Source organism: Gouania willdenowi, chromosome 17 (assembly GCF_900634775.1).
Source record: "Gouania willdenowi chromosome 17, fGouWil2.1, whole genome shotgun sequence".
In the NCBI taxonomy this organism is placed as follows: Eukaryota; Metazoa; Chordata; class Actinopteri; order Blenniiformes; family Gobiesocidae; genus Gouania; species Gouania willdenowi.
In genome coordinates, this window is record NC_041060.1 from 2,593,627 (window position 1) to 2,646,268 (window position 52,642).

A 52,642-nucleotide genomic window follows, 5' to 3' on the forward strand; every position below is an offset into this window, starting at 1 on the left:
TATGCTAAACATATTTTCATCAAAACTAAAAAAAAAAGTAGAAAAATTCACAGGTTTAACAGATATTAACATTTCTAGGAAAATGACAGTAAATTAACAGCAGGCTCTGTTATCATTACTGGATGTTTGATCCAAGGGTAAACCAGAGAACATATGGCATCTATAGATGTAATCCTTGTATTTTGACACTTTAAACAATCACAGGCCGACGTAGATTAACATCAGGTCTGAGGTTTGGTCCCATCAATGCTGCTCTGGCTCTAAACAGCATTCCCTACACATGTTTATGCCAACAATCACATTTTTTAGGGGGTTCAGAGATTTAAAAACAGAATATAAACAATGTAATTCCTATTGGCTGTGTGGTATTTAAACCCTTCTCAGCACAAAAACCAAGACCATGCCAGAGTTATTCACAGCAGTTAATCTTAGAACACACACCTGCTTTGTGGAATCCCAGACAGAAAACTTTAAAAAAAATAATAATAATCTCAAAAGTTCTAACCCTGGTTGGAGCAGAAACAACATTCAGTGCAGAAATGAGCAGAGTAGATGTAACGCTGAGCTGTAGGTTTGACGTCTGAAAACTAAAATGTTTGGTACTATGTTTAGGTTTTCTTTTATTCAGGGAACTTTTTTCAGGAAGTTTACTTTGATATGCAGACATCTTACAAGTGTCAACTGCCAGTCTTCCTCATAGGTGTCCGCTAATCGCTTTGATGTGTGGACAAAACTGTCAAGTCGGCCACCCCACAAAAAAACTCATAAGGATAAGCAAACACCTCTGAGGAAGACTGGCAGTTGACAGCCAAAACATGTAGGAGATCAAAGTTAATTTCCCAAAAACAGGTTGCAGGTTGGACATCTGAAAACAAAAATGTTTGGTAATATGTGAAGGTTTTCTTTTATTCAGGAAATTTATTTTGATCTCCTGACCGTTTTTGACTGTCACCTGCTAGTCTTCCTCATAGGTGTCTGCTAATTGCTTTGATGTCCCCTTTGATGTCCTCTGTTGTGTGCGGACAAAACTGTCAGGTTGGCCGCGCCCAGAAAGAACTCACGAGGACACATCAAAGCGACCAGAAGATGCCTCTGAGGAAGACTGGTAGTTGACAGTTGAAACAGGTTGAGACAAAAGTTAATTTCTTGAAAAAAATGTACAAGTTGGACGTCTCAAAACGATTAGTAATATTTTAAGGTTTTCTTTTATTCAGGAAATTTACTTTGATCTCCCGACATGTTTTGACTGTCATTCATCCTCATAGGCGCCTGGCTGATCGCTTTGGTGTGTCCTTTGATGTGCTTTGATGTGTGCGGACAAAACTGTCAAGTTGCCACGCCCAGAAAAAAACTAATCAAAGGACACATCAATGTGATCGGCAGACGCCACTGAGGAAGACTGGCAGTTGACAGTCAAAACATGTCGGGAGATCAAAGTAAATTTCCTGAAAAAAGTTGTCTGAATAAAAGAAAACCTTGAAATATCATTTAAAAAGACAACAAAATGAACTTGCTGGAAATATTATGAAAATATTTACTTATGCATTTATTGAAGTGCTTCAGAACGTTGTTGTGCTTGTGTTGCTTCTGTAAATTAATGGATCCACATTAACTTAACACCATTCAGCTTGGATTAAGTAATTTCATGAATCATGAGGTATTACTGTATCCGGTGTGACTAATTTAAACTTTAAAGTCGAATTTCAAAGAAAACTGTCGCTGCTGTGTTTTTTATGTTTTGTTGTTTGAAAACTGATGGATAATAGTTTAATGCTTTCTTTCTATCCTTCTATCCTGTTTTAGCGGCGGATCCAGACCCAGGTGTTGATAAGCCAGAAAGCTACAGTAGCAGAATAGAGGATCATCTCTCTCCTGGCTCGCTCCTTGTTTTCCTCCTCCAGTAACTGCAGACGTCGGTTCAGCTTCACTATCTAAAAAAAAAAAAAGAAGAAGAAAAAAAGCAAGTAATGATTTCACCAAAACCTGACATAACCATAAAAATCCTGAGGAATTAAGATAAAAAACAAAACAAAACAACAAACGTTTGGGACACGTTACCTGTCTCCGAAGCGAGGAGGCGTCGACCAGACCAGATTCTTCCAAGTTCATCTCCAAGGTCAAGTCCAGGTGTGTCCTGTGTACATTCAATTCAACTTCAGTAAAAAAATATAGACAACAACAAAGAGAGTGCTGGGACTAGATTAAAAAATCTATTGAATTAATTAGAGACTTTATAATAAATTATTCCCCTAGAAATATTTGACACGGGAAGCAATGTTTTTAAATGGATTTAACGACTGAATCAATGAAAAAACAATAAATACAATGGCGTCACATTAAAATTAAATTAAAAAATCTGGGAAGTACGAGAATAAAGTCATAATATTTTGAGAATAAAGTCGCAATTTTATGAAAATAAAGTTGTATCTTTATAAAATCATGATTATATGAGATTAAAGTCAATGTTTCAAGATTAAAGTCGTAATATTTCTAAAACAAAGTTGTAATTTTATGATAATAAAGTTGTAATTTAATAAAATTGTAATTTTATGAGAATAGTCATAATATTTTGAGAAAAAAGTTGTAATCTTATGAGAATAAAGCTGTCATTTAATAAAATCGTAATTTTATGAGATTAAAGTCATAATATTTCAAGATTAAAATTGTAATATTTCTAGAACAAAGTTGTAATTTCATAATAAAATAGGGTTGTAATTTAATAAAATTGCAATATTTTGAGATTAAAGTCGTAATATTTCTAGGATAAAGTGGTCATTTAAAGAAAGGTGTCGCACTGTTTGGAGTGCAAAAAAAAAAAAAAGTTTAAATTGCATTTTTTTGTATGTTTTTTCAGTAATTAATTCATTAAAATTAACGAAATCATTTCCCAGCATTAGTTTAAAGTAAAAAAAAGACAAGCACTACTAAACGGGGACATTAAAGAGCCAAAAATCTGGGATTTCTTTGTGAATGAAAGACAAAATGCATTTTGAAGAGCCGTCAATAATTAGTGACAAACATCAAAATAAAGTCATTAACAGATGGTTACTAATGCCCTAAAAACACCTCCATCCCGACAAAAATGTCCTTTTCTATTGTTGGACAAAAGGATCATAATAACCTGCGGTGGCTGTCGTCCAGAACGTCCAGGACCTGCTGGTAGGCTCGTCGTGTGGTGGACTGGATGTAGGACAGCAAACCTGCAGCTGTGAACAGGTTGATGCGTGCGTCCTCAGGAGAACACAGGGGGGGACATATCCGGATTGGGGGGGCAGAAGGGGAGGGGGATATACTGGCAAACAGAACCAAAGAACAGGTTTTATCAAACATTGTAGAGTGAAAGAAAATCAGAAGTTTTTGATCTTTTTGTCCTTATACCTAACGTCACTTCTCCTCATGTGACTCCGAGCAGAGACGTTGTCGCTCGTGCTGCGTTCACGTCGAGATCGAGTGTGAGAGCTGGTCTGGGATTAACGGAAGAAGAAGAAACGATGACTCTAAAGCCAAACTATGTGATCCATCCAATCAGAAACTGAGAATACTCACTGGTGGGCCTGGGTTGCCGTGAGCGTTTGCACTTTGATCTGTTTCCAGAGAGTCGAGAGGCTGCTCTGATAGGGTGAGGACAGTGGGTGGGGCCTTCATGGACAGCATGTCCACAGCTGGGATGGACTGGATCAGGTCCAGATCTATTGGACGAGTGAATCTAGGGTCCCCTTCGTCCCCTGCACACAACATGAGGAAAACATCACACTTCAATACAACTTTATTTAAATACACGAAAGTAAGTCACTGGACACAGCCCAATACAAAGTAATGCGTTATTTTGTATATTTCTGTAATTTGGTACACTTTAGTTTAGTTAGCCATTTTGTGTATTATTGTTTTGTACTTGTTATCCATTTGTGTATTTTTGTAGATATTGTGGCATATTTCTGTAATTTCATTTCTTTCTGGAGTCGTTTTGTATGTTTTTGTTATCATTTTGTGTATTTTGTTGTGCTTTTATGTTTTTCTATTGTTTTGTATATTTCTGGAATTTTGCAGTCATTTTGTGTATTTGTTTTGCCCTTTAGTGTATTTTCTTTTGTGTGTTTTTGTTGTCATTTTTTGGAATAATTTTTTGCATTTTTGTTGTTTTGCATGTTTTTGGTGTAATTCTTTGTGTTTTTATGGCCATTTTGTGTATTATTGTTTTGTGTTTGTTATCATTAAGGCCCTATGCTATGAAGCTAGATAATTATATCCTGGATTGATCACCGTTAGCGGGCTTCACCTAACCACACATTCCCTGTCAGACAGAAGCTGTCCTATGACGCACGATCACAACACGCTGAGTTAAACATGTTGATTTCAGTCTGGTTAACCGGCGCGCTCTAGTGACAGAGGTTGATATAACAGCGTCAGACCAATCACACACGGATTGTGTGTGATCTATTATTACCAACCACACACGGATTGTGTGTGATTGGTAATAATAGAATGTCACAATTGAGGAATAATTCTTTCAAAACATGAAGAATTAAAATCCATAATTCAGACCAAAATCAACACTGTTGATGCAGAAAAAGCAGAAAGTAATTGATGCAGGAATTGATGAGTGTTAATACTTAAAGTAAAGAGATTATAAACAGAGAATAAACAGACATTCTGATCAGTTTCACTTTCTCTTTTACCTTGTCTGTGTTTCTGATGCTGCGTTCATACAAATCAGCCTAAATCATAAGGTGAAAAATATTTATAATTTAGATTATCTTACAAGACTGAAGCGCTTTGCATCACCCCAGAGTACATGAATGAATGAATGCATTTATTTATCGGTCTGAAAGTGCCCGATGCACGCAGGCTTTATCAGCTGACTTATTTTATCAGTACATCAAATATAAATCTCTATATTTCCCATAGGATGTCAATGTCTAAATATTCTCTCTCCTGTCAGTGTCACATCCGATCCACACAGAGACGTGTTCACAATGATCCTCCTTTTATTTGACAGGTTGGTTTCTAAAAAATCTGATTGGTCAGGAGGCGGGACTTTAGTACTTGCTAAGATCTTATCCAAAACAAAACCTGGTCCCGACCAGGCTAGTCGTTCAGCCTAAGTTACCATGGTGATTTAGCTCCGTAAGACATTAGCCAGCTTTGCAGTCCAGCACACACTGATTAAATCCTGGAATTTAGCACAATAAGAGGTAATCGAGCTTCATAGTATAGGCCCTTTGTGTATTATTGTTTAGTGTTTGTTATATATTTGTAGTTATTTTGCATATTTCTGTAATTTTGCTTTTTTTTGGGGGGTCATTTTGTATTTTTTTTATTGTCAATGTGTTTTTGGAGTCATTTTTTGTGCTTTTGTTACTATTTTGCATATTAGTTTTGTGTTTTTGTTGCCATTTTGTGTATTTTGTTAGGCTTTTTTGTGTGTTTTTCTGTCATTCTGTATGTTTTTCCGAATTATTTTTGTGTTTTTGTTTGTTTTATATGGGAATCATTTTTTTTTTCATTGGCCATTTTGCCACTTTGGTTTTGTGTATATTCATTGTCATTGCGTGTTTGCTTTGGGGTCCACACACAGCATAATTCCCTGAGTTCTTACCTGCAACGATGATCCTCTCTGGAACTTGCATGAGAGTCGCGGCTGGTAGAAAGGGTTCCTGGAGAGAAATGGATCCTGTGCGATTCTCCGAGGCCACTTTGAGGGTCTCTGGGATCCGCATCCGCTGGCTGATGCCCTCTGTGTACTCCAACTCATAATGGATGCGGTTCATCTCTGCCACCTCCGCGGGTGGAGAGAAGAAGTTTGGTTCACTCATCCAGCCTGAAAATACACAAAAGGAAACATGTCAAACATTCTAGAAAGAACTCTGGATCCCAGAGTCAGCCTTTAAACGTATTAATAAAGTGTATAAAACCTAGCCTCTAAGCATCCAGGCGGTCTTAATAAACACTAGTGAAGGAATGAACTGCCCTTAAAAGCTCAGTGAATTAAAAGCTGGGACTGTGATAAGAAATAATTAGTACAAAGTAAACATTCTGAAACGAAATACTTCACAGTTGTTTCAAAGTGAAAGCAAGTCAGAGATCACGGAAGGTTCCAGAGCAGGTTCACTGAATACTGAAAGACAGTCACAGCACATTCAACAGCTACCACACTTTAAAAATGTATAAAACGAGAAAAAAAAGGACTCTTCACACACAAAACAACAGGAAAAATACAGAAAATTATAATAAGAAAACCTAAAGGACAACAAAAATCTAAAAAATGACTACAAAATACAAAATAATGTTGAAAACGAGATAAAAACGAAACAAAAATACAGTAAAAAAATAATAACACTTAAAAGAATAACAAAAACACTCAAAATGACTATAAAATAGAGAAAGATTTATTAAAACAACAACAAAAATACACAGAAATGACTCAACACAAAAATACAACAGGAAAAATACACAAAATTATAATTAAAAAAACTTAAAAGCAAAACAAAAATACACAAAATAAGTACAAATTACAGAAAAAATTACAAAACAAGTGCAAAAAGGACTAAAAACTGAAATAATACACCAAATAATAATGAGAACATTTAAAAGGCCAACAAAAAAAAACTCAAAATCACAAGAGTATAATAAAACCTAAAAGGACAACAAAAACACAAGAAATAAACGACAAAATACAGATTTTTTTTCAAAACAAGAACAACAACTATTCAAAACACACAAAACAACAGGAGAAATACACAAAATTATAAGTGAACTTAAAAGGACAACGAAAACACAAAATGTGACCAAAGTCACCCATCTATAGCTTAGTTATAATTTCTGTATTTGAGCTACTAGTGAAGTGTTTGTAGGAAGTTTGTCTTGCTATAGAAAAGTGGGAGATTCAGTAGCTTTTTCATGGATGGTTTACATGGGAGCTTTAATTCCTCTTTAATTCAGAATAAAAGTTAAATCCTCTTTAAAATGAGCTTATAAACACTTAATTCCTAATGCAAATTTAATTCTAAATCAAACATTCACACATGCTCCTGTAGATTCTACACAGCTTTCAATTTATCATGACTACCTGTCAACATTGAGCTGTTCGGCAAAGCTGCATTTAAGGCAATTTTATGAAATAATTTATGAGCTGTATCATTGCAGTTCAAACACCCTTGAACCAAGCAGCAGCAGCCATGTTGAAAGTCTCAGGCCAATCTGAGCCTGATTCACAGAGATATTTGAGGAACACACACACAGACAGCTTGATAGATAGATAGATAGATAGATAGATAGATAGATAGATAGATAGATAGATGCTACCAGCTTTGTAGGAGCACTTTGTAATGTAGATGATCATTTTGGTTCTCATTTTAAGGATGCAAACTAAAGATCCAATTGAAGCTGATAAATCAATACTATTCGCGTCTTAAAAAATATATATTAGATAAAGCACCTTACTCTGTGTTGACTGACATTATATAACACAGAAACTGAGGTGCAGCTGTTCAATGTCACTGAATGAAATCGCGTTAGGACGCCATGTCTGGGCACTGTGTGTTAGCATGTAGCTGCTAATGTAGATTGTATCAACAGCTAGCTTATCTTTGCAGCTAAACAAACACACACCGACAGGTTTAAACAGAGCCGGACTAGAATCATAACTGACATGAAGGACACTCACCGTTCAGTTTGTCCACCCCAGTTTCACAGCGTCATTGAGGGCAGGTGTCACAGTGTGAACCAGTGCCAGTTACAGACAGAACCACCACCGACAGGAGCCGCCACTGGTAATCACCCGGTGCGCCCGGCGGGGCGGAGCTAACAGACAAACCCGCCCCTACCGGTAGTACCAAGGTAAGAAAACGAACAAACCCAATTCAACAAGTCCCGTGTGTGATAAAATAGTTTAATTAATAGTTTAATTAATTAATTAATACAATTTATGATGTTTTGAATTAATCAACAACACAATGCTGTAAGGCAAATTACACAGCCATGCTAAATGTATGAATTCAACTAGTGCAGTGCCCGTAGGAAGTATGTACTGTTAAAGAAAAGTGGGAGGTTTAATATTTAGCACTGTAATATAGGCCAGAGCTGTTTAGAGAGTTAGAGAGCTGAGTTCTCTCTAGAGAGAGTTACCATGACTACCTGTCAACATTGAGCTGTTCTGCAAAGCTGCATTTAAGACAATTTTATGAAATAATTTATGAACGGTATTGTTATAGTTCAAACACCCTTGAATGAAGCAGCAGCCATGTTGAAAGTCTCAGGTCAGTCTGATCAGTTATTTGAGGAACACACACACAGACAGACACACATACAGACAGACAGACAGACAGACAGACAGAGGTTCTTTGCTGTATTGATAGATAGATAGATGTGAATTGATTAGAGGTGGGACAATACACTGAGTTCACGATACAATACGATACAATATGATATGGCAATTTTTGGAAAGGAAAAAAAAAACCAAAAAAAAAAATAATAACTGTTATAAAAATAACAATGCCTTTATTTGAATTCAACTCCGCACATTACGGGTGACACGATCCAATATTGATGTTGGATATCAGTCGGATATCGATCTCTGATATTAGATAAATTGTGTAATAATTTGTTGTGGGTTTTTTTGTGTGTGTTTTTTTTTTAATTATTATAATTTTTTTAAATTTTTTTATGTATGTCCTCAGTCTTATATCTTGCACTATTATCCCATGTTGGTTTTTTTTGTTTGTTCTTATTTTCTGTTCTTTTATTATGTGTGGGTATCAATAAAGGTCTATTCTATTCTATTCTAATTTGTTATTATTGGATTTATTAAGGTTATTCTTCCAGGGTCTTCTAGTTTATTGTTTATTATTTATTTCAATTTTTAAATATTCTGGATATTCTTCTGTTTAAGGTTAACATGTCTGTAACCCATTGGTTACAGACATGTTAACCCCCCACTGTTGCTGACTATTGTTCTCTGTTTGAGTGATATCACTTATGCCTTCTCAAACATTCTGCACAACAAAATAAGTAATAAAAGTATGTATGTGTCACTACTTAAAGACGCAACGTCTGCATTGTGTCATTTGCACATTTTGGTTTTGTAAACGTATGTATTTATTTGCGTCATTATTACTATTAATTTTATTTAATTAACTTGTTAATTTTAGTTTTTGTTGAATGTTGTTTTTTATCTAATTAATGTCTGACCTACAACTCTCCATTCTTTGCACTATTATCTATGTAAATATACATTTTTGTTTCTACTGTCGACTCTTGTATTATTATGTTGCTGCAAAAGGGAATTTCCCCTCTGGAGATCAATAAAGGAATATTCTATTCTATTCTATTCTATTCTATTCTATTCTATTCTGTTCTATCAGAATCAAAAAAGTTGTATCGGGACAGCCCTACTAGCCATATTTAAAAAGTTACTATGGAAATAACTTTTTCAATTCATAAAAATATAATAAATAAAAATACATAAAATAAATATTATATTATAATATTTAAAAAAAAATAAACATTATAAATATTATGACTTTTTGGCATTTTCATTGTAGTATTATGTTTTGTTTTTTTAATCATAATACTTTATTTTTTTCTAACAAATTTAGGTTTTTTTTTCTTCGTTTTTTTCTCTCAATGTGGCCCTAAAACTCTGTTATATAATATCATTAGATTATAAAATGTTTAATCAAATAGAAAACTGGATTTAACGGGATCCTGTGCTGGTCTGAAACTTTACAAATACAACTCCCACAATTCTCCACTTTCTAACGGCGTCGCAAACAACGCGCATGCGCGCTAGGTCCGGGCCATTATTTTGTCGCCTTCAAAGCTTCATATGAACAACAGGCTAAAGGCTCATTGGAATGAATTAAATATTAATCCACGGAATGAGAGGATTTTTTTCTTCCAGACGTCGTCGCTGACACACATGGGGTGTGCGGGTGTGTAGCCGGTGTTTACCGGGGCTGTTCGGTCCTCTGGTCGGACTCGGAGGCCGAAAACAGAGCTCGGAGTTCCAGCCCCGTTAAAGCAGCAGCGGATTGGGTGTTGATCCAGTTTGTCTGTTAGCCTCACAGCTAACCTGCTAGTGCTAGTGCTAGTCCTAGTCTTTAGACCAGGACCAGACCTCCAGGAGCTCTGACTGTTGGTGGACCGTCAGGAGGAGATGGCACACCTTCGAGACATGCAGAACCAGGTACACACACACTGTCACAGTCCTGGTCCTGGTCCTGGTCCTGGTCCAGCTGTCTGGAGTCCCATTTACTGTCAGGCTTTCTAAGAACTGGAGGGTGGGAACACTGAGAACATCAATGTTTGTTTGTTTAAGGAGGAAACATCTAGAAAAAAAGCACTTTTTTTTGGAATTTATTTACATTTTAATTAAAAATAAATAAAATAAAATGTCCCTAAAGTGAGATTCAACATTTTAATAAGAACATAAATTAAACATTATTGTACAATCTTTGTTTTATTTTTTTGCTTTCAGATTAGTTTGATCCCTAATGTAATTGGGCTAATAAAACATTATTTATAAAAAAATTGATTCATCGCAAATTCATTATTGTCGATTATGAATTGATAACTAAATCTCCAAAGATCGAGTATTTTTACATTAAAAAAAAAAAAAAGTTATCTTGTTATTTATTTCATTTATTGGTTTATGTAACAGGGACAGTGTACATTAAAATCAATACTGAAAATTTACCAGAATTAGTCAAAAGGATATTTTTCATCAGCAGTTCCTGGACAAAATGTTCAGCTGTCACTAAAAGAATATCAATTACTCAAATTACATGAAATATACAGTGAAAACATGCAACTACACAATAACATATAAATAAAACACTTCCATTTGCATATATATATATATATATTTTTTAAATGAGTCGTCCTAATTTGGGTATTTTAATTTCACTCTATACCAGGGGTGTCAAACAAATATTCTAGTTCAAGGGCCAAATACGGACCAGTTTGATCTCAAGTGGGCCACAAATAAATTTTAGGCAGAAAAATGAGCAATTTCAAAAAAATTCTGCCCTATATGTAAAGTAATGGAAGTAAAATTTCCTTGAGTTTGTGACAAATTTGTATTCAATTAGTTGTTTTTTTTTTTTTAGTTTGATCCCTAATGTTACTGGGGTGGTGAAAATAAATACATAAATAATTATTGATTAATCACGATTTTATTATTGTCGAATGTATCGATATGATAGTTTTTTAGAGATATTAGCAAAAACTGAATCTGTTCAGACGGAAAAACCAGTAAAGTTTGGGGCCAGATTTGATGGAGACTGTTGTTGTATTTAGTGAATTGGCCCTCGTCAGCATGGTTTTAGACATTTCTACATTCACCTCGTTTATTCTACATTATATTTCAACTTTATTCACAACATTTCAGCCTTATTTTTCAAAATTGCGTCACCTCAGATATTTTTATACTGCATTTTTATTTGAACCAGATTTAAATTTGAGAAAGTTTAAATATAGGATACACTTGTTTGATATTTATTGTGTGTATGCACTGGGAAAAATAACAACAATTCATATAATAATTAATCATATTTTACCTAAGTTTTTTACCAATTACTAGACATTTCAGGCGTCCCCATTTTAATTCCCAAGGTTGTACAACACTGACGTATATATAATGACGTTCTCCAGAACACCACCAGGCTGGACCCTGAGGAATATTTCACCAAACAAGAACGCATCGGGAAGGGTTCGTTTGGAGAAGTTTACAAAGGCATCAACAACCGCACCAAGGAGGTGGTGGCCATTAAGATCATCGACCTGGAGGAGGCCGAGGATGAGATCGAGGACATCCAGCAGGAGATCACCGTGCTCAGCCAGTGCGACAGTCCTTTTGTTACCAAATATTTTGGATCATACCTGAAGGTGGGAGACGATTTAACACTCGCTAAGCTATAATTATATACACAAAGTAAACACGCACACCTAAAATCTCTTCTTCCTCGTGGTGTTTTCTCTCCATTAGGGCACCAAGCTGTGGATTATCATGGAGTATTTAGGTGGAGGATCGGCTTTAGATCTGGTAAAAACATGTCTGGTTTATTTTTGTCATCTACTGTTTTCTAACTGTTGTTTTCTGTTTGTATTTAATGGCAGCTTCGTCCAGGTCCTCTAGAAGAGACGTACATCGCTACGATACTGAGGGAAATTCTGAAGGGGCTGGAGTATCTGCACTCGGAAAGGAAAATACACAGAGATATTAAAGGTGAGAAGTTAAATAAACAATATTATCTGTTATTTTAGTATTTCATTCCTCACTGTCCATAGGTTTTATGCTCTCCTAAGTCGCTGTGATGCAGTTTCTATATATATATATATATATATATATGCTATCACCTTTTACATCAGACATGGGCAACTAGGAAAAATTACAGAAATGTACACAAAAAAATGACAAAAATAATAAAAAAAAATCTAAAGTGACAACAAAAATACACAAAAATGACAACAAAAATATATAAGATTATATAAAATGACAATAGAAGTTCACAAAATCAAAACAAATATACAAAATAAGAGAAAAAAATGTCAACAGAAAAACACACAAAAAAATAAATATATATATGTATATATAATATTGACAATGGAAAAACGCAAAAGAACAGACAAGTAAATGGAAAACACACCAAAAAAAACAGAATTTTACAAAATGACAACAAAAGCCAAAAAAGAAGCAAAGGGACAACAAAAAATTACACAAAAATATATCAAATGCCAATAGATGTTCACAAAACAAAATGACAAAAAAATTCCCAAAACAATACACAAAGGATCAACAAAACTACTCAAAAAATCAAATATATGAAATGAAAAAATAAACCAAAAGTTGCACAAGACGAAAATTAACAGAAAAGTATATAAAAACAGAACAAAAATATCTAAAACTACAACAACTATTATTATTTTCTAGATTTAGTCAATGAAATTCAAAAGGATGTTCATCAAATCTCTCTGTAGAGGATTTCAATGAGTGAAATTACTTCTACTTCACTTCTTATTGGCTCATGTAACACCAGTCCCCGCCTCTTTCTCAATACTAATCAAATTTAGACTCTGTAGGGACAGATATATTTTTTTAATATTTTTATTGAATTTTTGTTGAAGAGAAATTCCTTCCATGTTTTAATTTTTTTAAATGAAAATTTCATTCGTTTTAAGTTTTCATTTAATCTCAGTTTAGTTTTTTTTCAGTGAAAAAGTAGGAAATGAAAACGTACAGATTGTAAATCTGGGAAATTAAGTTTGTGATCGATGTTATTTAAACAATAGATTGAAAAGGTTGAACATTTAAAGAGTGAAATACTCATATAAACATTGTTGGTGATAATATATAAAAGTGAGCCAGTATTAAGCTGGTGTTGGTATGTGTAGCACTGAGCAGTGATCAGTGCACGTGTCTAACGCAGGTTGTGTTTGCTTCAGTGACAGTGAAGAATTCCCTCGGAGCATCTGATGTTCGTCTGTCACGCGGAAAACTCACAAGGAATCATTCAACACTTTAAATGTGCCACAAATGCACAAAAGCGTCACAACATTCCTCACTTGTGTCTGGATTCTACTAAGACGTGATGCGTTCAATGTCCAACGTAAACTATGAGCAGATATTTGACTGAAATCTCTTTAATTCTGTGTTTTTTAGCTGCTAACGTGCTGCTGTCAGAGCAGGGCGACGTGAAACTGGCAGATTTCGGGGTCGCAGGTCAGCTGACGGACACTCAGATTAAGAGGAACACGTTTGTGGGGACGCCGTTCTGGATGGCCCCCGAGGTCATCAAACAGTCTGCCTACGACTTTAAGGTGAGCTCACGTTAGTTAGTTTCATCATGCAGTAGTTATTTAATGTCGTATTTAACCATTTCTACCATTTCTCTGCCACTCAGGCTGATATTTGGTCCCTGGGAATCACTGCCATAGAGTTGGCCAAAGGAGAACCCCCCAACTCAGACCTACACCCCATGAGGGTCCTCTTCCTCATCCCTAAAAACACTCCCCCTACCCTGGACGGCCCCTACAGTAAACCCTTCAAAGAGTTTGTGGAGGCCTGCCTAAATAAAGAGCCCCGCTTTGTAAGTAAACGCATTTCCGTGTCATGTTGGGTTCTGTTTCAGAACAATGTGAATTTCCTTTTTTCCGTCCATTTTCCGTGATCCCGGAAATTTGGAAGACCTGAATTTAGCCAGCTAGTTGTTTTCTTTAAAAGTCCAGGAGACCCTGGGACAATGTGTCGCATACCACAAGAAACTGGTTTATGGCAGGAAAAATACTCGTATATGACAGAAAAAAAACTCGTATATGGCAGAAAAAAACTCGTATATGACAGAAAAAAACTCGTATGTGACAGAAAAAAACTCGTATGTGACAGAAAAAAACTTGTATATGACAGAAAAAAACTTGTATATGGCAGAAAAAAACTCGTATATGACAGAAAAAAACTTGTATATGACAGAAAAAAACTTGTATATGGCAGAAAAATACTCGTATATGACAGAAAAAAACTCGTATATGGCAGAAAAATACTCGTATATGGCAGAAAAATACTTGTATATGGCAGAAAAAAACTCGTATATGGCAGAAAAACTTTGTATATGGTAGAAAAAAGAACTGCCATGGCAGAAGCCACTTTTTGTTCTCGGCCCGACTGTGTTAATGAAACACGCTAGCCGCCGTCATGCTCAGGACAGTTGAAGTAGGTGTTGTGACACAATCTGTGACCTGACAAAATAGTGGTTGTTTTCTCGTGGACACCATGAGACCGCGAGCACCGTTTTGTCAGGCTACAGAATTTAACATAACACCTGTCTACGACTCGTAGTTGATCTTGTGACACTCCCACTATGAAAACACAATCAGCCACCTACAGCGGCTCCACCTGACCGACTGGATCACCATTTTGTCCGGTCACAGATTGTGTCACAACACCTACTACGACTGTACCGCGCAAAATGTCTCCTGAACGTGCAGGTTTAATGAGTAACTCCTCCGTCTAAACCTCTAGTATTATAGATGATCTTTGATAGAGTTTGCAGGTTCTCTTTAAGTTCTTTATCTCCTGTTCTTCACCTCCACAGAGGCCGACAGCCAAAGAACTCCTGAAGCACAAGTTCATCACGCGCTACACCAAGAAAACGGCGTATTTGACGGAGCTGATCGATCGCTACCGTCGCTGGAAATCTGAGGGCCACGGAGAGGAGTCCAGCTCAGACGACTCCGACATGTTGGTGTCTTCTTTAAAAAAAGCTCATTAAACTGTAGATGTTAGAATTGTTGGACTGTGTCCCTCAGGGATGCTGATGGAGACGTGGACCAGTGTCCGATGTGGACCTTCCCCACAGTCAGACCGTCGTCCATGAACAAGCTACAGAAAGGCTACACACACACAGACTCACAGGTAAACATCCAATCACCCAACAGCCAATCAATCGCCTCCTTTACTTCGGTCTCACATTCTACGTTTTTTCCTGATTCCAGTCTGGAGACTCAGTGAAAAGACAACCCAAGTCCCAGTGTTTGTCCACTTTGGTAACGCCCATCTTTAGAGAGGTACGGCCTGTTCCCAGTTAATCATTTTAAACCATATTAAACTGATTAGTTAATAACTGCATCATTGGATTAAACACACACATATTAAACTATTTAAAAAGTCATAAATGATCATGTTTTAATGCCTTAATGACAAATATATTACAACTAACTTTGCCTCCTGTATAATTTCAGTGTTGATAAATTCTGTTATTTTAACATTTCCGTCCAATCAGAATCTTTATATTTATCTTAAGTAGGAATCATAATCATGGCCACATGTGGCCCTTGGTCAATTTTGTGCGGCCCTCAAAGTCAACGCACAAAATGACAGAAAAATACACAAAATGACACAGAAATAACAACAAAGCAAATAAAAAAAACTTGAAATGGGAGAAAAAGAAAATAAGTGATTTCAAAAACAGAAAAATGCTCAAAAGAACAACAGATATGCACAAAAATAACTGGAAAAGATACCAAAGGACAAAAAAAATTATGAAAAAAAAAATCTACAAAAAACATAGAAATTTCAAAACATTACCACAAATGTGCATAAAAAATCTGTAAAATATACAAAAAAACACAATGACCCAAAACAAGCCCTAAAAACACCAGAATTTTGAGGAAAAGAAAAAAAAAATGACTTAAAAAACGACCACAAAAACACATACAACAACATTGTTGTGAATATTATTTGGTAAAAGTTATTTAAAAGGGATTTTTTGCTAATGATAAACGTAGTTAATGGATTTACTTAAATTAAGCAAACCTTAGTTCAGCTCATATGCTGAGAGGAAAAGCAATTGTAAGCATTTTCTTGATGCTTTTATTTTGGTAGGTTCCAGGAAATGACTTTTGACTTTGAAATGTTTGCCAATCTCAAAATTCTCAGAAGACGATTTCAGTCCTAACGTTAAAATAAACATGTCAGTCGCGTGTTAACAGTATTTCCTCCATCAGTTGAAAGACAAGCGTCGGGCGAGCGGCGGGGGCGTCGGAGCCATCGAAGAACTGGAGAATGCCTTTAACCTAGCGGAGGAGTCGTGTCCGGGAATCTCCGACCGCCTCGTCACACACATGATGGAGAGTGTGTGCAGGTGATCTACACAACATTCTCCATACGTTTCCTACATTTGTTGTGCTCACTTATGTCCTTTGTTCCCAGATTTTCTTTAAATGGTAACATGACCCCGTCTTCACGGTGAAACCTGGGCTGGACGTGACTCCACCCACAGCCCCAGATGAGGACTCCTATCAACGTGTCCCCCCCTCCGCTCGCCGTCTTGTCCCTACAGATTTTTTTAATTAGTTATAACTAAATAATTTGACTGTTTTTTCCTTTGAGAGCTCAGACTATTTAAGAGAATAATGCCATGGCGTGTAGAGCGTTGTGTGAACCTGTTAGTGAGGAGAAAAAAACAGCTATAATAATAAAGACATTAAAAAATGCTCTGTTGCTTTGACATTTTATTTTTTAAATCACAGGAAGTTGAGATGATGTGTTTTGGGTCCAATTTAGTATATGTTTAATTCTTATTTTATATTAGAATATATTTTATTTTTGATTTAAAATAGGTATTTACAATTACAAGTGCTTCTTCTGAGTCATTTTGTCTGTTTTGGGCATATAATATAATATACATTTATGTAGTTACATTTTAAGTGCTTCTTTTGTGTATTTTTTGTGCTTAATTTAGTTAATTTTTAATTCTTATTTTGTAATATTACATATTTTAGTTTTTTAAATAATATTTAATATTTTTAAGTGCTTCTTTTGAGTCATTTTTGGCATAATTTTCTATTCCTTTTGATTTTATATTAGAATATATGTTAGCTTGTATTTAATTACATTGTTTTTGGCATAATTTTGTATGTTTAATTCTTATTTTACATTGGAATATAATGTATTTATTCAAAATATTCATTTATTTACATATTAATTGCTTCTTTTGAGTGATTTTTTGTGTTTTTGGGCATAATTTAGTAAATGTTTAATTATTTTAGTTTAGAATATAATTAGTTTTTTTTTTTAGAAATATTTCATTCCATTTTAAGTGCTTCTTTTCTATCTTTTTAATTTATTTTTCTGCATATCAAATTATACTGTGTATTTGAAGAATTTTGTATATTTTGTAATCTTGTATATTTCTATGTAATTTTAAATGTTTTTTGGTCCTTATTTTGGGTATTATTCTGTAAATATGTCTGTGTCAATTTGTAATTTATTTTTTGTATTCCTCGTCTTTTTTTTTTAGTTTGTTTTACATATTGTTATATATTTTTCTGATTTTGTCAAACAAAAATGTTAAATTGCAAAAATACACATTTTTAAATCACACAACTTTACAGAGAAAAAAGTTTCCAAAAATGTTAACTTACAGAAATATTAATATAATTATTAAGTATATTTCTGCAATTTAACATTTGTTTTTGTTGTTTTGAGCCATTTGAGAATGTATAAAATTTGAGAATTGTATACATTCATAAGTACTAAACTTTCTCATACCCTAAAAAAAAAAGACCCAAATTCAAAAGAGTTGCACTTTGCATATTTTTATTACAATATAAGCATTGAGAACAATATTTGGTATTTTAAATTTGGGTAAAAATGGCACAAATAGGAATGTGAGGAGCATCATATTTAACTGTTGGGGAGGAAAACATTTACGGTTAGCTACATTTAGCTTCAAAAGTCACCTTCAGTCTTTGTGAGCGGTCGTTGCTTCATAAAATACTTCTTAAATCTTGAAAACACACACACAACTTCACTTTACTGAGGGGAGGAAAAGGTTTCCAGAAAGCACCAGAGATGTGGAGCTTCACGAGCCCGTCCTTCATTAGTGGGACTTTTCAAAATAAAAGGAGACTCTTGGAAATGGCACTAAATCCAGCACCTTTTAACCAGAGTGAGAGCAGCATGCATGAGTAACAGATAATAATGAGTAACAGTGGATGTCCCAATGACGGACTTTGTTCTCCAACAAAAAAAAAGTATGAAAATCTTCCAAAAACCGGGTCACATCACTTCATTTGAGTATGAGATATAAGGTATGTGTAAAAAAAAAAAAAAAGAAACCGTAGAAAAATAAAGAAGCTAAAATCATGTGTGGATACATATATAAAGAACACTATTTGGAGTATAAGTCAACATTTGTATAAAAGAGAAATAATCTCCAGAAACAGATGTGGAGCTGAAGTAAAGACGGTGGATGAGTCGAGAATCAGCTCAGGATCCAAAGCCGCGTTTCCGAAAAAAACCTGCAGAGGAAAACAAAACGCATTTAAAAGAAACTCAAGCAATTCAATGAAGTTTTAAAAGGAAGAATTTTTGTCGTACCGCGGGGTTTCTCACACGTCTCCTTCGTCTCCTTGCTTCTGCATCTGGGCCTGCATCTTAGCGATCATCTCCTGCATTCGCCTCAACTGAACCACACCGAGTGAACGATTTGTTAATCAAACATTCAACAAAAACTTCAGGTAACGTCAATACAATTTAAAACAAAAATCACCTTTTCAAGATCAAATCATGGTCAAATGTGGAGGAAAAACGAAGCGTTAACTTAAAGCTGTAGGAGACGATCATTTTTTAAATCAGATAAAGACTATGGCTGTGATGTAAATGTTATACGAACATACTACTCATTGTGAGTACTTAAGAAAACAACAAAAAATGCACAACATTACCCAAAATGTTGTGCATTTTTTGTCATTTTGATTTTTTTTTTCAGTCATTTTCTGCTTTTTGCCATCTTGTGTGTTTTTCAGATAATCTTGTGCATTTCTTGTACTCGTGTGTTTTTTTCAGTCATTTTGTTGTTGTTTTTTGCATTTTTGTAGCCGTCTTGTGTGTTCTGCAGGTAATTTTGTGCATTTTTTGTAATAATTGTGTGTTTTTTTTAGTCCTTTTGTGTACTTTTTTCAGTAATTTCTTGCATTTTTGGTCATAATGTGTGTTTTTTGTTTTTTTTTAAAAGTCATTTTATGTTTTGTATTTTTTTTTTCCCAGTCATTTTCTGCATTTTTGTAGCCATCTTGTGTTTTCCGGTTAGTTTTGTGCATTTATTGTAATAATGTGTGTGTTTTGAGACATTTTGTGTATTTTTGTTGTTTTTTTGTATTTTTTTCAGTAATTTCCTGCATTTTTGTCGCTGTCTTGTGTTTTTAAGTAATTTTGTGCTATTTTTTGTCGTGTGTTTTTGAGTCAGAGTATGTTTTATGAAAATAAAGTTCAATCAACTTGCAGCTAAAATGCATTGAGGAGTGAGGTAGCTTAACAAAGTTTGATGTGGTTCACTGACAAAAAAAAAAATGTGGACATTTTTTTGGATCGTTACGATAATCAAGCGGTGAAATATCACGATACATCGCCACATTGATATTTTCCTCCACTCTTAATGGATTTACACACAGTAATGAAAGCGTGTAACTGACAGTCAGTCTGACAGAATAATAGCCAGCATTTAATTCCAATCCATCATCACAGCTCGTGAGTGCTTTTTATTAGTGTCGAGTTCACTCATGAACTCATGCATTGTTAATAACGATGCTCGTGATGTAGAATAAAACCTGGATACAACACAGATTAATGATAAATTTGATCAAACGTCTCACCTCAGCCTCCTTCTCCTGCAGAATCATGTCCTTGTCCTCAGGCTCTGGACCTTTTCTATGTCACCAACACAAACACCGTTAGTGTCACGTCACGTCACGTCACGGACAGAGAAATGCAGTAACTCAGGTCGGTTAATAAAGCACAATCACAAGCTTAGTAATTTATTATTATTATTATTGTTAAGCATTAGAACATGTGAGAGAGCGCGTTGGTGCTAATTGAAGCTCAGCTAATCAATCAGTGTTAGTTCAGATTAAACACACATCTAACACACAAACACTGAAGAGTTAAAAGCTGAAGCACAAAAGAAAAACGCAGTCAGTGGAAAAAAGCATTACCTCCCCCAAATTAGGTTTAAAAATAAAAAATAAAATCAACTGTACCTCCAACTGTCTTATGTTGGACCAGACAAGCCGTCGTTGGACGATAATGGAGAGAAAAACCACTCCCTCATCCTGGGAAAGTCTACAACACTTACAGACTATGGGCTAAAAATCCTTTAAAAAGGTTAATGATGTTCCACATAAACCAAGTAGGAACTCTGATTATATAATGTCTATTTATAGTATTTATTAGTGTAGTGGAGGACCTACACAGAGCATGAGTAACTCTCACTACATTAATCATGACCCTTCGTTAAAGTAAGGTTGGAACAAAGATTAAAAAACCAAAAACTTTAGCTTTACTTCACAAAGTTTGGCCGTCAGACAGAAATAAAAATAAAATAAAACAACACTCGTAAAAACCCTGAATACTACAAATATTTATTCATTTTAAGAACTCACTCTCCTTCCATCGTCTACATCGTCGTTAGCATTTAGAATAATGACCAATCAGAACATTAACACAGGAAACAACAAAGGGTCCTTTTGTGTGCAGTGTTTTTTCACTGGTGTAAACAAAGTAGGGCTTCACGATTATGGTTAAAATTATAATCATTATTTTTTTTCAATATTGTAATAATCACGATTACAATTATAAATTATTTATCATGTTAAAGAAAAAATACATCTGTATTTTTACTGCACTACTTTTAAACAAACATGTGAACGGTTTACAGTGAAAAACAAAGCTTTAAATAAGAATTATACTAAAAAAAAAAAAAAAAAAAAGGTAATTGGCTGACGACTGGTTGAGAATGTAAATGATTAAATATGCAGCAGAACCTGTGTTTTTAATGTAAATATTGCCGACAATCGGCTTAATTTAATCGTGGAAGCCAAAATTGTGATCACGAGTCAATATTTATTAATTGTGCAGCCCTAGAACATAGACAAAAAAGCAGAGAAGAGGAGCTCTCCAAAGGGACCTTTACTCTACCTTAAACAGTGCGCTGACACGCTCTGGTGGCTAAAGTTAGCGAGTAAATCGTGGACCTTTGAAGACGCACAAACCTTAAGGATAGAAGGACTCTCACCGAAAAGTTTATTGTTGTTATTCATTAAACATTTTAAGCCAAATTTGTAAAATCCCTTAAATAAATACCAAACTGATGTTACCATGCATAATGACGTGTTAGAGCTACTCCTACGACTACTACTAGTTTCTACTTTGAAATCACTAAAGATGGTCACTCTTCATGAATGTGCACATCTATGGTGTTTGAGGCCTTTGTTTGGTTTAATAAATAAGTCTAATGTATATTTATTCTATCACAGGTTTTTGTTTGGGGTGGGCGGGGTGGGGGGGAGGAGCAGGAAAGAGCCAGCAGGCAGACAGATACGTACACAGGAGACAGAGGCAGAATGTAACCATGGGAGGACAACCTGCCACCACGCTTCAGACGGTCTGAGCGGAAGTTCTCGTAGTGCAGGTCCTGGGTCACCTCCTGGAGGTCCTGCATGTGGGTTCTGTGAAGTGGGATCAGAACAGTAAGTACAATGGCTTGGACGTGACGTTTATTTAAGAACAGTCATGTGAAGACAGGTCCATCTATAGAGGGCATTAAGGGCAGAACTTTTTGGGGTCCATCCATAAAGGGTTAGGGTGAGGGTCCATTGTAGAGGTCGACTGATATGGGATTTTCAAAGGCCAGATATACTCTCTTTTTTTAAAGCACATTGATTATGAAAGACAACTGAAACACTCATATGATATAAATGTATATATTAGAAGTTAAATTAAATACGCCAATACAACTGTTAACATTCATTGAACTTTAAATATACCCGTACACAACCAAGTAAAACAAAAAGTACAGGACGGGTAAGTAGCAGTAAAGCACGACAACAATATACAATGTGGTTTAAACTAAATATCTGTTTTATGTATTACTACTCACTACTTCCCTCTCTTCACAGCCACCACAATTATACCTAAGCTTCACACTGGTACCCATATGAACAACTACAACACATCTCACTTTAAAATAATAATAATAATAAATAACCTTGAGTCTCTCCTCCTTGTTCCATTCCCCCACCCCTAGGTGTAACACTGCCCTCTCTTTTTATATCCTCCCTATAATAAAGTGTTTCTTACCCTTCTTAGGGAGGCTGGCGATGGCCGATTTTGAAAAAAGTCCATATATCGTCAACCTCTAGTCCATTTCTCTATGAATCTGTGATAACCATATTTATTCATTCATCTGAATAATATCCACTGTCATCCAGGAATATTATCATTATTTGCTCCATAGTATATAGTCATCTTAAAGATGGAAATCCTTGTTTTAATCAGAAATGGTAGAAAAGGTGGTGAAATGGGATTTTAAAAACCACAGAAATTGCTTAAAAGTTGCAAATTAGAGTGGGCAAAAATGTTTTTTTTGTGCATATCCTTATTGTCACTTTTGTATTTTTCTTTCATTTTGTGTGTTTTTGTCGTAATTTTGTATATTTTCTCTTATTCTGTGTATTTTTGTACTTTGTTCCCTCATTTGTGTTTGTTAGTTTATATATTTTCCTCTTATTTTGTGTGTTTTTATCGTCATTTTTGTTGCTACTTTGTATATAACATATGTGACATTAGGTGGAAAAGTGGTGCAAACAGTTTAAAAGTGCTAAAAATGTCGAAAGTGGAAAAAATGTGCAGAAAAGAAATGGGAGTAATGTAGCAAAAATATAATAAAAGGAGCAAAAATATGGCAAGAAAAAGTGATGAAAATAGGTTAAAATATGGTAAGTTTGGTGTAGTTGTAGAAAAAGGGTAAAAATAAGGAAAAATGGGCTCCAATTTAAAAAAATAAATAAATATTCCTAGTTTTTTTTTTAAGGCATCTGGCGACCCCCTCCCAGTGTCTTGCGACCACAAATGAAGTCCTGACGTCCAAGGTTGAGAACCCCTGATCTATAGAGCTACACATGTTCTTACATCAGCATGGTGCGTAGTTTGAGGAAGTCGTTGTGTTCGGGGTTCTCCACCTCCACCACACCCCAGGGGTACAGGCGACCTCTGACCTTCTTCCCTTTGGCTTCGATCTGTTGGTTGGATCCCACCACTGCAAAGGGGATACTGGCCTGGAAACCACCGTCAACAACTGGTCGTTTAACACAATCACTCACACGTGATGAAAGCAGAACATTAGAGAACTCACCTTCAGGATCCTGGTCTGCTCTTTGAAGTCTTCGTCTTCGTCCGATTCAGCGTCGGGAAGGTGATAAATCTTTATACCGTGTTCCTCAATCTCATCAAGAATCTGAAAAATCACAATTAAGTGTTAAATAATCCTTTAAAGCATTTTTGGCACAATTTTAGGACGTTTAGTTCATCAGTAATGAAATCAAATATGGGAAAGCCAATAAATTAGATACATCTGAGGCGTGCATTGTGTTACTAAAACATTTATAGCTCCTACTACAACACTTATCACAGGGGGCGGGGCCACAAAAAAGTGTTAGCATCTACAGGAAACAACTAAGGGCCGGTGTGTTTGTTCTTTTTGTGAGATTTCAGTCATTTTGTTTATTTTTTGAGTCATGTGTTTTGTTTTTTTTTTATGTGTTCATTTTGTGTATTTTCTGCCAATTTCTGATTCTTGTGGATATTTTTGTTTTCGGAGTAAAATTCTATATTTCCTTGGAGGGTGGGGGGTGTTGTATTTTGTACAAAAAGTATTTTGCGTGTCTTTGGAGTCAATTTGTGTATTTGTCTATAATTGTGTGTATTTTTGTTGTCACTTTGTACATTTTTCTGTCATTTGTATACTTAAGTCATTGTGTTCTTGTCATCATTTTGTGTATTTTTCTCTAATTTTGTGTTTTTGTTGTCACTTTATATAGTGCTCTCACCTTGTATATTTTTCTCTTATTTTGTGTTTGCTGTCAATTTGTCTATTCTTCTCTTATTTTGTGTATTTCTGTTATCATTTTTTGTTTTTCGGAGCCATTTTGTAGTATTGGTTTTGTCATTTGTCTATTTAACTGCTACTTTTGCATATTTCTACCATCCCTGTGTGTATTTTTCTGTCATTTTACGCATTTTCTTTTGGTGCCACACAAAATGAGTTTCCCATTTCTGCTCTGCTTTATATTACATGCGTAAAAAAAAAAAACTGAACAGTTCCCAGAACAATGTGTGGCCTTGGTGGTGGTGGTGGGGGGTTACCCGGCGCTTGAGCCTCTCCCTCTCCCTGAGGGTGAGTGTGTCAGCTTTGGCGATGACGGGAACCACGTTGACCTTGTTGTGAATAGCTTTCATAAACTGGACGTCCAGAGGTTTCAAGCTGACAATGAGCAGAAATCAAACACAGATTAGGGTCTAATTATAGGACGTATAGGGAAGTGTGAAGCAGAACCAACCCGTGGCCCAGAGGAGAGATGAAGTAGAAACAGCAGTGAACTCTGTTGTCAACAATGTGCCTTCGATTTAAACCGCTCTCATCGTGGAGGTAACGCTCAAACTGGTCGTCAATGTAACTGATGATGGTGCTGAAACTGAGATGAGAAACAAACACCACCATTAATTATTTTTACCAATAAACATTTCACTACACTAATGTGACCAAATCATGATTTGCACAAAAAATTATGAAAATGTGAAATCAGTGGTGACTCAAGTCTATAGTAAAACTATAACAAAAAGCTCAAGGCTGACAGAACAGTAAATAATTAAATAACCTAAATAACCTTTTCAATTCAATCTACGTTTATTTGGTCTTTTTTAATCTCTCCCTTTCTCTTTTCCTCACGTGCGATTTCGTCAAATCAAATCGGTATCTTTAACGATTCCGTCACATTTGAGTAAAATTACCGTAATGACAACGTATACTATTATTTTGTATGTTTTTGTATATTTAACTGCTACTTTTGAGCATTTTTATCATCCCTATGTGTATTTTCAGAACAGTAAATAATCATTAAATAAACTTTTCAATTAAATCCACCACTATTTGGTCCCTTTTTAATCTCTCTTTCTCTTGGACTTTGGCCCTTTTTCTTTTCCTCGTATGTGACGATTTCATCAAATCAAAGCAGCATCTTTAACGATTACATCAACTGTGAGAAAAATTACCATAATGACAGTGTATACTATAATTTTGTATGTTTTTGCTGTAATTTTGTATGTTTTTCGCTCATTTGGGGTATTTTTGTCATCATTTTGTATTTATTTTCCTTATTTTGTGCATTTTTATCATCCCCATGTGTTCTTGTCATTTTAATTTTCCGAACAGTGAATAATCATTAAATATGCACTTCAATAAATAACCTTTTCAATTAAATCCACTGCTATTTGCTCTCTTTTATTCTCTCTCTTTCCCTCGGACTTTGGCCCTCTCTCTCTTTTCCTTGTGTGTGATGATTTTGTCAAAACAAAGCTGTATCTTTCATGATTCCGTCACGTGTGAGTAAAATTACCGTACTGACACCATATATTGGCTTTAAAAAGAAACTCTTTAGCTTTAAGAAACTGCTGGAATTTCTTTGATAGCGGAGTTAAGCTCTTTTATATGAACGTGTTCCCTGAGATGCGCTTACCAGTCTTGGCTATTGATGGCGTCTCCGTATCCTGGCGTGTCAACCACAGTGAGACGGAGCTTCACTCCTCGCTCCTCGATTTCTACCGTCGACGCCTCGATTTGAACCGTCCTCTCAATCTTTTCTGTGGTAGAAAACAAACAAACCAGCTGTTTAACTTTGACTGTTGGCTTGTTACAATACATGGTATTAGCATGAGGGCAACGTGTTAGCGTCTTACCTGCTGCCCCAGGGATCACTCTCTCAGGGTAAAGGTCAGTGAGGAAGAGGCTGTTGATCAACGTGGATTTTCCAAGTCCAGATTCACCTGAAAAGACATCCCCACACCCAGACACACATCAGCACCCCTTTCCATGTCTTTTCAACTGGCTCTGATTTTCCATGATTGCCAAAAATGGACAGAAAACACTAATTAAAATCAGGCCCCAAATGACACAAAAACATTGTCCATGCATATTATGGGACAGTATCACACATTTACATGTTATTTTCCACCAGAAAGCAAGTGATTGTCTAGAAAGTGTGAAAAAACTGACAAATATGTCCAATTCCTCCCATAATAACGTGTGCTACTTGTAACAAATCTAGTGGTGACCATGTTATCCTGTGACTGAAAATGAATGCACTTCATCTTCATCTGACAGGTTTAGCAGAACTTGTGACGAGTTAATCTCGTGACACGTCACAGCAGATGCTTCTATAATCACACGTCTGTGCGGGATTCATGCAAAACAAGAGGGTAATTCATCAGTTGGAGGTAATTTTTTGGGGATTATATAACACATTTCCATGGGATTTTTTCCCGGTAAACGATTGGCTTTGGGTCAATTGTGTCACAAACATACATTGTAAAGCTCTCGCGTGATATCAGGGTAACGCTCCTGTTTTCCGAAAGCCCATTTAAAGCATTATAAATTTTAAATTAATAACAGTATTGTACTCTATCAACCTTATTTACAATTAAAAAAAAGTAGGAACAATTAGTTTAAACTGGCAGACAAATTGTGAATGGGGTGAAATTGGCAAAAATAAGCATGAAATATGGTGAAAAGAGGTTAAAAGTGGCAGTAATGGGTCAATATATGTGACATTAGGTGGAAAAAGTGGTGCAACGGGTTTATAAGTGTTGGAAATGTCTTGGAAGTGAAAAAAATAATGCAGAAAAGGCATTGACATTTGATGTAGAAGTGGCAGAAAAGGGAGTAATGTCGCAAAAATCTATTAAAAGGAGCAAAAATATGGCAAGAAAAAGTGATGAAAATAGGTTCAAATATGGCAAGTTCAGTGGAGTTGCATAAAAAAAAGTAAAAATAGGCAAAAATAGGCTCAGAGGGTTAAATAAGATCTCTTTTTTTTTCTTTTTTCCTGCAGTTGGGAAACCAGCTGGCCCTCGCTGAGTAGCGTGTGAATCGGCCCCTGGAGACACACAAACTGCATTCCTCTGTGGTTTATTTTAAAGCAGAAGGATGAGTGCTGTTTGAGGAGGAGTTTTAGCCCCTCCCCCTTTACAACACAGACATCACAGCTGCTACACGCACACGCACACGCACACACACACACACACACACACACACACAGTTTGCAGGGTAACGATGATGTTTAATAATTTAATGCAGACAAAATACTATTACACACTGTGTCCAAACAAGTCCAACATAAGAGGAAACAAAGAAAGTCTAATTGAAACTGGGTGAAGATCAAACACTCACCTACGACCATCAGAGTGAACTCAAAGCCTTTTTTCACAGACTTGCGATGAACCTGATTGGGTAGATTGGCAAAACCGACATATCCCGGAGTCTCAGGGTTGGTGAACTGGCCCTGCGGCTTCAAAACAAAATAAATAAAGTTTTAAAAAACATTTAAAGTAAACAACGTCCACACACACACACTATTTTTCCAATTTCTTTCTTCTTGGTTTAGCCTAAAATGGTTTGGATAGTGGCTCAGATTTTCCGTAATCATAGAAAACTCACGTAATAAAAAGAGAAAATGGAATTCATGTTCTGAAATGGAAATCACTTCCTTTTTTTCTCTCTTCATTTAAAATCAGGACCAAACATGACACGGAAATTCCTCACAGGAATGTTGTGGAACAATATCATGCATTTAAACGCTATTTTTACAGATATGGTTGAACAAAAATAGTAATAAAGTTGTTTTTTTTACAGCTTTTTCAGTCTGTTTCTTTTTTACATATTTATTGTTATTTTTCTGAACGCTCTTCTGCAGTCGAGCAGCCAATAGCATGCCCCCCGAGCACCCTAGGTGTTGCGTGTTATCAGCACACAGCACCAGCAACTCGCCGCAAGTTTTAGCCTTGTGCTTTATTTTTTAAGCCTACTGCTTTCTTTTTATCTTACCTCCTTTTTGATGGCCTGAGACATGATTCCTGAAGTTTAACCTGAAACACAAATCAGGAAACAAGTCACAGAACTGCTTGGACAACAAAAAGAGTCTCAGTGCATGATTACTTTGCTCGAAGTTCGTCAAACATGAACAATAACTCATGTCAGCCCGTAGTTAGTTACAGCCTGGCCTCACAGCCCCAGAGACAGGAAGTGTGCTTAGTAAGAGCAGCGCTGTACCACAAAAGATCTGTTCTCTTCCTGCTCTGGTGGCAGCATTACTGCAGATTCTACCATTAGATAGAAAAGTCCTTAAATAGTCTTAAAAGTCCATCTAAAATGAGTCCATGGATTATTTTAGTTTACCCTTTTGCTGTTAGCGGATGTAGGAGTTAAAAATGTTTTATTATATAGATAATACATGGAGTTTTCTTTTAAAATGTGGGAGCAGAATGCAAATTGTTTTGCAGAATTACTTTATTTAAAACCAGACATTGGCAACTGGCGGCACAATTTTATGCGGCCCCCAAAGTAAACGTACAAAATGATGGAAAAATATATAAAACAAAAACAAGAATACATGAAAAAAATGAAAAGAATTACAATATTGCAGGAAATAACAGTAAAAGACAAGGAAAACACAGGGAATACTCCACTCAACACTCAAAACTACGACAAAAATTAACAAAACGACAGCAAAAATACACAAAATGCCTTAAAAATGTACAGACATGACAACTAAAGGATGCAAAAAGACAATAGAATAGAATAGACCTTTATTGATCCCCACAAGAGAAATTCACACGACAAGACCAAAGTACTAACAAACAAGCAAAATGACAACAAATACACAATATGACTCCAAAAAAACATACATTTCACAAGAAAAAAAATGCACAAAAGAACAACAGAAATGCACAAAATGCCTCATAAATAGCAAGACAACAAACATACAAAGAATTTCAGAGAAACACACAAAATTACTTATTAAATTAAGACGGCATCAGTGACCAACTTTTTAAAGTGTGAACCACACCCACAAGCTACACTTACATAGTACAATTGATCTCAAATAAAACCGTTTTCAGATAAATTAATGCGTTTTATCTCGCATAAATGCTTTCCAAACATTAAAAATCAAACAGCCACAGTTTTAACACAAGATTGCATCGAGAATAATGCAGATTTGTGTTTTTTTACGAGTAGAAAATGATTGTTTGCGAAGCTAACCGCGAGCTAACGGGAAATAGACTGGTGCTATACATGCACTGGTTGACTTGTTAGTTGGTGGTTTTGCATCTACTACTTGGGGAAAGTTTTCAGCAGTCAATCATGTGAATAATACATCTCAAATAATACGTTTTATAACTTATGACAGATTTTCGGTAGCACGTCCAATGAATGTGGGAGCTAGCTTCTTTTTACAGTCAATGGCTTCAATTAGCTTCATGTATCCGCACTGAATGTAGCACATACAATGTATACTATATTGTAGTATACAATACTAGTATTACATGGTAACAATTTTTAAATAGTAAAGTAACTAATGTGTAGAGGATAGTTAAGTTGTTGGTCACCGTTTAACATGGAAACCAGCAGACGCAGCGCACCGGTAATCTCAGTGAGTAGTTAGCAGCTGATGCTAACTAGCCGGGCTAAGTTTAGCCGCATCGCTGTAACAGCAGCACCGGAGCTGCGGCGATAAATAACGGATGAAGAGTGGTGTGTCACCTCGTTGTGTGTCCGCGAACAGTTGATTGTGGACGGAGCCGGAGAGAGACAAGCTGCCGGGTCTACGGAAGAGTTGGCAGACACCTCAAATTCTTTAGATTCCGGCAGAAAAGCGTCGGTCCGTCCGCTCAAGTGATAGTTAGCAGGACCACAATGCACCGGGAGGAGGAGACACACCACAAACACTCTACAACATCTTTATTAAACAATTAGAATAAATAATGTACATTTATTAGACAAAAAGTGTGGTAATACATTTCTAAGACAATATTTAGTAAATTATATGTGCCCTTTTATTGTGAAAAGCACACTTAACTCCAAAAACTCAAGTAAATCTGAAATTTCAGCCATCAGAACAACATATTTAAAATGTCCTTTTCTAAATTACATTTATCCATCAAATTATTTTGTTAATACAAGATTAGAAAACTACTAAATAAATACAAAAATTGACTCCCAAACACACACAATGTGACAAATGTGGACAAAAATAACTGAGAAAGATACAATAATAATAATAATAATAATAATAATAATAATAATAATAATAATAATCATAATAATCATAATAGTAATAATAATATGTACACAAAAGAACACAAAACGACAAACAAACAAAAAAACAAAACACACAAAATTACTCAAAACAAACACCCAAATGTACATTTTATCAATATTTACCTCAGAAAGCAATAAGTGCTGGTGGATTTTGCACCGTTGTTGAAGAACACACCAAAATAAGTCTGCCTTAAAAATAAAGCTACAAAGATCTGAATTTTGTTTTATCATCATATCTGAAAATACTACTTTTCCTTCGACCAGAGTGGTTTGATAGTTAAACGCTTTTCTAGCGTGTTCCTGACGTGGCTCGTTGGTCTAGGGGTATGATTCTCGCTTTGGGTGCGAGAGGTCCCGGGTTCAAATCCCGGACGAGCCCTTGTTTATTTTTATTTCTACTTAAGACTTTTTACTGTCGTGAAATACATTTTAATTTACCAATATTATCCAATTTGAATAGCTAATTAAAACTGAAAATACCCAAAACCCTGCTTTCCACCACTGCGTGCTGTGGAAATTCTGTGAAGCTGCATAAAAGAAAAAAGTAAATGACCAGAAACTGAAGTCAATATAATTTCCAAAAATAGAAATACATTTAAGATTTCAAATCTACAACATATACATTGCAAAATGTGACGTTATCGTGTTATTAGAATCTTCTATTACCGACAATAAGAATGCACTTGTGAAGAATAAACTGGAAAATACTGGCCTCTACTGGATTAGATTGGTATTGTCAAATCAGATGCCCATTATTCCCATAAGCCCCATTCATTCTAAAAACGATTAACTTTAATTCATTTTTACGTTAAAATGCTAAGTTTTACTATTTAAAAAACATTTGCCATTGTCTTTAACCTTTTTTCTGCACATGATGACTAGGTGATGTGATTCAGGTTCACATAAAATGGTGTTAAAATGCATTTTTGTGATTTTGTTCAGTTGTTTTTTGTCATTTTGTGTGTTTTTGCTTTCGTTTTTTACATTTTTGCAAATTTTTTGTTAGTTTTATTTTTAAGCCATTTTCGGTGTGTTTGGAGTAATTTTGTGCTTTTTTGTTATTTTCTTTGCTTTTGGTCATTTTGTGTGTGCTTGGAGTCATTTTGTGCACTTTTGTAATTTTGTTTGTTTGTGTGTGTTTTTGTCATCATGTGAGTTTTAGTTATTTTATTAGTTTTTTGTCAATTTGTGTGTTTTCACTGTCGTTTTGTGCATTTTTGTTATGGGTTATTTTGTGTATTTTGTCATTTTGTGTGTTTTTACTGTCGTTTTGTGCATTTTTGTTATTTTGTTATTGGTCATTTTGTGTATTTTGTCATTACGTGTACTTTAGTTATTTTATTAGTTTTTTTTTGTCATTATGTGTGTGTTTTTGTCATTATGAGCATTTTAGTAATTTTATTAGTTATTTGTCAATTTGTGTTTGTGCTGTCGTTTTGTGCACTTTTGTTATTTTGTTTGTGTGTGTGTGTGGTTTTTTTTTGTGATGTGCGTTTTAGTTGTTTTATTAGTTTTTGTCATTTTGTGTGTCTTTGCTGTAGTTTTGTGCATTTTTGTTATTGGTCATTTTGTGCGTGTTTTTATTGTCGTTTTGTATATTTCACCTGTTATTTTTGTGTATAATTGTGGTCATTTTGTGTGTTTTTCTTGTCCTTTCTTTTTTATATTTTTCTCCACTTTTGAATGTTGCTGAGGTCATATTGTGGCTTTACTGGGGGGCTGCACACAATGAGGGCCACATGTGGCCCTTGTCTAGTGCGTTTTTGTGTGACTCACATAGTAGAAAAAGTCCAAATAAAGTTAAACTAGAGGGATTAAAGAACAGATTTGTGGCCTCTCTCGTCACCTTAACCAGTTTGACATTCTAAGTATAAGCAGTGGCTGCTTATCCAGCACATTTAGCTGCTCAGCCAACACTTCATTTACCAGACGATGCTTTAAATCTCATGTTTCTGTGGCACTGAGTCTTCCACAAATGCAGTGGTTGCAAATATGTCTCACTGACAGAGGCTGATAGTGTGGCCCCCACGTTTATCCCCCCATGTTGGAGGGAGGAAGTGTATTAATTTAGTTTAGATGTCCTCCTCCCCTCCCCCTAACCTCTGATTAAAGAATATTCCAGCATCCATCAATGTGTCAGAGCAAAGCTACTAAACTAAACCCGCTTTACTTCTCCTAAAGCATTATGAAAAAAGCAGAAGGTTTAGTAAAATCCTTCTCATCTTTTAAAATGTGTTTATAGCTGAAGGGACAATATTTGAAGTCCAACTTTTAACATCTATACACATGGTCCTTTTGGAAACTCATTCAGCCAATCACAATGAGCCACTGAGGGTGGGAGGAGTCAGATGCAAAAGTCTACGTCAGTTGAAGGATGACTTACAAATGTGTTTGTATCTGATCTGAGGGTCACATGATCACCATACATGTCAGCATTTAGAATAATGACCAATCAGAGCATTAATACAGGAACAACAAGTAATTTGTTTTGTATTTTTCTCTCTAATTGTGTGTATGTTTGTTCCTATTTTGCTTTTTTTTTTAGTCATTTTGTACATTCTTCTGTTATTTAGTGTGTTATGGAGTAATTTTGTTCATTTTTGCTGTCATTTTGTGTATTTTTTTTCTACTTATGTATATTTTTCTGTTACTCTTGTGTATTTTGTGTTTTATGTATTTTTCTGTCATTTTGTGTATTTTTATTATCATTTTGTCTGTATTTTTTTTACTCAATTTGTATATTTATTGAATTGTATGTTATTCTTGTGTATTTTTCATCCTCCTTTTGTGTATTTTTCTGTATTGCTGTGTGTTTTATGTATTTTTTGGTCATTTTGTGTAATTTTGTAGTCATTTGTGTGTTTTCGGAGTCATTTTGCATATTTTTGTGTAATTTTCGTAATTGTGTATGATTTTAGAGTAATTTTGTGTGTTTTGATTTTATGTTGTGTGTTTTCTATATAAATACATTTTGTGAATTTGTTTTAGAGGACAAACAAAATCATGGCGAGGGCCACATGTAGTTTAAGGTCCTCGAGCTCCTGAAATAATCAATGCGATGAAGAAAGGGTTTAAAAATGAATAGAAAAATAAAATAAACCAATGTTAAGTGTATGTTTTGTTTGGTTCCAGTCATTGCCACGCCCACCTGCCTCTCTGTGTCATTCCTTTTCATCCCCAGGTCTTTCTTTAATCCACCTGAGTGCATAGAGGACACTTTTGACAGAAGAAGAGAAGATAGACTCCCAGGGAGAGGGCTCGTATCTTCAGAGCCTGAGGGATAACAGGATTAGCACCACCGTTTTCTGCTGTTGGCACTTTTTCTTCAAACCCATTTCTCCCCTGAAACGTCACCCTTTCCTTTCCTAGAAGACTCACAACAACTACAACTACACACCACATTAGACACAACAGCTGTTTGCTTTTCAACAAAAGAACCTAAAGTGAACAGAAGAAAAATTTGCAAAGAAAAGCTCTTTCATAAACAGCCACGTGGGCAACTGGCGGCCCGGGGGCCACAAGCGGCCGTTGCTCTAATTTTGTGTGGCCCACAAAGTAAATGCACAAAATGAAAAACCTCTACATAATTACTGAAAAATTTACAAATGAAGCAATAAATGAAAAAACAACAAAAAATCACAAAAATTGCAAGAAAAATACAAAAAAATAACATATAAGGCACAAAACAACAAAAACTAATAAAATGACAGCAACAAAAATGCACAAAGTCAGAGAAATATGCAAAATGACAGCAAAATGTACAAAACCACAACAAATAAATGTAACCATGAAAAAACTGACAACAAAAAGAGAAATTTACAAAATGACAAGAACACAAACTGACCATAAATACAGAAATATTAAGCAAAATACACAAAATGACAACAAAAACTAACAAAATAAAATAAATATACAGCAAATAAACACTTATTTGAATCCAAAAACACAAGAAAATGACAGAAATATACAAAAAGATAGAGAAATTCACTATATTACAATAAAAAAACTGACCACAAATAAACACAAAATTACTTATAACACACAAAAGAACGAAACAAATGAGCAAAAAATTCACAAAATGACCAAAAAAGCAGACAAAGTGACAACAGAAATACAACAAAAAACAAAAACAAAATGATGCACAAAATAAAAATAAAACGACAACAGAAATAAACAAAACAACATAAAAAAATGCACTAAATGACACTAAGAACACATGAAGGGACAACAATATCACACAAAACAACAATGAAAGGACAGAAAAATGAGGAGTAAACTGTTGAGATTGTTTTATTCTGAGTGCTGACATGAATGTTGATGATGTGGCCCTTGGATCAGATACAGTCACATGTTTTTGGCCCCTGCTGTGATGATAACAGTGTCTGATTGTATGTAATAATTGTCTCTGTGTGTTTGTGTGGCCTCCTGCCTACAGGGCCTGTCTGAACCTACACAGCAGCAGCAGATAACAGCACAGCTATGTGGACACTGACCCCTGCCAGCTCTCACTTTATCACTTTGGCTCCTGTTCGCCAGCAGAAAAAACCTCAATGTGAGAACATGTTATCATCACCACCATTTTACCTCCATAGAGTCCTACAGTGGGAGGTAAATGCTCTGCCTGGTGCCCTGATATATCCAACACTATCACCAGCCTGGGCTTTAAGCTGTGTGTGTGTGTGTGTGTGTGTGTGTGTGTGTGTGTGTGTGTGTGAGGAAGTAATCCTTTGTGCTAAAACCCTTTAGGTTCTCTCTCAGGTGAAAGCATGGAAACCTTGAAGGACAAACAAACCTTCTGTCTGTGAAGTTCCTCCACATCTTCTCATTTGTTCCTACCCACAATCCCCTGCTTCCTCCTCTGTACAGTGGTTATGTGATTAACAGACATGGGAAACTGTTATAGTTATTACACGATAATACACAGAATGACACCAAAAATATGCAATGTTACGCAATAATGCGCAAAATGAAAACAAAAATATGCAATTTTACGCAATAATACGGAATATTATGCAATAATACGCAAAATCATAACAAAAATATACAATAAAATGCAAAAAATAACAACAAACACATGCAATATTATGCAAAATGTCAACAAAAAAATGCATTATAAGACAATAATAGGCAAAATGGCATGCAGAATATTACTCAATGATATGCTAAATGAAAACTATAATCAGCAATATTATGCAAAAATACGTAAAATAACAAAGAAAAATATGCTATATTACATAGTAATACACCAAAAGACAACAAAAACACAAAAATATAAAAAAGGACTAATCACACAAAAAACGAGAACAAAAATACACAAAATAACGACAAAATATACAATATTACAAAAATTTAAAACACTCAAAATTACAAGAAAAAAGAGAAAATTACACCAAAATCACAAAAAATAACAGAAAATATACAAAAATTACTCATCACACAAAAACTACAAGAAAAATACACAAAATGACTCAAAAGTACAAACAAAACAAAAGCTGAAAATTATAGAAAAGAAATTTACAAACAAACAAAAAACAAAAATTACAAAATTACACAAAAAACACATAAGAAGACAACAAAAACACAAAAATAACAGAAAAAATATACAGCACAACAAAAATATACAAAAATAATGAAACTAATAAAAACCACAAAAAAGAACAAAAAACAGCAGATTAGCTAATGCTATACAAAATGAGAACAAAATTACACAAAAACACTTAAAAAAAAACACGTAAAAAAGAACAACAAAAAAAAAAGAACATTAAAAAACGTGACATGAAAACATACAGAATGATGTATTAAAGCTCAGATTGGTCATTATTCTAAATGCTGACATATCTTTGGCCCCCGCTGTGATAAAAGTTGTCCATCTCTGCTGTAGAATCTACATTTAAGTTACTTTTGAGTTCCTATCAATGTCATTTCAATCACAGACGAGACCGCTGAGACGCTCATTTGATCAGATAAGATAGAATAATTATAAAAACTGAAACAATCAATGCATTCACCCACCATTGTGATTAATATTGATTCTGAAGAGAGAGGTGGGCCACCTGTATTTTATACTTATTATAGATATATACGATAAACCTGCACAGCACCACACGGCAGAATTCAATTATTGATATAAAGATACGACTCAAAGCAAATGAGTGGAACGTTAGAAGAAATTAAAAGTACTTTTGTTGCAGCTCTCGAGTATTTTGACCTCCTTAAGAATCCATTCGGCACTAATCACTTCTGCTGTGTGGTGGGTATTTCATGAAGTTGGACGGAATATGAAGCCTAACATAACACAAAATAAGTGTAAAAAAACATAAAACGGCAACAAAAGGCACAAAACGACAACAAAAGTGCACAAAATAACAAGAAAAACGATAAAAAGCAATTTAAAAATACAGAAAAATACACAAAACAACAAAAATACAGAAATGTACTCGAACAAACGCACAAATTGACAACAACAATTCAGAAAATGGCAGAAAAATACACAACGTAACACGGAGAACACACAGCTGGAGAAGTATATCTGGGATATCTCTCTGTTAGCTTCACCTAGCCAAACATTCTCTGTCAGACGGCAGCTGTACTACGAAACAGGATATAAATACGTTCACTTAAACCAGGTGATTTCAGCCTGGCTACATGCACACTCCTGTGACGGGGGAGATTACAATGTCAAGCCAATCACCATGATGGAGAAATGGAAGAGTAATTTAAATTGTGAATTTAAAAATGTGAAGAATTAAAATCCATAATTCAGCTCTATAGAGCAGACAAAGGCAACTGGCGTTCCAGGGGCCACATGCGGCCCTCGGTCTACAAGAGATACAATACAAGAGAAAAACACAGAAAATACCCCAAAAACACACAAAACTATTACAAAAATGACCAAAACGACAACAGTAATACACACAATTTCTCCGAAAAATATACAAATTTGCAGAAAATGACAACAAAAATACACAAAAAGAGAAGAAAAACATGAAAAATTACTTTGCAAAGCCACAGTACTAACAAACACGCAAAATAACAACAAAAAATACACAACAAATACCCCCAAAAATGCTGAATATCAACACAAATACACAATATGGCTCCAAAAAACATATATTTTAATGTCTATATAATGGCTCTCAGACAAACACTGACTTTTTGTGGAAGGATTAAAGCTACTCTTCCTCTCATTGGCCTGACCCTCTGTGACAGTGTGTGTGTGTGTGTGTGTGTGTGTGTGTGTGTGTGATGACATTCCCAGCTCCATAACAGCCACCTCCAGTGCAGCTTTGTGGTCTTTGTTGGTTTTTCATCTCCGCTTTGTCAAACTTCTTCTTCTTCTTCTACTCTTACACAGTGGATTCATGGTATTGATGGAAACAAAGATCAGAATTTAGTTTTAATGGAAGCCTTTAGTCCTGAGATGATTGAGTCTAAAACTCTGGATCACATCAAGAGGCCAATGAACGCCTTCATGGTTTGGTCCAGGGGCCAGAGGAGGAGGATGGCCCGGGACAACCCCCGCATGCACAACTCAGAGATCAGTAAGAGGCTCGGGGCCCACTGGAAGGTCCTCAGCGACGTGGAGAAGCGGCCGTTCATCGACGAGGCCAAGAGGCTGCGCGCGCAGCACATGCAGGAGCACCCGGACTACAAGTACAGACCGAGGCGCAGGGCGCGCAGCCTCGTGCGCTGCAGGGAACGCTTCATGTTCCCGCAGCTCCAGGCTCTGCACGTGGACTCCCTGCTGCTTCCCCCCTCATCATCATCCTCCTCCTCTCCGTTCTCGCTCCTGGAGCCGGTGCATGCGCACTTCAGCACCGGAGCTGTCCAGCGCACCATGGTGGAGATCCCGCACCACGCGCTCTCCTCCTACGGTGCCACGCACGGTTTTGGGTACCAGAGCCAGAGCGCGGGGTTGGCGGGCCTCGCCGGCCCGGGACAGCAGCACCGGGGTCCGGGGTACGTGACGCCGTGTAACTGCAGCGCCTGGTCCGCGTTGCAGCATCAGGTCGCCTACATTCTGCTCCCTGGACCTGGACCTGGACCTGGACCTGGACCTGGACCTGGACCTGGAGGTCCGGGCAAGAGCGCGAGCGTGTGAGCGCGCGGACGCACCGACGACGCACGCACTTTTTCATTCATTCAGTAACTTTGATCTCTATTTAGTCAATATTTAGAAGTAAGATGTTAAAGTGTTTTAGTTGCTGGAGAGAAATGCGACTATTTTTATGGTTAATAAATGAAAAAAAAAAAAAAACAGCGATAATTTGAATAAAAGTTGTACTGTCTATATTTGCTAATGAGTTCAAACCTAGATTAACTTTAGTTTATCATTTTGAAAACTAATTTGTTTTGGTTAGGCCAGTGTTTTTCATCTTTGGGGTCGTGACCCCATGTGGGATCGCCTGAAATTGAAATGGGGTCGTCACCTGGAATGTTAAAAAATCATTACTGATTAAAAATAGTTTTTTTTCCCCCATATTTTTAATATTATTCCAAATTAAAGAAAAAAATTAACACCCAGTCTTAAAACAATTCAGATATAAATAAGTTCATAAAACAAATATAAATTAATTCTCAGATTTTTACTATAGCTCATATCAGACACGCAATCATACACAAACTTGTCTTTTTTTTTTCAAATTGACGGAGTAAACATTTAAATAAATAAAATTCATACTTTTTTCTTTTAATTTATTGAATATTGATGTTATATTGGGAAGTGTCTTAAGTCTTCAGATGACAAAGTTTGACAGACAACACATGCATTTTTAGTATCAAAGACATTTTTATGGTTTAACATTAAAAAAATCATAGTTCTTTTTTTGTCAGACATGTTTTTGCGAGAACAATGTGAATAAAAGTTGCACTGTCAATAATATTTGTCAAAGATGAGTTAAAAGTTCAAGAATAAGCTTAGTTTTATTTTAATTTTGAAAACCAATTTGTTTGGTTTAGGCAAAAAAAATATATATATATATTGAAAATACAAAATGTTATTGTCTCATTTGCTTTTGAATTCATGCTATTTGAATAAATAAGATAAATATTTCCAGCAAAACATCAGAATAAATAAGTTCATTAAACAAACATGTTTGTTTTTCTTTTAATTTTATATATATTGATGTGTCTCGATCCAATATTGATATCGGATTTTATCGGACTGCATCTAAAACCTACGATATATATCTAGTCAATATACTGTAGCTCTATCGGGAAGTGTCTCAGGTTTTCAGATGACAATGCATTTTTAGTATCAGACATTTTTATGGTTTAACATGAAAAAAAAAAAATAACGATCTTATTTTGGCAAACTTAATCTAAATTGAGGAATGTTTCGGTTAAATTAGTTTTAATTTTGTGTACATGTTGCAGATAGTTTTAAATATACAAATTATGAGACATTTAATGTATTAAAAATAAAAAAAACATTGAAAATGCTTAATTTGAAAGCGTTATAACTGATTAAAGTGGGAAACTTGTCTTACAAAGAGGTCAAAAGAGCTGTAATGTTATTTCAGTCCATTAGGTGTCAGCAAAGCCTCATTAAATGATAAAAAAAATGTAACAAAATATACACGAAGACAAAGACGAAGTGTAGGAAACTTTTATTGTTGCATATTTAAACCAACACCTGGAAACGAGTCCCAAAAAAAAAACCGAACAAAAACTCAAACTTTCTCCTCAAAAACAAAAGCTGCAGAAAGTAAACTATCATTTCCATCAGAGCTCACAACCCTGGACTGGTTTACTGTGAGCTCGTCACTAACGTTTGCCTCTGCCAGCATCTGAATCAGCTGAGAAAGCAACAGTTTGGTTCCCACGGCAACAACATCCTTTCATCTTGATGTTGAACAATATATATATATATATAAAAGTAATAATTTCACGAGAACCAGACAGACACGAAGTCCGAAACGGAACAGGAAAGAATATGTAAGTAGATTATTATTATTATTATTATTAATAATATTGTTATTATTGTGTAGGTGTGCTGAATTACTTTGATGATATAAAAACCAAAACCAGTGATGATGAGGAGCAACTGAACAAATATGGAGATAGATGTGTGTCTTTACTATTCAATAAAAAAAAGAAAAATGCTTGTCAATCAAAAAACTAAACATTTTCAATCAAAGAAATAAAAAGTATTTTTTGATTGAAAAGGTTTTTTTAATTAAAGTGATTTATCTTCTGATTATTTTTTGTTGTTGTTTTAAATTGAATAATAAAGACACAAATGTACCTTCAGACAAACTGGTAAAAACAGATTCTGCTGACTCTGAGCCATGGAGGTGGGTTTGTTTTACACTGCACGGGTTTGTAAGCAACTGAATATCATTAAAACCACAACTATTTGTGATTAATAATTTATAGAAAAGACTAAATTAATTGATTAAATCTGTGAATGTGAAGTACAAGTCCCCAAAAGGCTAAAGGAGAACCAACCTGCAGAACTTTATGGAACCAGAGGCAGCAGAAACTCAGAGTGAAATAAGACTAAATAAAGGTTCTCGGGTCTAGATTCGGTCTAACTTCTCACTCAGAAACTCCTCCACGCTGTCCGTGTTCCACTTGAGGATGCTGAGCTCCTCAGCGATGTTCCCGTCGTCGTCCAAAAGCTTTAGAACAGGATCAGAACCTCTGACGTACTGGAGACAGAAAATTAGACAGTTTGTTATAAGTCTCTTACTTTACATCAGTTTATCCACAAATCACAGCCAACAAACTTTGTAATAGATCATCAATCATAACCTATTATATATATATATATATATATATATTGTAGTCCGGACTCAAAATGCCACTCACTTTGTTCGTCTTGTTTTTCTTCTCCTTGTTGTTGTGTACACTAGTAAAAATCACTACTTCTCTGTTATTCCTGAACGGATCAGGCTGGAATATGGCAGCTATAATCTATGAACTATGGCTTGGTCAGAGGAATATCTATGCGCCGAATACCACATACCACGTTCCCAAGAATTCAGTGAAATGACTTGGTTCCACCGAGTAGAGAAAAGGTCTCTGAGAGGCTCTAGACATCCGCTCATACAATATCCGTGTCAAATTACAGCCCGATTCAACGAGCATTAACAGAGTAGTCATTTGAAAAATGGGGCCCCCCGGCACCCCCTTAGTAATGGGCCGCATTCATATATTGGTATGTGCCAATGATTCAGTACCACCAACTGTCGCAATATTTGACCAACAAATAAATGAGAAAACGACTTTAATGGAAATGGCCAAAAAAGAGGGGGGTGGGCCCCTTATCGAATTGTCCGAGGCATAATCATAATCTACGCTGAATTACCTTTGAAACAATACATCACATGAATATGTTCCCATAAATTTAGAAATTACCGGAAATGGGGGGTGGGCCCCTGGACCCCATTTAAAAAAAGACTGAGTTTCTCATCATATTCATTCATAAAGTGTTCATACCAAACTGTATTCTGATCTAACGAGAACTAACGGAGGGGTAGTCATTTGAAAATGGCGCCCCCGTGACACGTACAGGGTAATGGGCCCAATTGATATACTGGTACGTGCCAATGATTCGGTACCACCAACCGTCGCAGTACTTCATTCGCAAATAAATGAGAAATCGACTTTCATTTATTTTTTTCTTTTGGGGTCCTAAATCAAAAATTGGACTCGAGCTTCGATGCGTACAAATCAATAGATTATAGCTACCAAATTTCAGCTTGATCCATTCACGAATAAAAGAGTAGCAGTGATTTTAACTAGCGTACACAACAACAACAAGAACAAAGCGAGTGGCGTTTTGAGTCCGGTAGTCTGGTCTAAAAGATGTATGCAACCATACATTTCCTTTATGATGATAATTATCTGAGGCCTTTTCTATTGTTACTGTAACCTGGGTTAATTAAAAAAGCACTACATCAAAGGCATCCTGACCTTGATCTGAAGACCACGGAACGTCTTTGGCTTCTCGCTCCTGACAAAAGCTGGAAGAGAAGAAGGCAGTGAGATGTGTAAGAGCTCATGGGATCCATACGAGGTGTGAACTCAGCGACAGCAGCTGAACCTGCTGTGAGCGCAGCAACAACAATAACAACAGCAGCAACACAAACAGCTGAAACGTCAACAGCAGCTCCACACAGCGAGGGGCAGTGAAACACGACACCACACGTTAGACTCTACAAACAAAAGAACATAAGTGACATTGGTCCTCATTTATCAAACATACGTTTACCCAAAATCACGCAAACTTTGGTATTTATCAATTCTGACGTGAGCGTATAAAGTATTAAACAAGCCTCAGCTGCCATTTAAGCATAAGCAGACACATTTAGATTATTAAAATGAATTAAACAAAATAAAATGAAAGCCCACGTTATGACATGATACCACTTTTTTGGTTTTCCTTTCACAGAGTTGCGTATACAGGGTTCCTACAGCTTTAGTCAAACTAAATTCAAGACTTTTTAATTGCCATTTGTAATGAACTTTAAGACCAACTTCACAGTAAACATAATTTGGGGGGAAAAAACACTACATCAATTATATAGGGTTAGGGTCATTTTTCCCCTAGTGTCTAGTGCAGACGTGCAACTGGTGGCCCCCAAAGAAAACACACAAAATGACAGTAAAATTAACAAAAAAAAATAAATCTATAAAACAACAAAAATACACAAAAGCACCATTAAGAAAAGTGACAAGCACTTTTCATTAACATTTTCCCATGCTGTTTATACATTTAAAAAGTCTAAAACAAATGTTACCATTTATTTTGAAATGTGACACTAATCACAATCATAAAATTATACTTGTGTGTTACAATTGAAGACATTTGAAACATTGATTTCAGGCATTTTAATGACAATTAAGGCCATATTTTTAGATTCATGAATTTAATGCCTTTTAAGACTAAGGATCTGCGGGAACCCTGAAATTACCCCGCTAATAAACTCTGCTACTGAGCAGGAGCACATTAAAGGCAAATTTAATTGTCGATGTCGGTTGCGTCATCACCTGTCTTTTTTATGTTGTGGTTAACGTGTTGCTAACCGGCTTCATAGCACAAGCACAGGGCCCTGGACGCACCTTTTTCCCCAGAGAAGTCTTTCTAACAGAAGCTAAATGAAGAACAAAGCTCACCTTGGACTTGAGGGAACCTCCCCAGTTTTCATCCACACACCTCCAGTATGGCGCCCGCGTAGAGCTGCGTGGAAGGAACGCACACGATGAGAACTTTACAGAAAGGTTTGTGTTCCTCAGACTAAAAACATGAATATTACTGGAAAAAATGATCTAAATTAACTATAAGACATCCAGAAAATAAAGCAGTAGGCTTAAAAAAAATTAGACGGCTAAAAATTTTGCAAAAATGACGCTATATGGTGGCTTTTGGTGCATTATATTAGTGTAATAGTGGCTTTTCTTCTGTCTATTTTGTAGCATTTTTCTTAGCATGATGTATTTTCTCACCTAGTTTTTGTTTGTATGATGCATTTACAAGGTGAAATCTGGTATCCATGGTAATGATGACAAAGAATTGAGCATCATTATCAGTTTACCACTTTCCAGTTGAAAATGTACCAACATAGTATAGCAATAGTATGGTCTGTTAGTAATCCTCTGTAGAATACTGTCTGGTACTGAACATATCTGCATGATTAACATCATTTTTGTGTGGTTTGCTTGTAGTTGGTTTTGGTAATATATTTGGTTGTATCAATGCACATTAATATACATAATATATCTAACACAAGCACATTAATATTCAGAATATATCCAAGATATATACCCTTACATTTGTGATATTTGTAACCCAGGACCCTGGATGCAGGACTTTTGATTCATGATGATAATGAATGCTTAAAAACATATACATATTCAATTAAAAAAAACAAAAAAAAAAACCTTCAAAATCTCCTTTTTTTTAATTCTTACCAGCAACTCTTCACTTTGTTGACTCTTTCTTAAAGTTAATGTTTATTTAATTTAGTTGAATTCAGTAATGTGGTGAATGTTAAGATTTATTATATTATTGGGGAAATGTTTAGAGAGAATGATTGTTTTCCTTCAGTTGCAGCCGCCTGATATTAGTTTGAACCAGCAGAGTCACCCAGTGTTCGGTTGGGATGCTGCTGTTCTGCGCAGTGAACAAGAGATGCTACGTGCTAGCAGACAAAGCTAATTGAAAACCCTGACTTTTATAGATATTCACGTAATTATGAACACGTTTAAGAGTAGAAGGTGGCCAGAATGAGAGTAGTAGGCCATTCCGCCTACGCTTCTGGACGTCACTGAACTATGCAGAGAGAAATCTGTATTTCAACAGGTGAGCGGCTCATCATGCGTGATTCTTCAAAAAGTGGCGCCAAAATGACTAACTCACAATAAAACACTTTTATTAATGGCTTCTTTTAGTGGTAAACTGGAAGGAAGTTGATTTTTTTTTTATCTGCCATTTCCAGGTCAAATTGCTACGTTTTAGTTACATGCCCTGGAAATATGGATGAAAATCATTGTTGTTATAATACTGCATATTTACATCTATTGCCGTCTAAATAGAAGTTAAGTGACGTGCACTGTCCCTAACAAACAAACGAGGGATGAAACCTCCGCCAAGTTTCAAATCTGCTCTTTTTTTGGATCTTGTCAGTCATCTAGATCTCAACCTTGGGGTCAGGAGCCCATTTTGCTTATTCTGACCCCTTTTTTGCAACTACACCAAACTTGCCATATTTTAACCTATTTATCACTTTTTTTGCAATATTTTTTCTCCTTTTAATTAATTTTTTGCTACATTACTCTCATTTCTGACACTTCATCACATTTCAATGCCTTATCTGCACATTTTTTTCCACTTTCAAGACATTTTCAGCACTTATAAACCCTCCCCACCACTTTTCTCACCTAAATATGTTGATCCAATATTGTCACTTTAACCTCTTTTCTCCATATTTCATGTTTATTTTTCTGAAGGCTGCTAAGTTTTCTAATGGCGTGAGATGTGAGGGACACACACAGTTAGCCAAAGTGCTGCTGTGTGACGACGAGTGCTCTTAAAAAATGAATAACTGTAACGTCTTCAGAGTTCAGTGACTCCACCTCATCCAGAGGAATTAATGACACGGCACTGATGTCGAGGGAAAGACAAAGGAAACCTTCCAGCAGACAATTGTTGCCGTCCTACTCCATCCCTGGTGGTGCAGCTGGAGACGACCCGCTGATCTTTTTATGGAACATTTTTACCTTAAAACTGTGAGGACGGAGAGTAATCTTTGAGCCTCTGATATCATCAGGGGGTGTAATGGTGTGTGTGCTACACTGTCGCTAAGTGCCGTTGCTAGGATACCTCGCTCAGCAACACTTTGCTTAATCATAGAAAAAATTACTTCTTTTTGTCCTTGAGAGCTCAGCTACAACTCCCTGAGAAATACAGCTGTTAATCACCGCGGGAGCAAAAAGAGACCGAGTCAAAGAAAATCAGAGAAGAACACAGGAACTTTAGACACCTCACTGTTCCATTACTGATTAAAGGGACTGCGATTCAATTACAAATATATGTAGTTTATTATATTTAATAAACTAAAACAACCTTAGGGCTTTAAAAATATGAGTATTTCATGTACTTTATTTAAATAATTGATTACTGGAAATGTCTATGCATCGATTAACGGTTTCCTGATCTGATATCAGTCTGATATCAGCAAAAAAAATTATATCAGCCTGCATTTATAATCTCTGATACAAGCATTCTTTTTTTCTTTTTAATCATTACTAAATTGTAGAATACGAGGCTTTACACCGATCTGATTGGCTACATCGGATGGACCGATATTTGGCATTTTATGTAATAAATGTGATCGGCTGTAAAGTCTTAATTTGCCGATCCGATCAATGACGTCATTGTCGCGATGAAACTTTCTGTAGATGCTCCCATTGCATTGTTTTATCGTCTCATTTACAACGAAGAGTTGTTTGCTTTACGTGACACGGCTTTATTTCACTCACATTAGTGCACAAAGGTTAAAACCTATGAGTGAACGGCAAAAATATCAATCGGTTGGAACGAAGCGACTGAGCACCGGACTTCTTCCCCAGTTTACTGGCTCTGAAAGCGGGGACAGCGTCTGCTGTTAATGTCCACGTTTTTTTGTTTATTCAGCCCGAGCATGTTAAAAGTGAGAGTCCTGAAGCAGAGTGATGCCTCCCGTTTACTTTCACTTTCAGAGCGGACACTTGTGTCCGTTTTAGGGCGGTGGTGGACACAGAAGCGAGCATGTGTGCGTGCGTGTGCGCCCCACCTCCACTGTGCACCTGTGAATATGAACTATAAGCAAAAGCAGGTTTTGCGATGCCACAGTCAGTAAATATGCATTTGTTCCTAATGCTAATTGCTAACGGAGGCTTCACATAGTTCCAGTGTGGTCGGCCTCCACAGCTTCATCTCCAATTCTCTGTAGTTGCTTCACAGCAGTCATTGAGTATGACATGGGACTCCCCTTTAATTCAACAGCTGCAACATTTATTTTGCCAATCACTAAAAACAGCATACAGCTTATAATCGATCTGCTTCGGTCACACACGTTCCCTCACTCCGCACATGGTCGAGCGACGAGGGAATTAATTTGTAGTAAATTTTCCAACTTTTCCACTCCTTCACAGTCACAAGGTTGTGTTTTGGTCCCCAAACCATTTGATTTTCCGTGAATCTGTATCATGTACTGCTGAAGGAATGCGGTCGGTACCTAAAAAAACAACCTGAATTCATATCATCAGATCGTGATCATTTTTTTTTTTTAACTCACTGATCGTGATCAGCCCAAAAATCCTGATCGTGTAAAGCCTATAGAATACAATGGAAATAAAGTAAAACAAAAACAGAAAGGCTGTATGAACAGAATCACCTAAATTTCATTATATCAATCGTTTTCTATGTTTTGGAGTGACTATTGTGAATAATGTCTGTGATGGAAATCTAAATAAAAAGCAAAAGAAAAAAAGCGTGTGTGATTTCTTCTGATATCGGATCAATATCAGCGAAGGCCAAGGCTGGGATTTAGGTATGTTATCAAAAGGGGAAAAGTTGTATGGAGACACACCTAGCATTGATTACTAATTACTGTCAGAATGACGATGCAGGATCTGGGCTGTGTTCAATCACAGCTCCAAATCTGATCATCAAAAACCAATAGCTTCTAGTTTAGTGCGGTACCTTGCGAGCTTCCATCAGGGCCTCCTGCTGGCAGCACTGTCCACAGGTGGGCTGGAGCTTAGAGAGACTGAACTCCCCCAGGAGGTCACAGGAGCTGCATAGCAGGTTGCTGGAGAAGCCCAACTCTCTGCAGGCCTCTGACGACATGTCGAAGCCATATGCCGACAGCTGTGGGAGAAAGAGAGGAAGCCATCAAGATCAAATGAAATTTAGAGGTTTAAAAAAAAAAAATAAATAAAAAAAAAAAAGCACCATTAGGAGAATTTCAGGCTTTTCAGGTACTGTGTTCCTGAAAGGAATCTTGTTTGATGTGCAGTAGAAACTATGATACAGGTTGAAACCAACTCAAAGACAGACATGTAAACATGAGTGAGGCAAAGTTAAACACTATTTATATTGTGCATAGTTGGAATGTTAGTGCTAAAAATGTTTCATAATTATTATTTTTAAGTTAATGTATTTATTTTTATTATTAAACATTGAAAAACATAGTACAGAACTTGTCTTGACCACATCACAGATTATGTATTACAATGCAAAATAAGAAAAAAAGTTTTGGGAATTGATTTAGTGTTTGAAGCAATAATAATAATTTATGTAATTGCATTGCTTTGATTATAGTAAGATAAGTTTAATACACAATCAGAGACATAACTACATCAATAATTGGTACAATTTATTTCGGTGTTTCGGTTTTCGACCTGTAACTTTTTCGATTCCCTTGACCAGTGGTTCTCAACCTTTTCAACCCTCAAAATAAAGGTGGCAGAGAGAAATGTGTGCCATGAGTATGTAATCATCTTAAGGATGTAAATCCTTGTTTTAATCAGAAATAAAATGGGTTAAAAGTGACCAAAAATGGCGGGAAAGGTGATGAAATGGAATTTTAAAAACCACAGAAGTTGGTTAAAAGTTGCAAATGAGTGGTCAAAACAGAGAGGAAAAAGTAGTAAAAAGGGTTCAAATTGTCGATATTGTCCCGGGATTCTCCAGACCCCCTCTCAAGTCCTGGCAATGGCTCCAAAGACCCACAGCTCAAACTGACACCGACAATCAGCATCCTTTCATTAGTAAATGAAGCAATGTGACCATTGCTGGAGGAATCAGCAGGGGAGGGGGAGATGAGAGAGTGACTACAAACATGGAGGTGGAAAGGAATTTTTCACTCTCACTATGGTTCAGTACCTCCGCATTAGATCTCCAAAGTAGAAATGATTAGTTAGCTGCTAAAGCTAATGTTGCACACAAGCTAAAAAAAAAAAAATAATAATAATAATAATCAGGTTTTCCTGGCTTTTCAGTGATCAATCAGCTAAACAGTGCTGTTTCACTTATCGGCCTGTCCAACTTGGATATCTTAATAAAAATAATCATGGACCTGGTTAGAGAATGGTGTACCTCATAAATGTACCTTTTCGTGAGAACTCATACTGTGCTTTTCACACTCGAAAATCTAGCTTTACTATCAATAATAACAATACATTTTTTTCATAAGCACATTTCAAAAACACTTTACAGTTGTTAAAAAAAGTAAATCAAATAAAAAACTATCAACAATAAAAGTAAATAGAGAAAACACAAGAGTAGGAAGCAGAGGAGCTCTCCCTATAATACTGCTTCTCACATTGGATATGAGTATCATCAACTGTAATGCAGATTTCACTTGTTTGTTGCTCAATTGACTGACTGTGGCACAAAAAGAGGCGTACAAACAGGGGAGTTTTGAGAGGATCGTTCATGTATAACAAGCAGAGGACTTGATTGACCATTTCTCACATCGTCATGTAGGCAGTGCTGAGAACGTTACTTTTAAAAAAGCTTTACGTGACACGGCTTTATTTCACTCACATTTGTGCACAAAGGTTAAAACCTATGAGTGAACGATGAAAATGTCTCGGTTCTTCCTCAGTCTCAACTGGCTCTGAAAACAGGGACAGCGTCTGCTGTTAGTGTGTGCGTTTGTTTTGTTTATTCAGCCCGAGCATGTTATAAATGAGAGTCCTTAAGTGTGTGCCCCATCCCCGCTGTGCACCTGTGAATATGGACTATAAGCAAAAGCAGGTTTTGCGATGCCACAGTCAGTAAATATGTATTTGCTCCTAATGCTGATTCTAATGCTAATGGCGGCTTCACATAGTTCCAGTGTGGTCGATCAAATTTTGGGTGGCTTGCGACTTGAAATCCAAGTACATCTGCAATATCCTCCCATATCTTGGCAAGGACTCCAGTTGTCCTAGTGGGGAGAGACTGTCAATCTGAAGTGTTTTATTCTGAAAAGTAACCCGATATTTTATTGCGGAGTACGTGCTTAATTTCCTGTTTAGCTTCATTTGCTCTGTGCTGATTGATGCGTCGTGCTCTGGTGTCCACCAGAAATAGTAGCCCTGCGTATATCTGGTGGAGGGCACCGGACTACCACATCTGGGAAGGAGCAGACACGCACCGCAGCGGACCCGGTGGAAATTAACATATAGAATAAAGTGGAAACCTATCAGCTCCGGTGATGCGGCGGTGACGTAACGCAGCGGAGCCGCATCCAGTGGACATTGGGGGTCAGAGAGTGTAGTGATGAGGCTGATGGAACCATTCACGAACAAGGACCGAACTGTCACAACTGACAATTTCTTCACATCGCTGTCACTTGCACAATGACTGCTTAGTTTGAAAACCACCATCCTTGGCACAGTTAACAAGACTCACAGGGAAATTCCCCTGTCAACTAGACAAACGGACCACATTGAATTCACCACTCAGGTATGTTGCAGGTCTTTTTTTCATCAACACCTGTGTGTGCTGTGAAAATAATTTATCTCATTTATTAGGTGTTTTCAACCACAGGTGCCATGCTGACAGTGTATGCGCCCAAACGGAAGAAGACCGTCTACGTTCTCAGCAGCATGCACAGCGTGGTTGAGACTGAGGATACCACCAAAAGGAAGTCAAACACCATCGATGCAAGAAAAATTGTGCCTCTGTACGATGTGTTGACTGATACAAATACACATGTGGCAAATGTAGAAAGAACATACCATGGCAGTGCCAGGTTTGTTCCGACCAATGCTGAGTGAGGGAGTGAGTGAGTGCTGAAATGACACGCGCACGCACGCACGCCTAATAATGCATACTTTTTTTTAAAAATTGTAAATATTTGTTTTATTACTTGTATTTTGTACTATTTTCCTGTTTTCCTAAACTACAATAAAAGCAAACAAAAAACAAATCTCAGTTGTTCTTTTGTATATTTCTCATGTCACACACTCATCAATAAACCTCAGCAAGAACTGAAAAAAAGTGGCTCCCCTCCTGTGGTGCCTTGTTTACATAACGAAAGCATCTGTTTGAAGGTGTTAGGTAAAAACCTTTAGCTCAAGTGACCCTTCTGTGGGCTCCATAGGTATAAATATAAAATGACCCATCAATAGGATTTCTAGTGTTAAACGTCGCAGAAATGGGGGGGGGGGGGGGGGGGGGGGGGGAATGGGGAGGGGATTGGGATAATGTCATTTTAAAAGTAGAAATAATGAGTTGAAACTTGCAAATGATGGGCATGACAAATTGAGAATGTGGTTAAATTGGCAAAAAAAAAAACAAAAAAAAAAAACAAACAAACAAGCGTAAATAAAATATGGCGACAAAAGGTTAAAAATAACAATAATGGGTCAACATGTGCGACATAAGGTGGAAAGAGTTTCTAATTCCTTGAAAGTGGAAGAAATGTGCGAAAAATAATTAAAAGAAGCATAAATATTTCAAGAAAATGTGATGAATATAGGTTAGAATTTGGCAAGTTTGGTGCAGTTGCAGAAGAAAGGTTAAAAAAAAAAAAAAAAAAAAAACAAGCAAAATTGGGATAAAATTGTTGAAAAAAAAAAAAAAAAAAAACAACTAAAAAACCCTTTCCTCCAATAAAAAAGAACACAGATGCAAAGGAATGTAAGGACAATATAAGTATATAAAATATCGTGGGGGAAAGCTAGTATCTCTACTTAAAAACAATCTTCTAATGCATTATAAAGGTTTTGGTGGATTGTTGCCAACAGACACGGACAGAGAGGTTCGTTTCATTTTAACTACCTCCGGTTCTCGTCGGTAGAGCCACGTCAGGGCTCAGAAGGCTGACACTCCCCGTGGACGAAAGCTGTTGTTGTCCACCGCACATGCAGTTTAAACTCTGACAAAATGTGTCTTAATGTTCGCGTTCAATGACATTAACTAATGTTTATAAACTCACCGTTTGTAAGATAGAAAGCAGCCACAGAAGATAAACCTCCCCCGACATCTTGGATCCTGCTTTGTCCCGGAATCCTTTCAAAGGACCCCTTTATTGCAAAAGAAGACGCGATCTTCCTGTGCCTGACTTTAATACATTAAAAGGGATTAGTTCTTGACTTTATGTTAACAAAAAGTAAAACACTTCATAAGTAAAATATGTTTACACCAACAATCTTTAACATTACTCAATATTCGTATAATATTATTTCCAATTATTATTTAACTCAGGCATCCACAGCAGTCAACCCGTGATTTTTTTTTGTTTCGTCTCCACGGTTTCGGCATCACTTTTGGTGCGTTCAAATGCCGTCAGAATATTTCTTTAAATCAGAAATCACGCTCACAAAACACTAAGTTCGAGCCCATAGATCTAAAACAACGTGAGATAAAACACACATACACACAACACAGAAAATAAAAGCAAATAAAGGCAATAAACTGAAAAAAATACAAACAAAAACGGTGTGAATTGTATCTA

General features: G+C 36.1%; 5 protein-coding genes and 1 non-coding gene across 9 annotated transcripts; 3 read left to right on the forward strand and 3 right to left on the reverse strand.

Moving 5' to 3' along the window:
* Positions 1-1,749: 1,749 nt before the first annotated feature.
* On the reverse strand, positions 1,750-7,800 carry LOC114479251 (mitochondrial fission factor homolog A-like). The gene is made up of 7 exons (XM_028472828.1): positions 7,664-7,800; positions 5,597-5,818; positions 3,547-3,725; positions 3,379-3,464; positions 3,122-3,292; positions 2,059-2,134; positions 1,750-1,931 (listed from the first exon to the last, which is right to left on the reverse strand). Exons 2-7 carry the CDS (start codon positions 5,811-5,813, stop codon positions 1,800-1,802), a joined length of 861 nt encoding a protein of 286 aa, XP_028328629.1. The 5' UTR covers positions 5,814-5,818; positions 7,664-7,800; the 3' UTR covers positions 1,750-1,799.
* Positions 7,801-9,770: 1,970 nt separating this feature from the next.
* Positions 9,771-16,986, forward strand: stk25b (serine/threonine kinase 25b). Its single transcript, XM_028473618.1, has 11 exons — positions 9,771-10,183; positions 11,650-11,883; positions 11,984-12,040; positions 12,115-12,223; positions 13,658-13,815; positions 13,899-14,084; positions 15,087-15,232; positions 15,301-15,406; positions 15,487-15,558; positions 16,498-16,634; positions 16,703-16,986. Exons 1-11 carry the CDS (start codon positions 10,154-10,156, stop codon positions 16,740-16,742), a joined length of 1,275 nt encoding a protein of 424 aa, XP_028329419.1. The 5' UTR covers positions 9,771-10,153; the 3' UTR covers positions 16,743-16,986.
* Positions 16,987-18,242: 1,256 nt separating this feature from the next.
* septin2 (septin 2) lies at positions 18,243-30,303 on the reverse strand. Of its 4 annotated transcripts, none has more exons than XM_028472593.1 (13): positions 30,144-30,303; positions 28,428-28,468; positions 27,774-27,891; positions 26,285-26,371; positions 26,065-26,188; positions 24,889-25,023; positions 24,695-24,812; positions 23,685-23,786; positions 23,462-23,607; positions 21,877-21,999; positions 20,149-20,203; positions 18,874-18,960; positions 18,243-18,793 (listed from the first exon to the last, which is right to left on the reverse strand). In XM_028472593.1, exons 2-12 carry the CDS (start codon positions 28,449-28,451, stop codon positions 18,886-18,888), a joined length of 1,107 nt encoding a protein of 368 aa, XP_028328394.1. In that variant the 5' UTR covers positions 28,452-28,468; positions 30,144-30,303; the 3' UTR covers positions 18,243-18,793; positions 18,874-18,885. The 4 variants fall into 4 exon arrangements, with proteins under 4 accessions (XP_028328394.1, XP_028328397.1, XP_028328395.1 ...); XM_028472596.1 differs by having other exon boundaries at positions 21,916-21,999; positions 30,144-30,302; XM_028472594.1 differs by lacking the exon at positions 30,144-30,303 and adding an exon at positions 28,539-28,618.
* A 705-nt stretch (positions 30,304-31,008) lies between these two features.
* Positions 31,009-31,080, forward strand: trnap-ugg (transfer RNA proline (anticodon UGG)). The gene has a single exon. It is a non-coding gene; the product is annotated as a tRNA-Pro (tRNA).
* Positions 31,081-38,136: 7,056 nt separating this feature from the next.
* LOC114479543 (transcription factor Sox-14) lies at positions 38,137-38,748 on the forward strand (the record flags this gene model as incomplete). Its single annotated transcript, XM_028473277.1, has 1 exon — positions 38,137-38,748. A coding segment is annotated over exon 1 (588 nt), but the record flags the coding sequence as incomplete, so codon positions are not given.
* A 1,544-nt stretch (positions 38,749-40,292) lies between these two features.
* On the reverse strand, positions 40,293-52,210 carry selenof (selenoprotein F). The gene is made up of 5 exons (XM_028473061.1): positions 52,124-52,210; positions 47,893-48,060; positions 43,824-43,887; positions 42,621-42,670; positions 40,293-41,353 (listed from the first exon to the last, which is right to left on the reverse strand). Exons 1-5 carry the CDS (start codon positions 52,169-52,171, stop codon positions 41,222-41,224), a joined length of 462 nt encoding a protein of 153 aa, XP_028328862.1. The 5' UTR covers positions 52,172-52,210; the 3' UTR covers positions 40,293-41,221.
* Positions 52,211-52,642: the final 432 nt, after the last annotated feature.

What these genes read in the sequence shown, in the direction of transcription:
- stk25b (XM_028473618.1), top strand. Translation starts at nt 10,154, where the DNA reads ATGGCACACCTTCGAGACATGCAGAACCAG. An exon ending in GAGGATCGGCTTTAGATCTG is followed by an intron (nt 12,041 to 12,114) that starts GTAAAAACATGT and finishes ATTTAATGGCAG; the next exon opens with CTTCGTCCAGGTCCTCTAGA. An exon ending in TAAATAAAGAGCCCCGCTTT is followed by an intron (nt 14,085 to 15,086) that starts GTAAGTAAACGC and finishes TCACCTCCACAG; the next exon opens with AGGCCGACAGCCAAAGAACT.
- LOC114479251 (XM_028472828.1), bottom strand. Translation starts at nt 5,813, where the DNA reads ATGAGTGAACCAAACTTCTTCTCTCCACCCGCGGAGGTGGCAGAGATG. An exon ending in AGAGAGGATCATCGTTGCAG is followed by an intron (nt 3,726 to 5,596) that starts GTAAGAACTCAG and finishes TGTTGTGTGCAG; the next exon opens with GGGACGAAGGGGACCCTAGA. An exon ending in CCTCCTCGCTTCGGAGACAG is followed by an intron (nt 1,932 to 2,058) that starts GTAACGTGTCCC and finishes TTTTTTTTTTAG; the next exon opens with ATAGTGAAGCTGAACCGACG.
- septin2 (XM_028472593.1), bottom strand. Translation starts at nt 28,451, where the DNA reads ATGTCTCAGGCCATCAAAAAGGAG. An exon ending in CTCAGGCCATCAAAAAGGAG is followed by an intron (nt 27,892 to 28,427) that starts GTAAGATAAAAA and finishes TTTGTTTTGAAG; the next exon opens with CCGCAGGGCCAGTTCACCAA. An exon ending in GGGAGAGGCTCAAGCGCCGG is followed by an intron (nt 23,787 to 24,694) that starts GTAACCCCCCAC and finishes GTGATTTTTCAG; the next exon opens with ATTCTTGATGAGATTGAGGA.